We start from the raw sequence: 62,064 nt of genomic DNA, 5'->3' as shown, positions 1-62,064 counted from the left end.
GGGGTAAGGCACAGGAAAGTGAAGAAGTTTGTCCAGAGCAATGTCTGCAGGGTATGCAGTCTGCAGTACCTAAAGCATGAAGCTGTGCTTCCACCAGAGGAGGAACAGGTTGGTTTCTCAGCACATTTAAGGCAATGAACAGCTCTCAGTTGAGAGGCAAGGCTGTTGAGGCAGCTGTGTCTCCCTGAGGGTCCCTGTTAGTGCAGCTGCTGAGCTGGAGGGGCTGCACCCCTGTCCAGGCACAGGGGCACTGCAGGGCCCTGCCTGAGCAGGGCTTGGACAGGGTCACCTCCAGAGGCCCCTCCACACCCATCAGCTGCTGCTTGGGAACAGAAGGGCTGCTCCAGTTTGGTGTGCTGTGCCCAAGGCATCTCATGTGCCCCCTGAAAAGGCTTCCTAGGAAAACTAAAGGACCTAGAGCATCTAACACATATATTTAAATGAAAGCATTGCCAACACATATTTAAATGCAAGCATTGCAAACTGACTTCTTTTTGGTGCCCTGAGTTACTGGGATTAACAGTGCTACAGGAAATGACTTAATGCTTTTATCTTACTGTAACAGCTGGACGTGTTATCTGTTGCTAGTACAAAAATCAAGTTGTTTTTTGAGCTATGCTTTGTATTCATGTTCTACAAACCATTTTATTGTTCAGTTTTGTGGGACTTAAAGCAGAGGCCTTATTCACAGCTTGGTCTTTCCATAGCCGGTAGTTCTAGAAACAGTGACTTTTCCTCAATGGAATATTCTTTTATATATTTTAAATAAAAGGAACTGTCAGTTGCCACTTTTGTCCTCTCTCATGTTTTGGCTACTTCTATGATAAAGTGGATGTGCCAGTCTGTATTTTACTACTCTGTATCTCATTTTAAACTTGTTTGTGCAACTAAAGGGTTACAGCTCTGAAGCCTGAGGCAGTTTCCATGCTTTTAATTCTCTGCATTGTGGCAGACCTGTCTGCACTGGAGTTATTAGAAAGTGGCTGTTACCTTTTTTTATTACTGCTTGTATCCCTTCATTCATTTGTTTCCATCCCCACACAACCTTCAATAAACTGAACCTGAATTTCTAATTCGAGTCCTCAGTAGGATAACTGATCTATGGTTCATCTCTTTGGGCTACCAACGTGGACCCTGCTGCGTTTCTCTGGGGCTATAAGTGACAAAATCCCTCATCTCACACTTGTCAGGTTTTATATGAACTGTGCATCCAGAAGAATAATAAAGGAAACTGTTGGTGTGATGAAGGAAAGCAGAGTAAGTCAAGAGAAAGCTCGGCCTGTCCAGAGTACATAGCCAGAATTCCAACATTAACAAAAAGCAACCACCAGGGAAAGGTCACAGCTCTGGAAGTGTAGGTATCAAAATAAACACAAAAAAAAAAACCAAAACAGGGAAATGCTACATGACAGAAATTCATTCTGATTTCCTGTATGCTTTGAACAATAGAAATGACCAGAGTGGGTTTTCCAGGACAGCCTTGCCACAAATGAAGACTTATTTCAATGGCAATCCCACAGACAACCAATAAAACTCACCAGCACCACCATCACCTTGGTATTTCCATTTATTATGCTGTAAAAAGCAACACTATCTGGATTTTATTTCTTAAAATAAATAACTTTCATTTTCAGAACCAGTACAGCTCAAGTTTAGATTCATTCATGGGAAACTGCTAGAAATACATTCATCACTGTCTAGTCCCCACAATACAGAATCTAAAAGTCAAGATCAGCCCAGTCAGTTACAATGACCAGAAGTACACTGCCAGTAAGTATAGTTACGGATAGTCCAGCTCTGAAGCAAAAAAAATCTGGTACAATACAGTTTGTTCACAAAGGCTAATTAATGCTAAGACTACCACAATATTTCTGAGTACAAAGCATTAAGTTAGCTGAACGATTTTAGGTTGTGATACAGAAGAAACATATATGACATAAAAACAAAGGAGTGGGGGGAATCTTCTTTGGAGCGTAAGGAAGTCAGCGTTGGATAAGATAACCAAAAGCTATTTATTGGAAATTCTACATGTCAGTGTCATGAATGATAAACAGCCAAACCAATGTAGTACTGCATATATTTCTATTTATAAATAACGCCATGTCTAAGTAGCTGCATCGCTGAATTGGACATTACAAAATAATCCATCTTCTCACAATGAGAAAATACTAAAACTAACCAGCAAAAATGCACTGAAGCTAGGACTGGCTAAAAGCACTCTGTATGAAAGCATTAATTTAGGGACAGCCATGATCTTCAATGTTAGCTCAGTTACAATCCTTTTGGTTTTGGTTTGTTTATATCATGTGTACTATATAACATACCTATGTTTGAAAATGCCAGTTTGAACAACAAAATGTCAGTTAAATAAAGCTACATCAGGTATTTTTCTGAGAAGCTACAGAATGTGTTGTAACAGGGGCAAGATAGGGAAGATTAGCAGTGAAATCCATCATTTTAAACTAGGATCCATCTCAAAATATTCCTTTACATTGAAACTTATAATTTGGTTCCCTTGTGCTACCCAGTGACTGACGTGGCTCAACAAAGAGCCAGAGGCCGTTTCATTTAGTTCTTGTTTACAAAAGGGGTGGCCTGACACAGGATGTGAAGAGAATGGGTTAAAAGCCTCCAGAAAAATAGCTGATCTTCAGAAGAATACAAGAAAAAGAAAAAACAAGAAGAAAAAACAAACCCAACTAGCTTAAGAAGAGGAGGATTCTTAAGAAAAAGTGTTTGATAACCATGCCAGCCAGCTTCGAGATGCTGTTTGAGGGCTTTAGACTTTCAGACTTGTTCATGATGAAGACAGTCACAGCTTGTGATGAGTACCAAGCACTTTTCCACGTGGCTTGTCCTCCCTGCAGGGAGGCAGTATGGCATTTGGACAAGAGACTGTACAGGGACTTGAAAGGATTAATTCTCAGCTGTACTGACCTGCTGGGTCACTCTGGAGAAGTGACTTCTCTCCAAGCCTTAGTGTCCTCATTGCTAAAGGAGGGTAATGTGGTTCAGATCGTCTTTATAAAGTGCTTGGGCATTCTAGGAAGAATTTGGGCATGATTCCAGGAGATTTTGGTGCCAAAACACAGAAAATTTGACCTCTGAGATCTACTAATGACTTGTACACTACGTGCTAGGATAAAAACCACCATATACACAATTCTCAAGCACAATCTCCTTTTCCATGTGCTAAATGATTCCTGCCTAAAACTCTTGTGCTAAAATCCTTGCCTACATCCAACAACTGTAGTGTGTTGTGAGTATCTGAAGTGACTGCCCACTTCTGAGGTTTGTGCCACACTACTGGCAGAAGCAATTGTACATGGGACAGGGAGCTGTGGCAACATTGGACTTTTGTGAATTACAATACCTGTATCTACATTTTCCACGACAGGGCACGTGCCATGCTGGCTTCAGTGGCAAGACAATGAATGCCACCATTCACCACAAAAGGCATTTACTCACTTGTGCTCCTGGTGCTGAACTCCTGTCCTACACCAGGGGAATCCCAGTGATGCAATATCCTGCTCCCTGGTTTGATGGCAGTGCAAGAAGAGAACATACCCCAAAACCTGGCTTATCTCCTGCTCTGCTCCTGTTCTGATTGGCTCTATGCTCCTTAAAGCTGTTTCACTCCATGCGTGCTCCTTGCCACAAGCCTCAATGAGCTCAGATTGTATTTGGTTTGGTTCTTTGCCTGTCAAGCACTTCCATGCCCTGGCTGGCTCCTGGGGCAGCCTCCAGGAGGGAGCAGCCCCTGCCAGCCCCCAGGGTAGTGCAAATAAACCTGCAAGGAACACCTGCACGGAGTGGAAGCACCCACATTCCCTGGCCACAGGGAAGTACTTTAGCAGCTGAACGTGGAGAGAGAGGAGGGAGGCAAGACAGAGGAACTGAGAGAAACGCTCCCAAGACACAAATCCCACTACACACCCAGCTACACATCACACTCCCCTACACCATTTGGTCAAACAAACCTTAAAAACACATTCCCTGACAAGACTATCTCTAAGAACAAGCCTAGACCATTGACAAGTGTCACCTATACACTCTGTGATATTTATATTATGTAAACAAGGTTGTGTGAATTCTTTTTTTTCTATTTTTTTCCCAAAGATAAGTGCAGATCCTTACTTAACACACCCAGCCTACATCTACATCAGCATCCTCAGCTTTCAAAAAACCTCACTGACGCTCATACCTGACAGTACTCTGGCTCATCCTGGCCATACTGGAAACAGAGGGCTAAAGAAACAAAAATTCAGCAGAAAAGTTCCTAACCACAGACTAGAGTTCACACAGAACACAAAAATAAATTAAGTAGTGCACAGTAAAGCCAACAACAGCTAAATATTTTTATACATCAATTATATGCAGCATGAGGTAATATTGCTCACATTATGGAGGGAGATTCTTAGTTGGTTTTGTTTCTTTTGAAGAGATTGGATTTGTCCTGTGCGTATAGAAACTCCTGTAACGTAACACTGAAGTAACAGAGACTTCTGTAAAATATATACCACTATCAGATAGAAACACACACGCTCTTCATTACTTATGCATACCACAATTAAATAGGTAAGTGATTTGATTCTTAGGGTCTAGCTGGAGATGATTATAGCAAGCCATCCAGATTTTTATGAACCGTTCGGTTCTCCTTCCCGTCATTGTTATCCTCTGATGGCGTGTATTGGGTCTGATACTCTTGAAGGATTTTAAAAACATCATGGTGTCCAAAATGTAAAGCTTCATCCATAGGAGTGTTGTTCCACCTACAAAAAGCAGCACAGGATTTTTAAGATCAGCACATTAGAGCACCACAAATCCAGTTCTTTACATTCTGCACTAATGGCTCAGCACAGAGACCCCATTCAGTACAGTAACTGTGGGACTTCATTAAGCTGAGCATAACCTTTGAAATAATGGGTTTAGTGGCTCATTTTTCATTCCTGCTCAGTCTGCAGAACCTACAGAGAACCAGCAGGATCCCATTCCCCTGTTCCAGTGGCCTGGCTCAACACATTCCACTCTTATCTCTCCTCACAGGGACTAGGGAAGTGCTACTGGAGCATCTTCCCTCCAAACCAGCAATAAAACCACTCACCTGTCTTTGGGGAAAGGATTCACTTTGCACGCTTCCAGCAGAAACTTGACAACATCCACGTGTCCTACAGGAAAAGCAGCTCTGTGAGTGCCTGTACTTCTATACATCCATTTATGTACAGATAAAAGCAGCTATGCACAGAGACTGCAAGGATGTGCTAAAGCACACAGACAGACAGACAGACAGAGAGACAGCAAATGCTGTGTGAGGAGACAGTACCTTCTGCAGCTGCCACATGCAGGGCTGTCCGTGAGTCGTAGTCTCTTTGCTCCATATCCATTCCTGACAGAGCAAACCTTAAAAACAAAATAAAACACAATAAAGGAGACTGCAGAGGCAAGTCTTAGAGCACATCACAAAACCAGCATGGCAGGACACTGCCCTGCCACAAGAGGATGCAAGCAGCACCAGGAACATATTGTATCTTTGCTAATAATGAAAGGGGCTTTGGCTTTGAAAACCAGCTTAGTGCCTTAACTTCCTTTCTGCTCTTTAGTTGTCATAAATAAAAATAAAACATCTTTGCAGAAAACATAACAGTCAACAAGCCTGATTTAAAATGGTCCATGGACAAGCTAAGCCATCTAAGGCAAAGTAAATTTGTACCAGGTGAGAAAATCCCAGGAAGTCTCCCAAGTCTGAAAATCCTGAGCAGCATTAAGGGATTGGGAGGGTTCCTGCTTCACACTGATTCCTTGGGACAGCAGAGTTAAACTATACACCATAGATTTTCCCACCCACCAATTATATTTAGATATATCCCAGCCAAATTAATGCTTATTCAGTCTACTATCATTATTACCTTAAATGATGCCAGATTCTCTTCCAGATTTCAAAAGCAAAGCTAGATATCCTAACCTGTCCAATAATAATGTGCATTTTCCAATCTGAATTTTTGTGGCACTTTCAGAATTGAATATTAGAGCAGGTGAGAGTATAGACAGGATTTTCTGCTATTGCTATAAAAATGGTTAAATAAATTGTTTTACTATGATATAAATAAATGGAACACAGTGGGATTCAGGATAGTGTGAGGGTACCTTTTTGATAGTTAGATTTTGGTTGGGTTTTGGGTGAACACATTCAATCTCTAGCTCATGCAGCTCAATGTCCCCAGCCCAGACACAGTGCATGTGCATGTTCCTAAATAAACAACAACAGCAGGAACCAAACAAGCAGCATTCCTATTCCCAAATTCCTATTCCCAAGCCCCCACTGGTTTTTACCTCCGGAGTGCAGACACGTCCCCTGTGTAGGCAGCAAACAGCAGATTTATCACAGACTTCACCTACAAAGAGAGATCAAGTTCCAGTTTACTGATCTTCTTCCCTCAAACAGAAAACCCAGTGGGGCCAGTTGGTCCAGTGCTTATGGACTTGTGGATTGTATCCTCCCCTTGCCTGACCACATTCTTGCTCTGCTACCAGCACTGCAAGGTCTGTCCTTCCAAGGCTGAAGTCCTCAAGGACAGTCAAAGAACTAAAACAAATTAATTTCTGCTCTGTTGTGGGAAAAAATATGAACCTTGCTCTATAGGCAAACTGTGCTTCTCTCTTCAGTTGCCCAAGTATTGAATTGCACAGACAGCATCACTCTGCCCAATTTATAAAACCATGAACTCCTCACAAGTACTCCTCTGGAAAAGTAGGATTATTTTTGCTATTAACTGCAAAGATTCCTAATGCCAGGAGAAATCTATGTCAGCAGACATAAATTTATTTAAATGTTACCCTTTTTCCTATGTATTACAGATTATCCTTGCACACATCCAATGTACACACTTTTGCTCAAAAAAAACCATTTTAAGCAGTTCTGTTATGTAACAAGCAAGGTTTCCAGGCAGATAAAGTTGGATCTTTTTAGATAAATATGGGCTTCAAGCACAACACAGGTAAAGTCTCTGGTAAGTAAGTGCTTTTTCTCAGCTGTATTAATTATTCTAGCAAGAAATTATACTGTCAGGGTGCACCAACCTAGTCCCATGCATATTTCTAATACATCCTGGCTATAACAACTCTGCAGATTTTAACAAGAGCCAAAAATTATATGCTAGATGGTTTTAAGTCTCCACATCAGCTTGTTCCATAAACTGACAGAGCCACTTCTAGGCACCATTTCCCAGTAATTTCCAGCAAACTTTCTAAATGCTGCTTTGCTTTTTGAGCCTACAAAGTAACAGAGAGAAAAGAGGGAGCTGATGCTGCACTGACCTTCTACACCAAGGAGAAACAAACAGAATGAGAAATCCCCACCCACAAGCAAGTCTCCCACAGGTTTCTGCAAGAACGCTGGTGTACTTTCACAGGGCCACAGAGTAGCCAACATCTGTGCCTCTTCTAAACCAAAGCTGAGGAGCTGCCTGTTGTGTAAATATGCACTGAGGCAAAGAGAGACCCAAGGGGAAGGAGGCACAAAGGCCAGGATGGAGATACAAAGGGGACACAGAGCCACCCACAAAGCCTGCAGCTCCTTTGCAGTTTGCACTATGGGGGCTGTGGGATGCAGATCTGTAGGATTCCCTCTCCTCTCAGGGCTGGGCTGTCCCTACACCTGACAGGCCCCAAAGGCTGGGCCCAGCTCAGGCTCCCTCAGCTCTGACCCCACACCACCTCCAGCTGTGGCAAACCTGACATCTCACCCACAGCCTCCTCCCCGGCCTTACAGAGGGCTGGCATGCAGGGATTCCACTCCTCCCACAGAGATCTCTCTGTTCAGAGTTTCTGCCACAGGCCAAAGCAGTGGCCACCACTCGAGGCAGGTCCGTGGGGCCCTGCTCGGGAGGCAGAGCCAGCATCCCAGCTGAGCCCTCACACCACGGCAGCTCCATGCAGGGCTCAGCCCCTCGGGAAGAGCTGCTGGGAGCACCCAGGGCTGGGCACTGCCCGGGCAGGGTCACGGACACACGGACTCGCAGCAGCCAGGCTGGCTCAGGGCAGCAGCCACCCAAACACCCTCCATGGGCTCTCCATGGGGAGCGCCACAGCCAGCCCGAAATGCCAAACCCTGTCCCAGAGACAGCAGCTGAGTGCAAGTGTGAAGGGGAATTTAGCTGGATAATCTCTGCATTTCATCGAGATGAGTCAGGCATTCAAACCCGCAGGCAGGCCAGGCTGGGGCACTCACAGGGTTCCTACAGGTGATGAATACTCTCCCTTTTCAGGGGCTGGGATGGGCAAAGGACACACTGTCTCACACAAAAACCATTTCAGAGCTAACTGACCGTTTTGGCTGGGCTTCTTGATGTTTCTGGGAAATGCAAATATATATTAAAGTAATAAAATAAAAATAGCGCGCATTCCTTGCTTCAAAAAACAACTTTCCAAGTGCAGGCAGAACCCAGAATCCTGGATTCAGCTGAACATTTTGCTAAAAAGTGATTTTTGTTTTCTATAAACATGTGACAAAATGTAATTTGGAGATTCATGAGGCTTTGTAACACAATCACCTTAGATTACATCTCTCAGCAGTCTGGGAGAGGTCAAAGCTGCTCCTTCCTTAAGATAAAGCAAAATCAAAGGTTACTTTACTTTAAAACTGAACTTCTTGATGTATTTGTTTTTGTTTTGATCTAAGTCCAGACAAAAACATTTCTGCTTGTTTACCTCAGAAGGAAATTTGTTCTGTGTCCAATATTAAAAGTAATGGGACACAAAAGCAGGAGAAACACAATAAATTCAGCAGGACAATTATTAGAAGAGTAATTATCCAAAGCTGGTCAAAGGTGAACTCAAACTAAAATAAGCCAAGGGTGGCCATCATAGCTGGAAAAATCCTTTTGGGACGACTCCCTCCTGCTTCTAGAGAGACTTCAATGATTTTTTGGGAGAATCAGACTGGATTTGCTACCAACAAAACACACCTTGACCCCATAACTGCACCCTACTCTGACAGCAGCATAGACCAGGGCAAAAAATTAACAAACTTCATAAGGTATGAAAAGAAACTACTAGGAAGGCAGCCATAAAAAAAGAAGTTTTACCGAGTCTACGTAAAAAGTGAATTCAATAAAATTTAGGAATCTGCAAATACAAAGTACATTCTGACCTCAAAGTAAGAATATACCATCTCCACAAGCATCTTATGGGTCTTCCTCACCTTTGAAGAGAATATTAATCAAAGCAGCATATATACTAAATCATTATGTAAGAGGTTATCATTTATAGTGATAAAACCTTTACTAAGTGAACAGCACTTGCTGCCATAAGCTTTGTATCTGTGCAGAATCTCACTCAGACTGCCACAAAGTCAAGTTCAAATTCTCTACCCAAAACTCACAGCACTAGTTTGAAATAACAGGTTCATTGCAAAAAAAAAAAAAAAAAAAAAAGCAAAAGGCAAAAGAAACTCTGAAGTGGCAGCAGCAAACATACGATTTTGGGGAGAAAAAAAAAAGAGTGAACATGACAGATGAGCTCCATCCCTTCAAACTAAGTAGGGCACAAGGCAACTAATTTAAGTGGTGAGAAACTCACTGGCAGAGTCTCTAAACAAGTGGTTCATGAACATTCAGTGTTGGTGTTTTGATAACTGCCCTGGTGAACACAAGCCTCCCTAATGTTTAGAAACACAAAGTTCGCTTTCCACAACCTTTTCCTGCTGCATGTACTTCCCTAACAGTGAAAATGCAACAGAAGGAGAAGGGATGGAGTCCCTTTGCTTTATATGGGCTGGGTGGATCTGACACTGCCATACAGCTGCAGGGCAGGACCAAACCAGAGCAGAAACTGCTGCACCTTTTGCCAAACAAGAGGGAAAAGCTGCATGCACTGAAGCACAGGGGCTTGGCAGCTCTCCTCTCACCACACCAACAGCACAGAGCGCTGCTCACTCAGCTACAATGGGACCCTCTCTGTTCAGCACTCTTTCCTCAGCACTGGGTACAATCCTCGTTATCCAGGCAGTGAAACCAGCAAGGAAAGGTTCCTCACAAACACTCATGTCACTCAATGGCAGAAATCAGAAACACAGTTTCACTGTCAGGTTAGGAGGTGCTAGAGGTCTTGGACTCAGCTGGACAAAGCAATGGATGATCCAAGTCCTGCCTCACATCAGAGGTGGCCAAATGACCAACGTCTCCAAGGTACCTCTCCAGTTAATGGCTCTGTGAGTCTGTGGGTCAGCACGTGAGCAGCTCAAGAAAGAAAAATCAAGAGTGTTGCTGCTCAAGGACTGCACTGAGGTCAAGCTAAAGCAAGGAAACAGCCAGAGCTGAGAGCAGCAGGAAGTCACAGCGCTGCAGCAGATACTTCAGATAAACACGGGGGATGAAAAGGCAAAAAATGAAAGAGCAAAATCACCATTCCAAAACCCAAATGGACAAACTGAGCGAGCCACAAAGCCAGTTACAAAGTGAAACTCAGTGTCAGTGACTCCTAGCCCAAAGCTTTCCTAAATCAGTTGTTTTGCACATCTCCAGAGCCTGGTTATGGTGACAGTTTCAGAGAGTCTCCCTCAAGCAGCAGTGCTGACGTGAGCGGATGCACAGGGACAGAGGAACTGCAGACGGGAGCACGTGGCCCAGCACACAGCAAGAGCATGGCTGTGCCTCCTTCTCTGCAAGCACAAAGGACACCTGGGCATGACAGGAGAGCTTCAGGATTGGTTTTCAATTTCCCATTTTTCAATTGCCAACTGGAAAAATTAAATTTTAAACAAAAAAGTTTAACTTAAGTATTAATATGCCGAAGTTACTCATTGCAAGTGCAATTTCAACATCATCTTACTGATCTGAAAGGCTTGGCTGGAATGTGGCAATTGCCTTGGTGGAGTATTTCTAACAAAAAAGTCTTTCCTACCTGAGTTGCACACCCAAATCCAGACTTATTTAAATAATCTCACAATGACTAACAGCAAATGCCCACACAAGACTGAGATAGAATCACTCCTCTCTTAACAGAGACCAGTTTAGAGGATATTTTTTTTAACTGAAGACAAGAGTGTCCACCGCTGCATGGCTCTAATGCCATCCACAGAAGACCTCTCCAAATACTTCAGAGACAGCACCCTGACATTGTTAGTGGCACTAAGATGGGAAACTGAGGCCCAGAGATGGAAATGAACTGCTACAGTCTCATGGAGAAGGGAGAGTGGCCTGACACCTTCTGCCCACTGCCTTCATTGATAATGCAGAACACCCAAATCTCGAGCAGGAGCTGAGCACACTGTGCTGTGTCCCTGTCACCACAGGGCTCTGTCCTGCTCTGCCATGGCTCCTCCAGTGCCTCCAGCACGGCAGGGAGAGCCTCTGCCCCGCACTGCACTTGGGTCAGGAGAGAAAAGCCAAACAGCTGTGCACGTACAGAAAGCAAATCCTTCAGGAAAAATTAATTTAGCTCAAAGCTGGATTAGTTCCATGAGCACCTCTTAGCTAAAAAGGTCAGTGAATCTGGATTTTAATTTCCTACCATGTCCTGCTTCCTGAGAACGCTCCGCCCCCTATAATTTCTTTGAAAATGTTACAGAATTAACATTCTGAACAAAAAGTATTGCTTCCAACTTTATGTTTCTCCAGGTGGCTCAGCAATATAGTCAAGCTCTATAGTTTATAGTAGAACTGCTCAAGGCAAGCCAAACAAGGACAAATAAACAACTCCCCTAAATTTTCCAACGCTCTTTCCATGATATTTAGGGATAACCACAGGTTGGCCCTCTGAAGAGATGTTCAAAATATTGAGAGCAACCAGTCTGAATGGATATTGCTTCTCAGGAACTTTGCTGTATCTGAATTTTACTGTGCACCAGTCCAAGTGTGCTGACAGGAGACTTTCAAATACAACAAGAGGAGTAAAAAAGGGAGAGCAGAGCTAGTTGAGAGAACACGTGCACCACGCTCTTCTCTCACATCCCATTTTTTGTGCTTAAAATGGGACGCAACGCTTCCTCTCAGGGAACCCTGCCCTTCTGGCCAACTGGCTTGAAGAACAGGGTTAAAAACACTCCCCTGCATGGCACAGAGGTGCAGAGATAAACTGGGATTTAAATTTCAGTGCCTAATGACACATGGCTGTCACACCAACCCCAGGGCCTGACACACTGGGACCTCAGAAAGGGTTGCAGGTAAGCAGGGCTCTGGGTTATGTCCCCCCAGGCTCCTGATCCCAGCCCCAGGAGAGCTGCACAGCAATCAGAATGCACTCCTGCAGCTCTTCACCAGGGAATCACAGAATCACAGAATAATGAGGTTGGAAGAGACCTCTAAGATCATCAAGTCCAAAACCTCAACTAGGTTATAGCACCAAGTGCCATGTCCAGTCTTTTTTTAAACACATCCAGAGATGGTGATTCTACCACCTCCCTGACAAAACCATTCCAGTATTTTATTACTCTTTCGGTGAAAAGTGTTTTCCTCATACCCAATCAGCCCAGCCCTGTCTGGAAGTGTCCCCGAGGCACACTTCTCCATGCCACTAACCCCCACAGTGCTGAGCACAGCTGATCTGCACCTGTGACAGCCTGGCTGCCTCCCTGGGCCACCTGCACCGAGGGTGACACAGCACAAAAGACTGAAAACCCATCAGGCGGCATTTCCAAACTGCACATCCCAGCTGCACACTGCTCCCTCAGGCCAGGAGGCTCTGCTGTCCCAGTCTGAGGCCACCCACCCCTGAGGCCTGGCAGGGGACACAGGAGCCCTGCACACGCCTGGCTCCCTCCATTGTTCCCAGCACACGGCCAGGCTAATCCGGCTCAGCACAGCATTAGCTCAGGAGGCAGAAAATAGATTGATAAGCTGCCCAAGGTGAGCACCCGGCCAGGGAACAGGGATTAATGCTCCACAGAGAGACTCTGCTATCCCCATCCTCTGCAAACGGCCAGGGACTGACAGGGAAGGCAGGAGCAAGGAGTTTACATAAGTCACTAGTGATTCCACAAAGTAATAAAAGCTCCAAAGTCAACAGGAATTCACTTTCACAGTAGCACTGGTCAGCGGCTTTCCCTAAAGTTGATCCCCTGATGAGGGTCACCACCAAAAGGCAATCTTTCCTCCTGCTCTTTGGAAGAACTGCTTATTTTATTAATGGGAAACAATCCCTGAAACCCAAGATGCCGATATAAACTCTGAAACAGCAGTGCTGACCTACAGATACCATGAAAAGCAAACCTAGAGCACAAAGCAAACCATTTAGTCATCCAGGTTTTACACACTGAACTTGTAACTCACCTATGCTGGAGCCCAGCCTTTTGATGGCTTTTTCCTGGCATGGAAGGCTTAAAAATAAAGTAAAAACAAACAGAAAAAAAAAACCCCTCAAACCTGCACAAAATGAATTTTGGTGTTTCAACTCCAAAACTAGAATGCAAGTAATCCCTAAAAGGACAAAAATAAACCAGGGATGGATCTGAGAGTAGAACACAGGTATCTCTATGTTCAGATACTAGATAGAATCACTTATTTTACAAATAGGCCAGTTTTGCATTTACATTTAATTTTCAATAATCTGGAATCTACTCTCCAGTGTCCACATACAAGGCTATTGTTGGGAAAAAATCCAGATCTAAAAGAGACAGCCACAGTCTTCCTTTAAAATACCATGTTCAATATGAAAGTAAGTTGTACTTCATAGGGAAAGAAATCTCAGTCAAAAGCCTGGTTTTAAAATTGAGCTTCTGCTTTGTTTCTCATGAAACAAAGTCAAAGTTACTACCTAAGGGTAAGTAAAGCACATATTTTACAGAGTCAAAACTAAGACTGAATTATAGACAACTACCCAACCAACCTCTAAGGCCTCCAAGCCCAGCCATCTCCATTTCACCTGCCCTGTCTGCCCCAGTGCAGTGCCAGCTGCCTGCCAGGACACAACTCCCAGACTAAGTGCCATGTTTTATTCACTAAATGAATCCCAGAATAATTCAGGTGCCCACCCAGGGGAGGACTGGCTCTGAAGTGGTCTCAGAGCTTGCTAGTGAGGTTGTGCCCATGAATATTTTTAGGGATGGACAGTCCTTGAAGGCACTCAAAGCACCCTCTGCATTAAGCCTCAACAATACCTTATTCTACAGAAAACTCAGTTCCACAAGAACAGGCAACTTCTCTAAATAACTTCCTGAAGCACACAGAAGTGAGGCTTTCCAGTAAGTGATCAAATGATCCCACAGAGCTCTACAGCAACCCAACACCAAGTGCCTCTGACAGAGCCTCCTGCCCTGACTTCAAACAAACACAAGGGTCTTAAGAAGTTATAAACTTAGAATCGCCTGGGAGAGCCTTTGTTCCCACTGCACTATAAATAATTAGAAGATGTGTGAATAAATTAATATATATCCCTTCACACATTAAAATATTGATACATTTGAAAATATAGACTAGGTTAATTCCATAAAACTTGCACTTTTTTTCTTGACAACTTCCACCACCTCTTCAGGCTATTTTCTGCACTACTGATCCTTGTTTCCTCATGTAATGTGACAAAAGTGCAAAACTAACTTTAGAATCTGCTCTGCCATGTTTTAAAACTGACACAGGAAACAAGATTTTGTCAGTTTTTTTCCTCAGTTCCTTTTCTAACCCTTTGACTATCCTTTCTTTTCCTCTAGATGGTGCAAGGTCCTCCCTGTTCACAGCTGGGGACAGAGGACGACACCCAGCTCCTTCAGTCCTACCAGCCGTGGGTGCAGTGTTTATTTTTGGACTCAAAGCTGCCACAAGTGACTTTCAAAGCTGCTACCACAGAGTTTATTTCTGAAGTCTCCCTGGGAATTAACTGGAAATGCCGTTTGCACAGCAATTATCCATACAGTTTGTGCTGCTGATACCAAACTAACAGACTAACAAAACACTTATTTATTCCTCACTCCAGTTTCAGCAGCCCTGCTCAAACACAACCCATGTACTGAAATACCAAAAGCTGCTTCTCCCATGAGTGATGTCTAGACTGCAGGCACACAAGAGGCTGTATTTTCATGTATCCAAACACAAAGTAGCTCTAAACCAACTGTGCTGCCAGCGTTGCAAACCCTCAGGCAAGCCAGCACACTGGTTCGCTATTACTTTTATTTAAAGCTGGGCAAAATCCCAGTAGGTATTTAAATATCTTCTTGCAATTCAACTACTCACTTTGTTTCAAATCCTAGCTGGTAGAACACTGACAATAAAGAATTTTCAATGGTCCTAAAAGTGTCTGTTTAAAACCCAAAAACAGAGCAAGGAGTTTTGACTAGGTTCAGTTCATGAACATTGAAAAAAGCCTGTACCAGCAGCTCAGTCTTGGAGCTTGTCACAGAAGCTGTGCATGCAGCTGAATGTAAGGAATAATTAAACCAAATATACACATCCAAGGTTTGTCCTGACATCAGGACCCTTTCTTCAATTAAGAACAAGTGTCAGATTGCTTTATTAGCAAACAGACAGTAAAGGCCACTAAAGGAGAAGTGCAGCTTTCCTGGAGGGAAGGCTGAGCAGGGGTGGTTTGCTCCCCTCTTCCATCTACTGGCATCAAATGGATTTCCATCATTCATATTTCCCTCTGATTCAAGCCTTTTCGAGATAAGTACTGGATTATGCCACCCAAAATTGCAAATAATTAGAGCATTGAAACCACAGGTTACAGTAAACTGCATTTCTTCATCCATCTCTGCCTGAAGTCCTTTTTTTTGTCAAAATACTTTAAATTAATGGAGGTATTCAAAAGCATCTAAAAATCGTATTTACCATAAGAGTTTATCCCCTTTTTTCCTTCTCTGTTACTGTACTAGTTTGCATAAAATTTAAAAAGCTTAAGGAGACAGGAAATAGTAACTGTGAGCAGAAGGTGCTTTTCCTCCAATCACATTTGGAGCCATGAAAGACAGAATTCATCTCTTCCAGCACCAACCCCATGCTCATAAGATGGACATGAAGTGAACACAAATTTCTGGAAGAAGTTTGTAACACCTATATTTCTCAAAACAACATCTCTCTACCTGTGAAATCACCCTAAACACTATCAGGCAGGAGGTACAAGTTCTTCAACTGTCCAAAAATATTCTTTGATTAATACAGAATAAAGAGTCACAGATAGGACTGAGCTCAGTTCTACCATTAAGTCAGCCAGTGCGTGCTCAGAGATTATTACATTTAATTATTCTAATTTTTAAATGAGATTTAGAATCCTGTAAATGAAATTTGAAATCATCTCTGTTTCCAATATAGCTTGTGATTCCATAGGTATAGGCTGCTTCATGCCGTGTTTGGTTTTACTCAAGAGCCTGAAATACAGAACAGCCCTCGATGATGACAAGCCATGGAAGCAGAAACCTTGTTTCATGGCAACACACACTGGGAATGTGTAATGCCTTGTTATTTACAGTTCTGACTATTGATTCATTCTGAAGTATTAGTAAACTGATGCTGTTTAAATTACAGATAAGACTATTTAATCATGATGAATTAGGAGTTAAGTAATTAAACAAAATGTTTACTAGAATAAGTGAAACATCTACTTACCTTCTGCAACCAGATTCCTTCGCAAAGACCATGCCCATCTACTCCACTCCTGAGATGTGCAAACCCCACAGGGTGAGACAAGCTGGAACACTGGCCAGCCACGTTCCTGAACTGCCCCACTCCCACCTCTGCCTCCCCTGATGGAGGCAGAAGAAACAACTATTCCCTAATCCTGATCTCCAGAGGTGGAGGGTGGGTGACACAAAGCAAAGTGCACACAAGGTGATTCCTCTCCCCCAGGAATCAAGGCATCCAACTCAATTTTACAAGAAAATTACATAGTATCATAAGAATGTCCAGGGTGAGTGGATGGGGCAGTTCCTCCTTTCCAGTGCCATCATCAGGAACAGGACAGCAGGAAATGTTGTGGGAAGCAGGCTGGGTTTGTATTTCCCCTTTCTAGCAGATAAAACCAATACTAACAATGAACTAGGTTCAAGGGGTACACAGGAAAAAAACTCCACAGAAATCAGAGCTCAAGATTCAGAGCCATTAACTCCATCAGTATTAGATTACAGGATCCCAGGAACAGATGCTTCTTTAGTTGGAAGAAACTTCCAGGAAAAAAAAGCCTGATATGAAGCATCAAGAACAGGTACTAGGATGGACCCAGCCAATACTGCTGTCACAGACACCCCTGAAAAAGAGATCATCCTAAATTTTTCAACACAGGAGGCCTTACAGCACCTAATGCTGAAGCTTCAGCAGTGCTCAGATGACAATGTTGTGACTGGAGAGCTCCCCTGCCCCTTTCCATGTGTGCCTGGACAAACAGATGAGCCTGGCAGAAGGGCTGATCTCAAGAGCTACTCACTGACAATTTCTTGTTATGTCTTATCCTTTGCTTAAAATCCACGTTGGTATGGGTATATCCATCCCATCCCTTTATTTTGGGGATGATTCTGTTGATTTCAGAAGGTACAAACACTGGGAAGAAGAGAGAAAACTGAGCACCAAAGCGGCCTTCACTAGATTACAGCCTCCACCTGCTGTTCCAAATTTCTTCGGGTACCAATGAAGGAACACACTTTTTGCTTCTGGAAACAACAGAATTAAGCACATCACTGAAAAGACACCCAAAATATCAAGTGAAAATTGAATTATCCTTCACTAGATTAAAGAGCTAAGTTGGCTGATTCCACTTGGGTTTTTTAAAGAAGATCTTTCACGGACATCATAAATTGTACCTGATTGTACCAGCAAGAGAAGTTCTTGAACACCTAATAAAGAAAACCAAATTAGAATAGCAGTAGTGAATAATAATGGATCAGGCAGTTCCACAGAACTGCAAATTAACAAGGGGGAGTCATAGAAAAACCTGGCCTGGTTCCTGTCCTGGATGACCAGAAGTGTTACTGCTGCATTGCTAGCCATGAACAGTATGACAAAGGAATGGCAGGTCGATTAATCCTTTCCACAAAAAGCTCACTAGATCAAGTGAAAGATCTAAAGCATGAAGACTTCCACCCTTTGAGGTGAAGACCAAATTTTCATTTCTAGGTGGCATGCATTTGCCATCAGCAGCTTGGATGGAAATACTTCAGTGATGCCAATGTCCAAAGCATCCAATTTTTGTTAAAAAATGACCCTTTTAAAGAGTTTAACTTACTCCACACTGTGAAACATTTTCAGCATTTCTCATCAGCAATAAAATATTTCGCCAGCAAACAATGATGGCTGGAAGTTAAAAAATAGTAAAACAATTCTTGCAGTCAACTATCGCAGAAATGTTATACCTACTTTGGTGGCTCCTTTTCAAAGACTAAACCCCTGCAACAAAGAGCATTGGAAATATACAGAGAAACCTTAAAAAGGGGAATGAATGCTAAGCCATTGATCCGGGATGCAGGGGAAAATAACAAGAGCCTTTGAAGTAATGGATACAGACATCACTAACAGTGCAAGATTTGGGACCAAAGGACTGGGATCAACGCTGTCACATGAATCCAGTGGAATGCTGATGGCTGCTTTAGTGACAGAGCTGTGTTAAGCAGACAGGACAAAAGGATGTCTGCCTTTTCAAGGACCTATTGACACCATTGATACCCACACAACAGAGCAGAGTGGGGCAATGCTCCTGCTTCCCAGCCTGTAGGCACTCACAATTTGTGGATGACAGTTTACTCCTAAATACATGTTTGGAACTGGAATTAGAGCCAAAAGAAAGGACTTTGCTCCAGAAGGATGCAGGGCACCTGCACTGCCAACAGACTGACTCCACCCTACAGGCTGAAAGCAGAATGGGCAAATCTTACCAGATGTTTGCACTCAGCTCTTGCTGAGAAGGTTCTTTCTAAATACTAGGATCAAGGTTCTATAAAACTTATTTTTAGGCTATGTATTCCATACCTTGTATTGAAACGTATGTTTTCCTCCTATTGAAAATATTTATTAGCTTAAATAAATCTTTTGCCTCCCTGCCTTTATCTTTAAACACTGCAAAGAGCCATATTACTCCCCAGCAGCCTTGGTATATGGAATAAAACATACTCAGCTGTTTTAGCCTGCTTTTCTATACTCTCAATCATAATTGTTATTCCTGCTCTGCAATGAGTGGGGATTTTTTAAAACATGTTTAATCAAAACAGTTTATTCTCAGATCAAGATTACATTTTAGTTATTTGATTTGCAATAATTACAGGCTGGAGAATTTTAAGAGAGAGGTCCTTGAAAAGAAGTGTGAAATGTACTTTCCATTCAGAAAGTAAAAGCTACACACATAACCAAAAGCAGGTCTATGAGTCCAAAAAAACCCTGATAATTGCATGAGTAATTCCTGAACAAACAATAAAGTTGCCTGCCTCAAGGAAAAAGCTGGGCTAGTGAATGACATCAACAGGAAATGAGTAGCATTATCTCTTCCTATCACTCCACTTGTGCTCTCAGTTCATTGTTTTGACAAGTGCTCTGATCACACGGGGTCCTAACAGCACCATGCCATCCCTCAGCAAATAGCACACTTCCACGCCTGCATTCAGCCTGTTGGGCTTCAATAGAAAAATAAAGGGAATATGGCCTGTTCAAATCCCTAAATCACTTCATTTCCAATGACATAATGAAAAAATACTTAGAACCTGGTAGGAAAAATACAGCAGGAAGTGAAAATACTAATTACTGCTGCCCAAAAGCCACTTTTACCTATGCCACTTCTAGGACTCTCCAAAAGCCAACAGATTACAGCATGATGGTAAAATCATCACATTCAGTGAAAACACAGAAGTCACCATCAAAAACTACAGAAAGGGAAAATTCCAAAAGTAGGGTGGGAAAAAATTCCTAAATCCAAGCATTAAAGCACTGGGATAACTCACTCAGCCAGATGATAAAACCTCATCACTGGAGGTTTCCAACACTAGACTGGCAAAGCCCTTGAGCAACACAACCCAAGTGACATGAGATGGTTTTTTGAGCAGGGGCTGGACCCTGAGATCTCCAGAGATCCCTCCCAGCCTCTGTGACCTCGTGGGTTCCTCCTCAGGTTGCTGACAGTCACTAGTGCTCCCTGAGCCTCAGACAGGTTACAATAACTGCACCCAGCTGAGTAAATCTGACCTTTAAGGCAAGGTACAGTATGAAGATAAATGTCCAATTCACAGTGTGCACATGAGCTTGTAAAATCACATGAAGGCACAGCTATGTGCCAGCTGAGTCAGAATCAGAGCAGAGCAGCAGCTCCAACAGGAAGCAGCACCTTACAGCAGATACACTGCCTCACGTGCCTGCTCAGCACTAAATACATCAAAGTCTGGTTGGCTGGAACATTTTTGAGGATAGGAAGACATTCTGGAATTACTTCCTTTTCCCCTTGTCCTTCCTCCAACCCCATTTCCTCCCCAGTCCTAGTGCTGAGGTGCAAAGTGTCCATTATTCTCCAGACATCCACCTGCCTTGTCCTCAGTCAAGCACCCATGCCAGCTTTATTGTCTCAATTAAGTCCTGCTCAAATTAAACTGGTAAAAAATCAAAATACCAAACAGAATACCCAAACACCTTGCCCCCACCACAGTTCTGCCACTGAACTCCATTCCAGGCTTTATTCAGCTGAGCTGCAGCCTCAGATGTGATCATTAGGTACCCCTGCTACGCACAGAAGAAATGCACATGGTATTTTCAGGAGTAGCTGAGCCATGTGCTGCCACTCAAGACTTGCAAAAACATTTAAATGTTCAATGTCCAAGTCATACCAAAAAGTCTGCATAAAGCAAGATTAGATGCCAGTAAGAAAATTAACTCCTACTTGCAGAAAAAACAAAAGAAAAGAGGGGATTTTTAATTTTGCACACAATATACTCTAGGAGCAAACGGCAAATCAGAAACCATGCTTGATTCAAGGCAGGTAGTTTAATAATTTAGACTATTTCAATTATTCAACACACTAGGACACGAATTCCTGAAAGAAAGTGGGGCTGTGCATGACTCAACCATGTCTTTACATACATTAGTTAGTCATGCACTTTCCAGACTAGACAAATGTGGAACAGACAAGGTGCCAGCATGATTTAAAAAAACAGCTTTAGTTAAGATTTCTACCCAATTTAAAGCCTCCTGCCAACCCTCCAACCACCACAGACATATGTGACTCAAATCCTCAAGGAGACTGCACTGAAGGCAAATTATTAGGTGTATTTGTCATTCTAATAAGAGCCCTGCTGAAACAAGTTTATTCTTGTTTCCCTGCAATAACTGATTCTGAACCTTCAAAAAAACTACAGAAACATTATTTAAAATTAAAAAAAAAAAGAAAAACAGTACATGCCTACAAACAATGTTTAGGATACTAAAACATCATACATTAATTATGCTCATAATTAATTCCTTTGTTCATAAATTACTGTGCATCAATGACATGTATGTATCAAGACCAAGAGATACATGTGCAATAAAAAACCAACATAATCCATCTCCCCTCCCACCCACCCTCCTCAGAATCCATTGCCTTTTTATTCATCTACCCACCCATGGGTCTTCTGACACAAACATATACTAAAAACCAAAATATAAGAGCCAAAATAATTCTACAGTAAATCACCTGTGGCTCTGTGTACTTACTAATGTTTTTCTTTTCATCATCTTTATGACTTTTAGAGAATAAACTCTTTTGATATGTGATGTTTTTAAGTATAATGAACATGTAGCTCATTTCACAACCAAAGGACAAATAACTTCAGCTTATAAACCAGTCTGCAGAAAAACTAAATTAACAATTCTGACCATCCTCAGTAGAGGCAGGCCCCAGCATCACGACCAGAACAATGTGGGGCTTGGACCACCTCCCTTGCTACACATGATTTATTACAAGTTGTATTTTCCCTTCATAATGCTCAGGATTAGTAGTTACTACACTGGCACCATTAACCATACATTTTCCATGTGACTGAATCAGTACCTTCAAAACTAGACAAATATACAGTGATAGTAAAATTCTACTGCACCAGGACTTCTTTATTAAAAAGTCATAGTGACAAAGTTTTGCTACCTTGATTTTTTGCCTTCACCTTTCTAAGATAACAGTTCAAACAGAAAAATAATTATTCTATAAAATGTTTACAAAATCTTAGGAAAGTTTTCAGTGACTGGTTTAACTAAAACTGCTTATTCCACCTACTCTTCCAGAATCTTTTTTCGAACAGAGTACTCACTATCTCAACTTCAATCTAAAAAATATGTTTGAACAAATCTGTTCTGCATTGAGAGAAAAAAAAATACAATAAAAAATCAGCTTAAAATAAATTTATTAAACAATACAAAAATAAGCATGCTGGAAATCAAGATACATAAATAACATACAATGCAAATGAAAAATGGAAAACGAGACAGGTAACTTAACAACTGAGCCAAAAGGTACAACACAAATGCTAAAATAAATCTTTAAAAAGCATTTACATTTCTAATGAAATGTTAATGATGCTGACAAAGAAAAACAAACAAACAGCTAAAATGCTTGAATATCAAGAATTGCTATTACTGTAGCACAGGTGAACACTAGAACCGTTGCAGACTTCACACATGGAATGACTGAACCTCAGTGGCCCGTGGTGGGTGACCTTGGCCCCCAGGTGCCCTGCAGGAACAGGAGCCATCTGCACACGTGGCAGCAGCCAGGGCAAGAAACTACAAGTGTGGGCAAGTTACAGAACAGTTGGTTCAGAGGAATCTCCTCCCGACCCTTCCTAGCTGGAAGCTGCCTTCAATTCTGAGGCAGGCTTCAAAAGCATATATTACAGAACTGTAATATATTTATATATATATTTAAAGATTGTTTAAGCTGTACCCTAAATATTCTTATTATGCATATTAAAGACCTAGTAGTTCTCTTATTTCTGTATTTCCCATGCAGGACTTGACTCTACCACATATGGAAAAATTGTCCATCTTCAACCACATCTTTAGAAGTGGCTTCAAACAGCACTAAAAATCAAGGTGGGTAGAGTCAGACCAAGCAAATCCTGCATCATGCCTTTTCCATTTTTAATTAAATCAGCAAGTCATCCAGCAACATGTCACCACTGTAAATACTTTCCATTAGCAGCACAGACACATTATGTTCCCTCCTGCAACTGAGGGTATTTCAGGTAAAGTAGTTCTGCAGGATCTGAATACTTGTTATGTCTCTGTAGCTACTAGTTTACTGCAAAATCCTCAAACAGGCAAGACATTTTTATAATTGAAGACTTGGCCTTTATTCTGAGGACAAGCACTAACAAACCTAACCTTATCATCAGAGATAAGATTATAAAATAGTTATTATTCAGCAATTCATGACTGACACTTATTACTGACATTTGCACCACAGATTTACCTCTTCATCCCAGTAGGGCATCAAATTCACTGAAAATTGATGTTCTGTACTGTTTTGTTTAAATATTTCCATCCTAGGCTTCAAAGACAGGAAGCCCATCCTTTTACAATACTCTGCTAAATGAAGATTATTCAGGGTTTAGTCAGAGCTTCTTCAAATGTTTATGCAAAATTAACAATACCTAAACAGATTAATTAAGAGCAGCTTGCTTTCTCAGAGAACATCAGCTCTGTTTTATGCATCTTCCTAAACTCATGAACATTCCAGATGGGTCAAAAAAGGGGCAGGAAAAAACTAACTCTGCTATTAGGCAAAATTCACATATCAACAGTTTGGAGTTTTAGATTAAAAAAAAAGGGAGAGGGGCTGGGGAAGGGAGCAGAGAGAAGAGGTGAAGGTGTTACTACAGAACTGCTTGTCACTGTCTCTTAAAATCCTCTACCAGCTAATACCATTTATCATTGCTTGGACAAGTTTCTCCAGTTTGATAAACCAGGACTCTGTGTGATGTGTACTAGGGATGGGACACATCAGATTATTTGCCTATTTATAGAGGAGAAAACTTTATAGAGAATGCTTTTCTAAGACTTTCTGCATTATTAAGAATCTAATTCCTGCAAGTGTTAAGAATTTAGCAAGTTGTTGACCTCTGTTCAGAACTGCCTATTGAGCCTATCTGAAGCTTAAATATATCATTTGGAGCTACACCCTACTCAAGATACTCAAATTATCAAATTATGCAGCTTAAGAGATGCAGCTGGCTGTGGAAAAATGCAAGTCCTCTTCCTCAGTAAGCTGACAGAGCTGCAAACCCAAAATCATTTCAAAAAAATAGCAATTAATTATAACTTAAGAATTTGCTCCTGTGTAAATGAAACCTCATATATGAACATATGCACAGAATTATGTTTGAAAAACAGCTCTAAACAGTCCTAATAAGATCTACCTATCTGCTTCCCTGTGAACATATTTCCTGCTCACTGCTCAGTTGGTTACCAGTCGAAGCCCCAGATTGCTTACATTCCTTTCCAGGGTGGAGCACAGCACTATTAGTGAGGCAGATTTCTGAGTCATAACTACCAGCTGGCAGCACAGGCAGCAAGAGAGACACTCCAAATAGCTGGGGCAGAAATCTCTCTGCTGCATTAGTTAACTTGCAAACAAGACAGGTTTTTCTCCTCCTCCTCCTCCTCCCCACTTCTCCCACTCCTGCCCAGGCATTTTTGCTCTCTTTATTACAATATTAACATTAATAATTATTAATGGTTTGATAAAAAGAAAAAATAATCTTCACTAGCATGGCATATGCAAAAGGTCAATTTCTCTTCAAATTTGATAGCTCATATTAAAGAAACCCTGATATGGTAATAATATGACTCAGAACCTATCTCCACTTAATATACAATTATTTAGAAATTCAGGAATTTGCTGTATTTTGCCAAATACTATTTTATATTTTAATTAATATTCTATCTTTACATGCTGACCCTGCTCAGTGGACACAAGCTTTTGCCCATTCTCAAAGTTCATATACTTCAAAATCTCAGATATAAAAAAAAATAAACAGATACACCACAAAAGTGGTATGTATCTTTGAAAACACTAAGATTTACCTTTACTTTTTTTTTTTTTTAACTAAATGTGTTCTAAGTAACTACAAAAGTCAGTTTACAGCTTTGGGGTTGTTTGCACATGCTTTTTCCCACACACCCTTGAACTTTGACAATCTTTTTGGTATAGCATACAAAATTTACACAAAAATATATATATAAATGAAACACCAGGTAAACAATATTCAAATCAAAATAAAATCTAGAGATGCTTGAGGGTTTTTAAAATGAAGAATTTAATGGAACTAGAACCCATTTGTTTAGTTCTGCTCTCCCCGACCTTCCATTCTATACACTACGGTTCTGGAGATGTCCTCGTTTGATTCAGGTGACACTTTTTTCCATACTGTTTCTTTTAAAGCAAGTTCTTGCTGGAGATTCTCATAGTCCATTGGTCCAAAGGAATGCTAGTTGTTCAAGCAACATACATTATTTATTAGTGTACTTGAAGGAAAAAAAAAAATCCATACTTGCAGTCATTGCTAACAGACTCAAGTGTTTCAGCTCTTCACATAAACTGTTAGTTTCACTTTTCCACTTATAAAAAAATTAAACTCAAAACTGGGTGATTTTTAGATGTATACATGCAAATAGAAGCACTTTAATAATCATTCTACTGTATTGAAATTTTCATGCCTTAGTTGAAACATTAATGGTATTGAAAACAAAGAGGTTTTCCTTATCTCAATGCCCTCATGCTTGTATCATTTGTAAATGCAGCTGGAGTGGATTCAGTTCATTCCCAGACACGGCTTATGCTGCTCCCTAAGTAGCAGGCTCTTGTCTGCAGCACTATTCATGCCTGAATTCACTGCCTGTGCAACTCTCAGCAGGTCATGTGCTGTTGGAGACATCCTTGTGAAAACACAGCTACACACAGATCTCGTGTGTTGCAGCACACACCAGAAAGGCTAAGCCCACCAGCTGGTCAAGTCTTTATTAAAGGCAACCAGTACAGTAAAACTCTTGGCAACCTCCATCAGATACCATCTACCTAATCTAGCAGGGGGGGATGAACTGCATGAAATGGAGTTACAAATTTAGTAATGAATTCTCCTAACACAAAACCCTGTGACAGTAGGGTCCACCCAGGCAAGTGCCCACTAATAATGTACACTAACTAGATGATCTGAAAGCTTTGATGCAATACATGTCATTGAGCAGTTTGGCATTTAGAGAAGAACTTGCCAGATTTCCCCTGAAGTCTATGAGCAATACTCACTGCACACAGACAGTAACTTACCCGCTGATCACCTCCTTCTCTGCGAGGATCAAGCTTTTTTGCAAAGTGTCTCAAATTATCGTAGTTATGGAAATTGCACAAAGAAACCAGATCCTGCAAGCATTTAGAGAACATGCATTATTACCTGCACAGGATAGCCAAATGCACCTCAGTTAATAATAACACTACAACTTACATTTTGCATCATATCCAAGTAACTTAAACAGTAAGAAGTTTATTTAATAAATCAATACCCATGTCCATAAGGCACTTTGAACATAATAGATCTACAGGATAAAATTCTAATAATGCCTTTAAATAATACCTTTAAATGATACCTTTACTTCCTTCTTACAGAAGGACGAAACAAGGAGCAAATCTGTAAAATATCTATTTAAATAAACTGCTACTCGAAGACAGGAAGCTTATCCTTTTACAATACTCTGCTAAATGAAGATAATTCAGGGTTTAGTCAGAGCTTTTTCAAATGTTTATGCAAAATTAACAATACCTAAACAGATTAATTAAGAGCAGCTTGCTTTCTCAGAGAACATCAGCTCTGTTTTATGCATCTTCCTAAACTCATGAACATTCCAGATGGGTCAAAAAAGGGGCAGGAAAAAACTAACTCTGCTATTAGGCAAAACTCGCGTATCAACAGCTTGGAGTTTTAGATAAAAAAGGGAGGGATTTAAAGCATAAATAAGCTGTATGTAACCCTTCAGGAACAGAAAAACTTCAATCAAAAGGATGAAACAAAGAAATGAGTGACAATAAGGGATTCTCAATCTGTATGAATTACAACATGAAAGGCTATAATTACAAAACTTGGCAATGCTGTTCTATTTTTAAAAGTGACTGTTACAATCATGTATCAGTTTTTAGGTCTCATTGCAACGCAGAATTGATGCAGTAAATCCTTCACCTACCCCTCTATTCTAGGATTTAGAGTTATGTTACCAGGACTATTTAATACGAAGCTTTAAAGCACTTAAACTAGAATTAGTAACTGCTTAATTTGGAACTGTGTAAATGTTAGATAAATAGAAGCATGAAAAGTTTTAACTGCTGCTCAAATTCCCCTTTAAAATTAAGCAATCATCATTACAAGGTAGTTTTAGGGAGAAAAAAGGAAAAAATTTTTTACATTCTCCTCTCCCACAAAACACCTTAATTAATCATTGCAAAGTCCTCCCCAAAATCTCTCCTGCTTCTAATGCTCCTATCAGCAGACTATGCACAGTTCTTTCACTGGCTCAACATGAAGCCAGGAAGAGTTTGCCCAACATCTGGGTATCATCTATGAAGACATCTTTTGTCAGATGGTTTACAAAAATTAGTTTAAAAATACATCAGAATGGAAGTATTTCATTACAGTCTTTTTCTGTTATTACAATGAAATAAGAGTTGCATTTCCAGTGTTTTGAAAACTGCACTTTATGACAAGAAAGGGAAAAAAGTCTGTAAATAGAGCTCTAGAGTTTTAATGCAATATACTGGAGTCCAGCACTTCCATTTCCCCATGAAGTGTTCCTTCTCAAAGCTTTTACACAACAATTTCTCGAGTGTTTCTGGCATCATACTTCAGTGCTCACTGAAATCAAGTGCTATTTACTACTAAAAAGCAAACATCTATTCTTAGACTTTCACCCTTGGACCAGATGAAACTTGCTAAGTAGGGAACAATCAGAAATCACTATTTAATTCACTTAGATCTCAGCTGTGCCAACTGAAGCTCAGTAAACATCAGCTGCAAAAGCAAAAAAAAACCAGAAAACAAACCCAAACCCCAAGGGCAATGGTGCTTACATGACAAAAGTGAATTCCTTTAACACTGTTGCCCATCTTGTCCAAAGGAGGTGACCAGCACATCAAGCCCATGACATTAGGAACAACCAGAAGAATCCCACCAGCAACTCCAGACTTGGCAGGAAGACCAACCTACAGAATAATCAGAGAATTACTGGCCTCTGCAATTGTTCCTCACTATTGTAACACAATGCATCAGCATCTTCCTGAAGATTATTGTGTAGCATTAATAAAACATGTATCTGGAAGGCACTTGAAGCTGGGAAAGCATTATTACTTATCTCTTTTTAGATAAACAATAAACTGATGCAGTTTGTGACAATCCAAGGTTCACAATCATAAAACTATTTGCTCACAGGAATACAGTGGGTCAATAATACTGTGAAAGAAGATAATTAAATCTATTTTTTTTTAAAGTAATTATGACTGAGCAGTACTACACAATAGTATGTCTCACAAACAGTTTGCAACAAGGTGGTAGAATGAAGCTGTAAAAATCTTGACTGGAAAAGATAAAAAGCAAAAAACCACAAGAAAACTGGAAAGTATCTATGAAATCATACAATAACCTATTTATTTAAAATCTGAACAAAGGCATTACTTTTTTTCAGTAGGAACTAACATGTCACATATCCTCATGGCTCTCCAAGCAGCAACTTTTATGTCACACAATGCACCATAATCAATTTTACGTGTATGCATAAAAATGCTGGAAAAAACACTGAAAGCATAAGATAGACTCCATCTTGAATTATAAACATGTAAGGAACACACTGCTAGAAAATAGGAGCACAGTACATGGGCTGTGTGTGACAGCCATTTTCACACATATAAGGACAATTTCTGAGCCTGAGTTACTGAAGAAAAAACAACTGTCTGCAAAGGCTTTCTGCTATCCTTGACTCCCATACAGCAGGATTGCTTCAGCCATGAAGAAATATTGCTTCTGTCGCTCTCGTGAACAGCCTTCCTAAGGAACAGCATTTATCTTTTGATATGAAAAGGATTCCCTGAAGTAAAGGCAGAGTGCTCTAGGGTATGTGACACTAGCAGAGCCATGAATCCTAGGTGAGATTTTCCCTTACAGTGCGCTCAATTTCTAAACAATTCATGTAACACCTTCTCTTCTGCCTCAAAACAAGGAAGCAATCCTTAGAACATAGAAAATACTAGCAGAAATTAACCTGCCTGGTCAGCTGTAATTAAAACCTGTGAAGTACTTACATGGAAGGCAAACTGCCCTGAGAAGTCATACATGCCACAGGAATGCATCAAACTCAAGGTATTCCGGACTGCCTCGGGGCTCAGGACTCTCTCACCAGTGATTGGGCAAAAGCCACCATTAGCCAGAGTTGCTGCCATCACACTTGCTGACTCACATGTTACTTCTATTGAGCAAAGCTTATGGAAAAGAAATAGAGATTATAAGCACTGGTACTTCTAGCAGAGTAAGGCCAACTACAGCAGGACCAACAAAATACTGAAATCTTAAAATAACATCTCAGAATCACCTGTAGCATAACATTTCTTACAGATTACACTAGTAGCATCAATTACTACAGTCTGAATCTTTCTGCTATAAAGATCCCAGTGACAGTGTTTGTAAGCCCTCTTAAAAGCTGGGGACAGTATTTTTATGGGTTAGTGTCTCTGCTCGATTCCTCCCCCCACCCCCCTTATGTTCCTTTGAGAGGAAGAGGTCTGTAAAACAATCTCTAAAAAAGTATTTTGCATCTGCTTAAATGGCAAAGCCACAGAATGACTGGTTTGTTTTTTTTTTAATTTGAGCTTGTTTCGTGTGGTGGGTTCTTTTTATTTTAAAGCCTTAGAAGATCCCACACATTATTAGAAGTACAATTTAAAGCTGCAAATTCTAGCACATGCAAGTGTTAACGCCAGCACTTCCTGCTGATGCAGCCTTATTTCACCTTTTTCATATTTAATTTCTTATATAGTAATGATACAACCACACCATAGTTTTTCCCAGGATCCCTGCTTCAGTACAGACTATACATACTTTGGTGACACATCAGGAAATGTGATAAGATGCCATCACCTGATGCTGCCTCATTTCTGCAGAAACCAAAAGATAAGTTGGTTTCAACCTGAAGCTGAAATGCTGCTCTAAAAAGTAAACAAACTAGTGCTCCTATCCTTGTTTCTGCCAAACAGTCATTACATGATACTTCATGAAGTTACCTAAGCCACGTTTGCATGAGTAGTTACTACCTGGAATTCTTATTTTCCGGGTGCCAAACTCAATACATCCTAGTCCAATCAACTGGAGTTGCAAATCAAGAGATTGTCAGAGACGCATCTAAAATGGCAACTGTGTTTTAAACATATGAAGTATTACATAATATCACCTACTTTCAAAAAAAAAATTGTTTCTAGGTTCTCAGTTTAAGCACCTGCATTCTGTACCTCGTTTGTCTAAACTGAGAATAATCCATCCTCACTTTACAGAGATAATAGGCAAATACGTTTATTCCTGCTCAGAAAGTTCCCAGTCACAAAAGGGAGGAAGGAGCATTACAGAAAACCCAAAGAAAAGAAATAACTAGACTTTTAAGTACAATCTGAGTGTTGGAAAGGTAAGCATTGTACCCTAACAGGAAAAGAGAAATGCTGCTCGTGTATGAGCTACCCTTTTCCTGAGCACGGAGTGAAAAGGGGATTTTTCAAGGGAAAAAAGAAACAATGACACATGGTCATTAAATCAGAGATTAGAATGCACAAAAATGAGGCCAAATTAAAATACATCAGAAAAGTAAGCTTTAGCATTTCTTAACTTATTAATAGCTTCCACTTAGAAAACACATCAGGCAGTGAGATACAAGGCATTTAAAAAGCATTTTTATACAGTAAATTCATGTAAATTACACATTCTCTTTTGTCACAAGTTCATAATAGACTATTAGCTTGTACCTAGTTTCTAACTCAACAGGAGGTCAACTACAGCTAATCACACATACCTTACTTCATAAACACTCATCCAATCTAAATATAAGAGAGCAGGTGCATCCCCACACAAAAAACTCAAATAAAATTTGCATTTTGAAAATAATGCCTTATAATTTGCATAAGTAACAGCAAGTCTCCAAGTCAAAAACAAATTTTGAGAACTCTGTATTTCTTTTTTTAAACTCTCCCAGATGAAGTGAATCAGTAACACAACTTGAACTGCCTCTTGAGAACTCTACACAGCAGGGCTGAGTTGTGTGCATTTAAACATTAGGAAACCCTTACTGAGGAAATACCTCACACTTGCAAGTTCTCATTTTGTGACAGTTGTAAATAACTTGCTGAAAGTGAAAAAGAAAAAAAAAAAAGGAGGGAGGGGGAAAAAAAATATATATATTCTTACTCAAAAGCATTGAATGAAAAGGAGGTGATATTCCCACTTCTTCCCTTGTAGCACCCCCTCAAGCCTACAGCTCAGCATGCACTCTCCAGCCACAGAGGTTAAACTACTCCACAGCACCATAAGAAGCAGCAACCCAAAGAGGAAGTGTTTTGTCAAACTCACTGAGGTTATACAAGACATTTCAAACTTCTAACTTCAAGTGGTTTAAAGACTATTGCTAGTTTGTATTAGCAACAAAGACACCTGAGTAGATCACCTGAACAAAAGCAAATCTGGGTACATCACACATACACCTGTCATTTCCAGAGTTAAAGAGAAGCTGACATTTAACTGCACGTCATTAAAGCCTCCATGTCTAGGCACAAATCAGCTTCTACTGCTTATAATAGCAATTCTAAGCCTATGGTGAGTCTCAATTTTAAAGTCAGTTACCTGAAAATAGAAGTCTAGTATAGCAACCATATCCGTGCCTTCAGGAAAGCACTGAGGAAGAAAAAGAAAGAGTCTTTAGATAAAATGATTTTTTTTTTTTTAAGTATCACTTTTAGATAGACATAACTTTAGCTATACTGTTGTCAGCATACTAAGCATTAGGTGTATTTTAATATAAATATTTAAATGTAGTAAGTAGAAATACTTAATGACATCAGACTTAAAAATAACACAGTGCAGCAATATCAATAAGCTAGGTACTAAAAGATTTTTCACTATAGTTTTCAACATCTTTAAATAAGCAAATGGAAAAATGCATTCAGGAGTTTTATAAAATCACCTCTACAGCACAGATTACACTTTTTACAATAAATAAAACAAATTGCCATGGCTATGTTACAGAAAAATATTTAGAGGTATTTTATAAGAATGGCATAAATATCACACTTTTTAAATTACAGCATTTGAATAACACCAATAAGACATATCCAGTATGAATTTGTGCCATACTGTATATAAATTAAAAGGCTTCACAGATTACAAATAAAACCCAGCAAACGATCTTAAAAATATACTTAAGAAAAAAAAGTAACCTTTTTTTCTTTCAAGTAATAGCCAATTGCAAAGTTTCTATCTCCACTCTCTCTTTCAGACTGGAACCTAAAAGAGAAAAAAAAGGAAAAAAAAAAAGACAAGGCAACATGTCAGACTTTCCAAAAAACCCCCAAAATCGCTGAACTCAAGATGTATAAAGTAATTCAGTAAAATTCCACGTAAAGGATCCATCACTTCTGAACACAACTATTCTACTAATGGGACAGAAGTGGCCACAGCAGCTCATCCCAGTTCACCCAGCTGGAGTGAATCAGCACTGACATCCAAATACACACAGTACTGGTTACCTACACAACACAAGCTGACCTGGAGAGAAGGCAAAGGAGGGTAAAATCCTCATCCTGGAAGCATTTCTGAATAGGCCAGAGTGGGATGGACCATCCCACACTGGGACAGTGGAAGGGTCACTATTCCCTGCCCAAAGCACAGGAATGTGAGGATCACACAGCAGCTCAGACAAAGGCTGCACTCCTCACTGGGATGACTGAGGAAAGGATGAAGGCAAAAGGAGGAACTCCTGCCCGATTCCTTCTGCAGTACACACCTTTTACTGAAACAAAGCTCAGGAAAACACCTCTGCACATGCACTGGAAACAACTCTGCTAAAGGGAATCTTCATGATTTACCCCAGAGCCTGAAAAAGCTCTTAGGATTTTTGGAATGTTATACACTGAGTTTATGAGGGGAACTGTTTGTTTGAGAAAAGAATTGAAATATGCAAAACAAAAAAAAGCAGAAGTCCCAGTTGTATCAACTATATCTCCTAAATATTTGATATGCAGCCACCAACATGCAGAGTTTAATTTTTAATATGAATGCCAGGAAGAGAAGAGTTGCACTTACAGCTCTCATTGCCATAGCACCAACAGAGCACTAAGACAGAATAATGACATTTTCAAAGAGGTAACCAACACTTTTAGGTGAAATTTTGCCCCACCAGTGTCAGAGACATGCACAGCTTTAGTTGTAAATTGTTAAGTGAAAGACACCCTCCAATAAAAGGGATGAAATGCTGGTTGAAATGTAAATAACTGAACTTTGTCATAAGCTCAAAATATCAGTTATCAGTTGAACCACTTTCCACCTAACCTTAGCAAGTGAATAAAAAATACTTACGTGGCATTACTGAATCCAACATACTCATTGCCAGCCATTTTATTCATGAACTGCATCACCTGGCAGAGACAAAGACAAGGAAAAGTAATATTTTTACACATAAAAAGGTTATGAACTTTCAACCCAGCCTTACCCTAAATCTTGCAACACCCTTTTAGAAATGCAATACAAATCACTAAATGTTTAAATAACTAAGTACATCTACAAAGACAAAGCCCAGGCTATGACTAAAATTTCACTTTCAATTCCCTTGCCATCTTGAAACTTTTACCACTGAAGTTAATTAAAAAAGAGAAGTTATAATGTTAACTTACGTAGTCAAATTTTTCTGCGTTATTTGCTCCTTGCTGCAAGAAAAGAAAAATAATTTACAAAAATTGTTAACAAAGGAATAAAGTTAGTTCACTTAACAGTATTAGGATTTTAATGCACATAACTAAGGTATGAGTCTAATTAAGAATAAGGTACTACAATCACTTCATATATTAATGAAAAAATTTAAATGTTAGATAAGTAAATCTTTAATTATCATTTAAATAATCCTATGCATCTTAAACACCTGTATGCTGGAGATTAATTTAAATTGGAAAAGGTATGCTGTATTTTAAGTGCTCTCTATTCAACTTTACATGCTTAGCATAAGTAAATGCAGTAACTAAAGCAAAAACATACAAAAGTAACTACAAACAGGATAATTACAGTAAAACCACTAACTTTTTATGGATTAGTAAGGCAAAGGTATTCTCAAATTACCAAGAGAGCTGAGCATAGGGAGGTTCAGGCTACACAAGTTAAAATATTTCCACGGCCAGTGCCCATACTAAGAATTTAGACTGAAGACTTAAAATGAAGTGTTATCCCTAACTATGAAAATAAATGCAATTAATTTAAAAATATCTGAATAATGTCCTACCTATTAATAATTGTTGAAGAGCTAGAAAAATAGAATTTTCCATCATAGGGCACATCATTGTGCTAACAACGTACAGGAAAATCTAAATCAAACTTAATAAGGACGACAGTGGAACTTAATTCTTAGGGTGGGCTTGATTTGGGTTTTTCAGGGAGGATGAGGGGTTGTTATTTTGAGGATTTTTTTTTTCCTTCCTTGTTCAAGAACATTCTCAAATTTAGTAGCTGCCAGTTAAAGACATTAATTTTTTAGAGGTCTCTGATAGGTGACCTTTCACAAATTCCAATAGAAAGAGATTCAAAGAGGACCGGGAGGTAAAAGATAGCACGGGGTCCACTGGGGGGAGTTTTAATTTTTTTTTAAGTAGCCAAGTAGAATTTTTGGAGGAAATTTAAAAACCAATGGCATCACATACACAAGTGGAACAATGTATCTAGAGAAGATATTTTAATACAGGATTTTAATATTAAAGACATTCTATTTAGAATAACAAGACTAACAAATCTCAAACAATTCAAGACGCTGCTTGCACTGTGTTTAGTGTGGGGATGGGGAAGAAAGTGGAAAAACCAGAAGCTTTATATCAACCAGTATTTTACTTAATTAAATGCATAAAGCCAGTCTCATTTCCCACTCTGTATGTGGATTAGGGTGTTGCAGATAATCTTGGAAGCCCATGCTTCAGCTCATCTACAAGAGGATGTGCAGACACACACGTACAATCACTGGTGAAAGGAGTACCACACTGTTCTCTCAAAATTATGTGCCAGTGGTTACCTTATGTTTAAAGGCTAATAACCTCACTCCTAAAGGCAATAAACTCTAGCTAATTTGCAATTAGATAAAAAATGCATGATACATTTCATCAAAATGTTCCTGTATAATATACCAGAACACAAATCTTAAAAATTTAACTCCAAATCTGTTCAATGAAAAATAATTAAAAGAAGAAATTACCAACTTCATTGAACTGTTGCAGTTGTCAAAATATTCCATAGATCCTAATGCTGTAAAATATGTAACAACATTTAAACCACAAAAACCTTTTTAACCTTTCAAATGCACAATGAACATCTTTTTCTGGGAAAGTGGGTCAGCATTAGTTATGGGATGCTGCATTGATAATTGTATGGTTAGACATGTATAATAAATTGAAACAGGTTCTTTTGTTAAAAAAAAAGAAAAGAGGGAGAAAGGGATCATGCTTTCTGCAAAAATATAAATACATAATACTTTACTTTTTTGTTCTGCCCAGTGGAAAAAATATTCCCTCAACAAAAACATGGCTTTACCAGCAGCACATAAAATTGGTGGGCAAAAGACTCAATGCAAACTTTTTCCACATCGACTTCTTATAAAAAAAGTTCCTTTTCAAGTTCCCAACTAAACTCGTATTTTGGGAAGCAAATCTTCTGCACACTAAGCCAGGTGATGAGTTTTTAGTCCTTGATGTTCCACGCACTTGTAGAGGTATTTCACATCACACACAAAAGCATTGTCACTGAACCCAGACTGCTCATACACCTGAACTATTTGCTGAAGCAACCACATGATCACAACCTCAGCAGGGATTTACTACAACACGTCACTGAAGTGAGAAACTCTGCTTCCATACGCATGATGACTAAAAACCCCAACAGATTATTTCCCCTCTTCCAGCAGCTGACAGAGGTGTCCTGCTCCTCCTAAAAAGCTGGAGAGACACAGTGGCAACACACATGCTATGATTAAAATGCAATTGCAAATATAAAATCCTAACATTCAGAGTACTGAGCAGCTTTTCCATAATAATTTAAACAAATATAAAGGGACAAGGGAACTTCTGTTCTTCCACAAGTGTTTCTTATTTTAAGCTTGACTGTAAAAACCTATGAGTTTGGGGGCACAACATGTCTTAAACAGCATTTTTAAGGTTCAGATGCAATTCAACCTGTCTAGAACACCAAAGAAAACATTCCATGCACTAAACTCCACAAACACTTTGTACATTTACTGGAACATGTTCATATACACACTTATACATGCTTGTGTGTATATGCATATGAAAAAACACTTCTAAATGAATACAAAATCAAATTTACAATGTTAAGACCGAAGCAGTTTGATAGGCAGAAAATTCAAACTTTCAGAAGACAGCTCAATACAATTTTGTAAACACTTAAAACCCCAATGGACACTATGGCTGTCAATCATAAATTTGAATTTTTTGACTGTGTCAGGTTTTAGTGATCTTCCCTTTTTTTTTCTAAAAAAGGTACTTGTACTGCATTACTTGTACTTCTACTAAAACATATAAACAGTTGCAAAAGCTACATGTCTACATAGGAAAGAGAGACCCATGGATACTTACCAGAGCTTGCAACAACAGAATTAGGCAAAATTTATTAGAAAAGTAGTTAATATTAGCCACTTTTCACTGATCAACACTGTTTCTATGATTAGAACATATAAGCTCTTACCACGTGTCTCTCGTTAAAGCAATTTCCCGATTTTGAACCTAAGCAAAACTAATAAAAACACCTGCACCATGAGGTGTTCATAATCTTCTAATAATAGAAGATTAATTTAAAATTAATTTCTGCAATATTTAAAGCCAAATTTATAATCTAACACTATACTGTGATGAAAATATCCAGAAACAAAAAAATCATAATTCTACGTCAGAGTGCAATAAAACTTTTTTAAAACACGTCTGCATTTTTCATGAAGTTAACTACTGATGTCTTTATTTTAGCTTTCTCTGTTTACATACTTTTTATATTTCATTTGTTAAGATGGTCCTGTTCTGTGTCTTCACAGTTTAGTGCATCATTTTCAGCTCTGAAATACTTGAGAGTACACTGTGACAGACAGTATTTGACCTAAGTCCAACACTATCAAAATTTCAAACACCTGCAAGATTTTTTTTGTATCCTTCACTTCTGTGCACATGTGATCACTTAACACAAGTTATTTCACAGAATCCACTACATATTCTATGTCAGATAACATCCAATATACGTGAGTTTTAACAAAAAGTGGAGAAGAACATGGATTTAAGCTCTATCCCAAATAGTTACCATAAGAAAATCAGTAATCTAGGAAGAGAGGCAATGTCACCAAAGTGAAGACAAGTATCTGGCAGAGAAGATCACAACACCAACACATTGTAAAGTGGTTTGTATGCACATTCACACATCAGCCTCTTGGGAAGGATAACTCCAGTGACAGCAGAAAGCAATTAAGCTAAATCAGTACTATTCATTGTAATTGTATTGTCAAATAAACCATGCATTTTCCCACATCTCAAGTATTGAACTGTAACTGCATAGGTTTCCAAATACCTGAATCCTGACAGCAAACAGACCCTTGGCACAGCTACACACGTTTTTTCTACCACTCTTTGCCTCATTTACTTTGTGATTTATCAGCATATTTAGCAAGTTCTTAAATGTATCACAACCCTCTCCATGTTTTATACAAAATAAAATAAGCTTCCACTGAACTAAGGTTTTTCAAGGGTCAGAAAGATCAGCATTTTCCTTTTTTTGTACACCAAATTTTTTGCAAAAACTATTAATTTTGCTATTGCAAACATGTCTAAATGCTTCCCATATAATCCAAGACCACAGCACACCTCCCTTCAATGAGCATTCCACTCCTAAAAAAGGTCCAGAACTTAGAAGATCTAAAGATGCTATATTTGCCTGAAACGTTGCTGCTAGGTTAGGAAAACTTTTATCTACAGATGGAATGTTAAAGCATACAATGAAAATTATTTAATATTAATCCATTGTCCTCTGGTGATTCCACCCACAGCCATCTGCCTTCTTCCACACATTTCTACCTGAACCCTTCCTCTTCCTCTCACCTGCGCTTCTAATGTGACAGTCAGAAAAGGTAATGTGGAAGTGGGAAGTTCCTGACAAAACCACAGATGTTCCTGGAGTTAACAAGCTTTGAGAATTGAGTTTAAGGTCTAAGAAAACTTAAGAGATCAAAGCAGTAAAATCTATCCATACTACAGGCAATAAAGACTTTTCCCAGCCAATGTGATGTACAGAAAGCTGCACTGGATATGTACTAAATCCATACAGGAGTTGAATCACCTTCTTTCAAGCACCTATATTTCCTTGGAGACAGGATAAAAATTACTGTTTTATCTCATACCACTTTTCCATAAACTCCTGTAATTGCCACTACAATTTTCTTTTGATAAAATTTATTTGAAAATTGTTGTAACTATGTCATTTACATAACTAGTAATACAGGCAAATGGCTGTACAATTATCAACAAGGGAAAAGGTCCTCAGCAGGTTTTTTCTAAACTTTATTTCATTAAAAGTGACCTGCAGGATGTCCTTTTGCTAAGGCATTTTTATTGTAGACACATGCTTTGAACTGCTGGAACAGTCTGTGGAGTGTAATGGATGTACAATTAGAACAGGGGCAGGGGTTAAGGCACCAAAATGTAAATACAGCATAGTCCCAAACACAGGGCAGTTGGAAAATCACTTAAGATGGCAAGAGTAGGATACAGCCATGCCAAAGTAACTCAAACAAACCTGTCACTTAACATGCACATACCCCTAATTATTTATTATTATGGATTGCAAAGACAATGTAACACTACAGTTTAGCTCCCTGATCTGTTCCAAAGCAGGAACAACAAATTCTGACAGTACTCAGAACTGCTGGGTATGTGATGCCAAGAGCCTTTTTTAACCCTAAAATGTTAACATACTGCAGGTTAATATATTCTGCTAGACATTACTCCAAGCATCATCTCTCATCCACAGTCATAATCTGTGCCAGCCTCCAAGGACAGCTGGGTGCAAGATCACATCTACTAATAGCTGCTCAACTCAATGTGTACAATGCGTGAGAACGCTGAAAGAGTTCTTAGATCCATTTCTCAGAGAGAGATAATGAATCTCAAAGGAGGTAAAAGCATTCCTAACCATGAAATACAGCAACAATCTCTCTGTGGTTATCAACATGCTATAGTTAGATAAATCTGCAATTCACAGTAAATTTAAATTTTCTTGTACTTTAAGAGCCATACACTGTTTTCAAGACATGTAAGTAACACCTTAAATAAAATGAATAAATGCAGAGGAATTGAGGGCAAAACATGAGTTAATGAAGCCACCTTTTTCAGAAAAAAAGGTAAGTTTGGTATTAGATCAAATACAAATGTGAATTATGTATTTCACTGGTTAGTAGCAATAATGTTAAGTTGCAGATTGTAAAGAAGTTACTTCACAAAAATTACAACTAGTAAGTAGTTTTGTACTGGTGACCCTCTATGTAATTGCCTTCAGAATATATTTAGCTTGGTTAGTTATTCAAATGATAAATGGTATCTTAGTGAAAGCAGTACAGAAAATCTACATTTTAATCACACTGAGAACAAATAATGGTGTGATAAGTAAGATACGAGTCCAGACGTGCAGTTACCACATGCAGAAATGTTAGTGCAATGCAATACTCTTTATAAGAACATTACAGAGAAAACCCAAATAAAAGTTAAAAAAAGCCACCCAGCAAAATCCTTCCAACAAATAGCACAGTTGCATGCATTAAACAAATCCATGTTATCTATTCAGAAGTACACCATTTATCAAGAACTACGTGCCTTCTACAAGAGGCACAGGCTTTTGTTTTGCCTTATGATGTGTAGGGCAAGTTGGAGTTGGACTAACATTTTAACATTTCAGACAAATGTGTTAAGTCAGAGTTTAAAATTCACTACTATCCAAGTGAATTTCAATGCTCAGTCAACCTTTAAAAATATTAAATGTGAATAAATTTACCTGTCATACTTAAGGCCATTTTCTTTCACCTACAGCTATCAAAGATAAATGTCTTTAAGCAGGAGTTCTTACACCTTCTTTAAATATAAAATAACAGAAAATCATGATCTAAGTAATTTTAAAATCAACCTTTTGGAAATAGGGGGTAGGAAACACACTGTAGCTAATGGACTTGGAAATGCAACCAAGAAACAGATTGTAAACAAGACTTTCAGACCTCTGAAGTAACAGTATCAAGTTTATTACTCAAAAAAATTCCAGGGGACTGACCTGGTCCCCAGAACTCTATGCAGGAAAAAAAAAATCATTTTTTGTACCTATGGCTACTAAAACCAGCAGAAAATACAAGTCGAGTATCAGGCAAGCATTAACATTACATGGAGTTTATACCATTAACAACCTCAAGACATTTATACAGCTGTTCTAGGAAAAACAAAATAGAGCTTTCCAAAAGTATCAAGATTATGGACTGAAGATGTAAAGTCATTCAGACCTGGTGTGCTTGGCAAAATAACTTCCTGTTTTCAAACACTGTTGTTTATGAAAGCACACTTACATCCCAAAAGCAACTATGTACCATAGAAGCTCAACATAATTTAGTGGTGCAGGATGTTAATGACACAAATTCAACATAAGACTGACATTCAGATATAGCAGCACTGCTCCTGTACAAATTACAGCATCTTCCATTTCTTCTGCACTGCAAGAAATATTCTTGTAACTTCATGCTCTTTAAGAGCACTCAGACACTCAGAAATGTACTTCTGAGCTTTAGAAAGTATATTCCTGAGAAATATACTTCCTCAGCAATTATCAAGTAGAAGGCAACACTCTCAAGAGAATATCAAGTGTTGTGCAGCTAAAGAAGGAAACAAATCTAATACCATCAAGGAAAAAGAGTTTTTCAGATGCACTGATGCTTGTTAGAAACTGCTATTCTCACATTGCATTCGTTTGGAAGGGTTACAATTCCCAAAATATCAGTTTGTCTACCTGCCAATGAGTAAAGTACCACCAGATACTGCAGACAAAAATCAAATATAGTTTATAATGTGCACAAAACATTTTTTCTACATTCTACTAAAATACTCAGAGAGAAACTAAAAATTAACTTTTTACCTTGATTAAAGATGTGATCACAATTGCTCCAGCATTCACCATAGGGTTATGAGGCCTGTCTGTGAAATAAAGTTTTCAATTACAAATATATTCCAAGACATGTTTGTCAAACAAAACCAGTGAGGTGCCCAAGTGAAAAATTATTCTAGATTTAAGTATGACTGAGAAGCTACTATTACAGAATAGCAATTATATAATATTAAAAAATACTGTCATCCAAAACTATACACCATATTTTACCATTATAAGCACAATATTTTACAGCTTAGAACACACCCAGCCTTATGCTACTTAATAATTCAGTTTTGTTTTCTTTTTTTTTTTGGGATCATTTCTTTTCTTGAAAATTACAAATCCTCTCGTTTAAGAATTTAGCTTACTTCCTAGCTGACTTGCACATACCTGCTACACTTCTATTTTCCTTTTTCCCCACTGATCTCCATATTAACAGTATCTTTGCATTCTCAAGTTGTTCTTGGCTGCTGAATAAATCACCTGTTTTTGTATCTCCTTTTTCTCAGAAACCTCTCATCACCCATCTTACTTTTCCCATATCATCTACCTTCCACATATTACCCTTCTCTTTTATAACTAACATTTTTTATGTGCCTTTTAACTAGGATGTTGACTTTTGGGCATTGTGGTATTTGAAAACTTCAAACAATTCTCAATACATTAATACCATGACAGGTTTGAATTCTTTATTTGCTGTTCTTTTACCTCCAAATCTGAAAAAATACTGATTCAAAAACTGCACAATGGTCAATGGCACTTCGCTATCTATGACTATCAGTCAATCTTCAAAAACAAGTTTTAAAAGTCAATATTCATAAGCCTGCAGAAGTTCCAAAATTTCCATCACAAAGCACAGATCAAAACACAGCAACAGCTTTTTGTTGTAAGTTGGCATTTTTAGCTATAATTTATAACTGTCTTAAAATATTCTTCATTCTTTCCAGTTTGAATCTCAATACTAGTAAACAATGAAATGCAAGAATATCCTGTTTTAGCCATTTTCCATATAGTTAGTATAGAAAAAGCACCTTCAGATGCACGGACAGTTTTCAAACACCTATGTATCACTTCATAAAATCTGGATTACAAACATGAAATCTAACTGTGTCTGAATATTTAGAAAGTAAATAGATTGAATACCTTTTTTTTTTTAATTTTCAAATCTCGTCTTCAAAGCATTTATGGATGTTCAAACTCACAAATACTCTGCATATCTGAAGTTCATACAGTGTTTAAATCTACAAGTGTGGATTTAATCTTTTAAATCCTTCTGTTCCTTTACTTGGAGAAACTCAACCTCCCTTTCTCTCACTATTACTGAAATGTTTCTATTTATTAGACTCCTACTTTCTGTTTTAGTCTTTTCTTAAGGACTGTAAAAGAGGCCATCTGTAAAGGAGGTCAGTTCCAGCACTTTTTTTCTCTTATCAGCCACAGAAGTACATACTTAAAACTCAATTTTCTATTATGTCAATTAAGTCTTCTCTATTAATTTCATGTTCATTGGTCAAAACTTCAATTGTCCAAATTCTCATTTGCATAACAGCCTTATAAACACTCTTGAAGTATAACAGTAATGGAAAAGATCACAGCCCCCCAATTCATCTTCTCCAATAGTTCAATTTTAAAAGTAGCAATAAAAGAAGAAAATCATTACTACACTTTGTCATGTTATTAAAAAGAGAAAATATCGAACACCTATATTAGTTCAAAGGAATTAAGGGGCAATTTTCAGCACTATCAAAGCTTTTTTTATAGCAGAGCTTTTGTAGGATATGAAAGACAAATCTTCACACTGTACAACACTGTATTTGGAAAAACTAGGAAAGCAAAAACAAGACGGCATAACTTGACAAAATGCTTAATCCTTTCTTAGCAATGTATTCCTACTAACATAATAAAAGAGAAGAAATAAATTGCAAAGACATATTTTAATTTTAAGGTATAAATAAATAATTTTTATATAAATCATTAGCAATTGTTTATAACATAATAAATATAATTAGGTATCATTAAAATATTAATACTACAGATATTTAATACAGAATTCAATACAGTCCTTGACAAAAATGTCATCCAAGCCTTATGCTGGTAATTAAATATTAATTGCAATACCATGGCAACAGAAACATTGTCTGTTCTTTTACTGAGACAGACCCACTAGAAGAAACATTTGTGTTTCAGAGATAACATCCAGTATTTCCTCTAAGGCTACATGAGTCATCTTTCTCAAATTTTCCCATAAAATTTAAAAAAAACCCATTTCCATGCTTAAAAATTAATATAATATGAAAAAGAAATAATCTAGGTAAGTGCTGTAGGAGAAATTCTTGCTAAAATAATCTTGCCACAGGGAAAAAAAATAAACACATTGTTTTGAATCAGTAGCCAAATTCCATTTAGAATAAACTGTGGGAAGATTTTGCCTTCTGGAAACTAGTCAGTGCTGGCCTTTGGCACCAGCACCTGCTTCTCAGAAGGCTGACAAGTGATATGTTTTTTAAAATCAATTTAACATTTTTGATTCTTTCACCACCATTTTACAGAAACCTAGATTAAGGAGCTCTTGCTACCAACTCAACTAAATAAAAATAAATTTCAAATGCCTGCACTGTTAAAACTCTTTGGGTTTTCCTACAGCTTAGTAACTAGCAAATAGAATAGAAGCAATAAAACATCTTTCACTAGCATTCTAAATGAGGCAAAAGTGACTAACAGAGACCAAGTCTACTTTGCTGATAGCAAAATATTCTGAAACACTGCCTAATAATAAGACAAAATATATAAATATAATATTTAAGAGGATACAGTAAAACCAAAAAGACTGAAAAAACTCTGTAGGCTTGCCTCCTAATTTTCTAAACCTGAGTATTTGCATTATTAAGTATAATGTATCTCTTACCATCTTCATTCAGGAACAATTTGTTGAATCTCAATCCACTGGGCTCTTTACCAACATATCTGTGCACATACTCTGTGCCAAGATCATTGACAGCAATCGCATATTTCAAAGGTTTCACACAGGACTGGAGACAAAATGGAACTTTGGTATCACCCACAGAATGCCTGGGAAAACACAGATGAACAGCCTTGAAATTTCCTGTTTGTCAGCTGTGGCAGTCGAGTGTTAAATGCTTCATCTATCCTTCAACATACAAGGACTATTAACAAAAACATCCCAAAAAGCCAAAGCATATTATTACTAAGTCTGATTTTAAAGAATATAACAATGAGATTTAGAGGTTTTAGCAACTGACCCCATAAGCCAAGCATAACAAAGTCAGTTGCTGACTACTGCAGAGGTACCAAAATAAAAACGAAGTTCAGAAATGGGTTTGTACCAGAGCAAAAAATCACCTCAAAGCTCTAGTCTTACACTTATCCTACTCAACTGCAACCCACATATTCAGCAGGGTACAGCTGACCCAGATAGAGCCACTATACTGATTTATGTCTATATAAACAAAGATGAGATACAGCCTGCTTCTGCCATTTGAGAACAATCATCAAATGGCCATATTTACATTTCCTTTAATAATGGCAAAGATATAGCACTTATTACATGCTATCTTTTGCAAAGTTTACTTTCAGCACCTATGTCAGACTGCACCAAAGAGTGACTCATGCAAGCAGCATATGCCACATCTAGGGAGCAAAAGGCTTGCAGCAGTCACTTGTCTGATGGCAAAATCAGGAGTGGATTTGCTTCTGTTCTTTGCAGAAAACACTAGAAGGCTTCAGTGAAAATCACAGTACCATTTTGGCATTATAAAAGCTAACATTACACAACATTAAGCATTACAAAAATTAACATTATAAGAACTTTCATTAGCACATAATATCCAAAACAAAGCAAAATGTCAATTTAAAGTATAAGGTTTTTTACTATTAATAGATTCTAATTCAGACACCTTAACAGGGAGATGAAAAAAATACTTCTGCTTACTTTTACAGCTCCTCCCCTGAGATTACAGAACATATGGCTAATTATAAGCAAACATATGGATCTCAACAGATCATGGCAAAATGAACTCCAAAATGAACTCCAAGCCACAGTCACCAGAAACAAGTCTGATGCTCTCAGGAATGCCCCATTCACAAACACAACACCTAAAAATTGCAGTTTCCAGAACCTGCAGTAGGACCACAGCAACCTGCAGGTCAGCAGAGCTGATGAGCACCTTGCATTGTGTACTCACAAAGGGAGACACAGAGCTCATGTTACTTCTCAGCTAGATGGTGCAAGGTATCCCTTTGCATCTAGGCTCCTAACTGTCTCTGCTACTCTGAGTTACTGATACTGAGAAAAATAAAATCCCTCTGACCAGATCTAAGACCTACAGACACCCTTACAGGGGAAAGCTTGATAAACCTGAAAAGCAAAATTGTATTCAGCTCTGTCCAGTTCCCACATCTTTTTCTTTTTGAAGAACATGAATCTGCATTTTTTCAGTGACACACAGATTATATAACAATGTTACAGTGAAAACATTAAAATGCAGAGAAGGAGCTAACACTTAAGTACATTGTGACCTACACAAAAAGTTATACAGCTGGATGCACAGGTACTGTTAGACAAAGCTTTTCAACTTCCAAATATTATTGCTACAGAAGCATTGCCTCTATCTTTCCTTCAACTACTCCAAGAACAAAATATAGAAGTTACAAAATGTAGAAGTTAAAATATACCTCTGTCCATCCACGGTGCAAAGTGACACCCCCCACAAATCGGGGCTGAACTTGGCCAGTTGTGGAATATAGTCAGCAACCTATCACAGTGTGAAATAGAGACACATTACAATATCCAAAATACTTAACTCTAGACTAATTAAAATAAATATCAAGGTTCAACTGATTTAGTCTATACACAAGGTACAACTGATTTATTCTATAAATTTTCACTTGATATACCTAAAATTTCATTAGAAATTATTATATTCACTAGATCATTATCAAATAAAACATTTTTCTAAGTAAAATTTTCAGCATATTCAGAGGTATCTGTGTTCTGTGTAACAGTATGTCCATCATTTTCAAGTAATATAAAATTTTTCGTTTGTAACACAGTCTGAGATTTTTCAACTAATATATGCAAAATAAGCATGAGAATAAATTTTATTTACTAACCAATGTGCAGCATTAACAATTATTTTCATCACACAATCCAGACAGATGTGTAGAGCTGCATAATTTTTCTATAGCCTAAGTGTAGTCTGATAAATTATTCAACAGCTTTATAGTTTATGTAATATAAAGAAAGAATAATGCTCTTTTCGTATCCTAACATCAAAATGCTACAAGATTCTTAGAGGCTGTGAACTTTATTTCTAACACAGCTTACACAGTGCAGGCACAACTGAACTTCAAAACTCTTTCATCAAGTTACCAGTTTAATTTTGCAAAAAATGTAAAGAAAAACCTGTCTACTTAACAAATTATACATTTGGTTAATACTGAAAATCTACAGAAGTTTGAAGTTCAATTTACAAAGAGATTACCTTTCCTCCAGATTGTTTTTTAGCACTTTCATATAGCTCATCAATATGGGAAGTAAACGACATAAAATCTGGAATGACAAACTTCCTTCTGAAAGCTTGAGTAAGCAACACAATATTACTCTGTACACACCTGCAAAAAGTTAAAAACATTTATTACTACTTGGACAATGTAGTGTGAAAAAGCAATTACATGTTATTTAATTAGGACCTTCAGTCCCTTGAAGCTACATGCCTAAGAGGAGGAGTCTATATTACTTTTCCAATTTGCCACTCCATTTTTTAAAATTAGTTGTAATAGCTTTACTGCATGCATTTTTATTCCTTTCTACTTAAAGCTCTCTTTTGAAGTTTCAACTGCAAGGTATTACCAATCTGCCTTCAAGTAGCACCTCAGCTTGCAAAAGGGATGTAAAGCACCCATTTCTTGGGATCAAATTATCTGAAGTTTATCTAACCCAGTCCTTGCCTAAACAAGGTTCTAATAAATCAGACTGGGGAGGTTCAGGGTTGCTTTCTCTCACTTCACCCTTTCACCACTAACTGAGGTGATAACACTGCCAACAGACCCAAGTGGAATGTGATTCCACTCTTAATAAGGAAAAAACCCTGTGGAAAAACTTGATAACATCTCCTGCACTAAGCAAATGTTAATAGTGAGCCATACTGCAAGTTTCTTGTTTCAAATCCCCAGCACTCAAGCAATCTGTTGCCTTTTAGCCCAGAAAACACAGTTACACTATCGGCCACACCCTCTGAACGTCAGCCCATCTGGGACAGCGAAAAAACGCTGAGGTAAAAAGGAAGAGACTTATCTAGGACAAACAGAAGGAGAGATGAAAACACAAACTGAGACATGCTCAAAGCGGTGTGTCTGTGGGTGAGAGAAGAGAGCAATTGGCAGCCATTATCAAGTCAGTTGAAATACGACCTGATAAAAGGCATTAACAGCCCCATCCAGGGCAAGGAGGCCAAAGGCAGGTTTGACAGCAAGCAAACAGTTAACACCTTCACACCGTGCCTTCTGGCACTGTTGACAGAAGTAGGCACATACTATTAACGCAGGCAAATGGAAAGTTAAGAACATCTAGGCACATGCTACGAATTATCTTCCCTTTGAATCCTCCCTCTTTTTCTAGGCCTTTAAACTCCTCCTACTTCGAGGACTTTATCTTAAATTGAACTGATATCCATTTCAAATGCTGATAAGCACTCCTCTCTGAAAGTGAAAGAGAAACTGAAGTTTCCGATTTACAGTCACCTTACAAACTGGTGGCTGTAACTCGCTGCTTTCTTAGCCTATGTGAAAACTGCAGTTGAGTTGTTTTTGTTGCAATCTGTCGTTTTTTTTCTGTATCTTGCAAAAACTGCTGTTTGCTTTTGTTCCCAACAGCTTCCAATTACAGTCACCGAGTCCAGGTGCAAAACCTCTTTTCAAAAGTAATTAATAACACTGATGGCAGCTATGTGTGCAGAAGGAGTAACAACATAACACGCACTAGATTCAAACTTCAGATGCACTTCTACATTGTCTGTACTACCTGGACAGCATTAAGCACTCCTACAAGAAAAAACAAATATCTGAAGTTCACCCAAACCTTTTAGAACAATTCAATACAAAGTCTGAAAAAAAGAGGGCAGTATGCACTGAAATACAGTCCTCTTAAGATCACATTATATTTCTGAAACAAGAAGGGCATTTATATAGTTAAAATTTACACCAAGCCCATGATGCTCACTTCAGCAGCTCAATCCTTTTAATGTAGGGATTAAAACTCACTACAGAAATGGCTGTGCTGGTGAAGGATATTTACTTACTGTTACCAATTTTTCCCAGGCTCTGCCAAGGTCATTGTCTGGGTATTTATCCTGGTACTCCTTAACCCAAACAAATCCTATGAATTCACAGACTAAATTAAATACAAAGGTTCAAGTAATCTAGATGGGCATTCAGAACAATAGGTGCACAGACAAAATAACAGAGTTCTTGGGTCTCCCTTTAACAGGACAGTAAACAGGACTGACAGTTTTCAGTCAGGCAGGACATGAGCCAAGACAGCCTCTAAAATTCTGCAGCTGACATCTCCTCCCACCTAGGTAATTAACTAATTATGTTCCAGGTAACTCTCTGGAGATGGCTGGCCTCAGGCTCTGAAGAAGTGGAGCAATAGGAAGAGATCATAGGGAGGAATTTAAGTAAATAATTATACTGATAAATAAAGACCTTTCCACAGTCAAATACTGTGAACAACTTGGCCCTTATCTCTCACATAGTTTAGTGGTGTTCAGGATAGGTACTCTAAAAAGTGCTACTTTACATTCTTCCATTTCAACAAACTTTACAATCTCAGCCTGAAAAAAAACCCCAGAACTCTCTTGCCAAATCCCAATCCAAGTATTTCTTGCCTTGCTTTAAAAAATGTAATTTCAAACTATAAATTTTCCCTGATACATTTTGGTTAGGAAGATTTGGCTGCAAGTCTTATGATCAATATTAACTGTCAGTGACTTGTATAACCAACTTTGAAAGCAACAGTTTGAGGGGTTTTGGAAATTGCATCTTTGTTCTTTAGCACAAAGTTAGGATCACTTTGTTTCCTTTACCACCTTGTTAGGTTTATCTATTATTTTTCAAGTTCTGACTCAGATTGCTTATTACTGCTTCCCTACATAAAGCAGCCCAAGTTTCACCTAACAACAGATGAATTTGTTGAGTACTAGTATTATAACAGAGTACTATTATATTAAGTAGTACCAAAAAGGAAAAAAAGGAAAGAAAAAAAATTCTCATAGCAAGCTAAGCAGCATGTTGCACTGCTTTCATCAGCAGCCTGGTGTCACCCAGCAATGACCACATTATGGTCAATGTTACACAAATGCAACATCAACAGCTAATTCATTGATTTATCAACACTCCCTCTGAAATGTGCAGCCCAGAAATCTTCATTTAATGAAATTCTGCAGATGAGAGATTAAAACTCCAAGTTGTTCTGCCTGTAACATGGAGATTCTTTCTAATGTGGAGAGTGCTGTAAAGCCAAACAAACTTCAAAATAATGCAATTTTAGTCGAACTGGAGCCTAATGTTTAGAACCACTAAAAAGGCATACAGAATGACAGACAATACAGGTGCATGAGCTGGTGTATTTTACAGGTAATTTCTACTGGACTTGATTGATTTAGTCAAACTTATGCTACCACCACTCCAGATCACTTAACCTTGATACTTTATTTGATCTGGCAGCTCTGGATTCAAATTCAAGAGGAGAATTACACCCCTGACTTTTATGTTTTGGGAACTGAAGCTTTCAAGTCCTGAGATAAGTACAGCTGACTAGATACATTGTTATATTTCACACCTTAAACACTCACAGAATAAAATACAGGGACCCTGTGCAAGCCTCTTCACAATAAATGCAGTGTCCCTACAAGAAACAGGTAACTGAAGTTCAGGGGTTTTTAATTTACAAAAATGGTTACAAAGGAACCTTCTGCTACTGCAGAGAAAAACTTGCTATGTAAAACAAGATTCACATTCAAAACTCTTCCTACACAGGAAGCAACCATGTAAGCTTTCCACAAATTGTTATAGTAATGACTACTGTCCTCACACAGAGGATCAAATCCCAGAGATGTGACACAGAACATAAGATAATCCTGCTAATTAGAAATAAAATTCTTTTTCAAATGAAGAGCCCTTGCCTAAAACATAATTCACTTTACTGTGACAAATAAGCCTTTTAGTATAAATATAACAGATAACAACAAATGCATTTCCTTTCCAATCCATCCATGCACCCAGGAAGGTTTCTGAATCTAACAATTTAGAGTTCTTACTCAGCTGACAATTAAAAAATTAAGACCTGGTCTAGAACTTAACACAGAAGTAAAGTTAGTCCATGCAGAACCTTTATAAAGTAAGGTAAAGGTCCATCTGCTTAAGGAGTTGACTGGCTTTTTTGTTGCACACACAGACATTAACTTTTTCTCAATCTATTTCCAAAAAATTTATATTTATATTTATGCTTACATAAGCTATGTCAATACATAGTATAGCATAAGCATATACTGTATATATTTAATATACCTATATGTACATAAAATACATGTATTATATATATATGTACTTAGAAAATTGTATGTGCAAGAAAGTTTTAGGTATTGTGATTTACCCTGCAAATGGAATAAAAATGCAGACAGAAAAATAGTCTAAAAATTTAATTTCAAAATTTAAGAGCCTCAACATTTCCAGTCTTTTAGCACACAAAAGCTGTAAAGTAGAGGAGCAAAGAGGGGTGCTTGAAATGAGCAGAAGACAATGTGAACAGTGCTTATACTTTCAGCTGACTACAGACTTTGCTAAAAATAACTAAACAAAAGCATCACTAAAATACAGCACACAGATCTTTTCCAAAACAGACCAATGTCAGCAATCCTAACCCCTCTCATCTCCTCCTATCCTGAAATTTAACGTCACTGTTTTCCTCACGCTCACTTTGAGAATTACATACATCCTTCTGAACATCCTGCCACACAGAAGCAGCATCCTGAACTTCTGATTAAAAACTGACAATACAGAGAGAGAGCAGTTTTATGTAATCATACCAAACACTTCATGCTGCATCAAATAATTTTGTTTGGCACCTGACCAGGAGCTGCAGTATGGGGTCAGACACACATGCAAACAACATTGACACATTAAGCTCTTGTGGAGATCACACAGCCTCTGTCTGCTGCATGAAATCTGAGAACAACTTTTATCAAAAGAGCATCAGGAGGGTGTGTTTGACTCCCTTTCTAATCGATTTATATACCTCATGTCTCTCCTTAAGACACCCTCAGTAACACATAGACAGCATTCATTCAGAATTATACAGCTACATAACTGACAGAAAGTTTACTTTTTAAAAAGGTCCTTGTCCAGCATAACACCATCTGAAGTAGTCTGAAGAGTCAGTCTCAGCATATCCATGCACTCTTTCAATCGAGGATCAGACGTACGTAATCCTGTAGATTTGAGTGCCTATTACAATAAAACAGCAATTAATAAGTGAAAAGATTGCTATTACAATCAAGTTATCTACTGCTCAGCATTTATCACTGTAAGAGATCTGCCACTGCATCATCAACAGAGACACTGTGACACTTTACTGATTCTTTAGCAATTTCCTTTGGCCATTTTGGCTGCATTTTATGTCAAAACATTAATGTTATTTGAAATCCAGTGGTCCAACTAGATTTTACACAAGCACAAATACTACTGAGCTATGCCACAGGCACAGCTGCTTTCAAGCATACTCTTTTGCACATCAAAGAAGTGAATAATAACATGAATATATTCATTCTCTTACTTAACTACAGAAACATCACTGGGGGGAACAATACATTCCTTCTAGATAAACATGTACAACAGATATTCTTTCTTTGCATTCTTGCATTTAAAATATTAAAATAACCTTGCAGTAGTTAGCTTTCATACAGCACTTTGGAACAGTAAACTTACAGTTATGAATTTATGAACTGGTATTTTTTCTTGTCCTTCTGCAATAGTATAGAAAAGCAGATCTTCTAAGCTGGGAAGGAGACCTTGTTTTATTTTACTGGAAAACAGAAAAAAAAATCTATTATTTTAGTGCCTATTTTTTTTATTTATACACATTTTTGCATTATCCTCAGGCAAATACATTTTCACTGCTAACGCTAATTTCAAAGAATGTTTTCATCAGTGAACACAAAGCTTAGACTTCAAGTAGAAAAAAAATGGTAACATTACAAGCAGCATACATAGATTTTACAGCAGCAGACATTCTTAACTGCAACTCAGTCATATTTTTACTGTCACACATTTACCACTAAGATTATATTTAGGTTTTCTTGGGAGCAGATTAATCACATATCCCTCTTTCTGATGTTAGCAAGGACAGGTATGTCACTTGCAGAGGATAAATTATTTATAAGATTCCAGGACGTATTTGCCTCATAATGAACTTGTAGAGCATACCGACCCAACTGTTCTACAGGCAAGAGAAGGAGAGGATAAATGTGTAATATTTTCTTCAGAACAATCCCATTTTCAGGACTCCACAGAGGAGTCCTAAAGTCCTTATCCTTCTAGAAGCTTATGTAAGCCCCATCAGTTACCATGAGACAAGCAAAGCCATCTGCAGCATAATCGAGCACCTGAAGCAGAAGGAGTGACTCTCATCACACCTACTTAGCTAAGTAAACCCAGTGTAGATGCACCTTTAATGGCCACTGTGCTTATCAGTGTAAACACACCCCTCTCCCAGGATCCCAGGTGTTACCTATTTCATTCTGATGTGCTTCCCTAGCCTGCAGGTTTTCATTACCTGCATCTCCATTTCATGTGAAATCTGAAGGAAACCCACCACACAAAGCACTCAGATTCCTTCTAAGACAGAAAGCTGGAGTACTGACAGCTTTCCCTTCCCTTTGAAGTTTACAGATTTAACCTGTAAAAAATATAAAAATATTCCTTGATATTCCAAAGCACCCTGCAGCAGGCAGGAGCCCAAGTCTTTACACTTGCCCTGTAAGCAGTGCCCACTATACTGCCAGACTCAGAGGGGCAGTGACAGCAAAGGGATTTGGATTCTTTGGTCACCTGGAGTGCCCAGGTTTGTTTCCAGACAAAAGAGCCAATTTTCCAATGTTGGACAAACAAAAACACATCAAACCAAAAGAAATAAATATGTAGATATTTAACTAAATGTAGAGTATGCAGTCTTACATTATTTTAACCAGCAGTTTGAAAGGTCTATCTTATAATCTATTAATACTGGCAAAACTTTGTTACTATACAGCAATAGAGAAACCATTGCCTGAAACTAGAATGCTCAGTGGCAATTTATATATTTTTATACATTTATGCATGTGTTTAGAAAAAGTGGGTCCAAATTCTAGTCACTGAAGTTTTGAAGAGATTAGTAATTCTCTGAATAACAGAATTCAGGGTTACAACTGCAAAAACAAAATGCTCCAGCTGAGCACAGACCCTAGATAGGCCAATGCAATCTTACTGACTGACGTTTAATCCTCTCCTCTCCCAATACTTACACAAGTCAGATTTATGATTATTTTTAATAAAAATCTGATTGTACCCAAATACCTTATAAATTTAAGACAACCTCTAGATTGCCCTTGCCTCCCTCCTTTCCTTGTAAGTAGCTGTGAAAACCAGTAGTAAAAAATATCACCTCTCATTTTCCAATTTAAAACCCTGTATTACATACTAAGAACAGAAGACAGCTTTGTAAGCCAACAGAACTTTCCTTGTCTTACAGTCTAGTTTTTTTTTTTTTAATTTAAATTTTGCTGGCTGACTAATGCACAGACAGGCTGGCAATTCAACCAAGACAAACGCTTGCAACTACCTCAAGCAAATTACTGAGCAGCCCTTTTGCTAAACAAAATTCAGGTCTTCCAGGCAGCATGTTTCATTTTCAACCCTTTGGGGATTGTATGTCCAGTCAAGCCAGAACTTCCAACACAGCAACTAAAGCTTTAGGATGTCTGCATCCTAATTCTGTAGGGGACTAATTCTAAAAGTTATGCTAGGTTACATCACCTACACCCTACATATTCATCATTTATACAAAGCATTCAACTGAGCCCCCCAAAAAGCTGAGATTTCATGTTTTAAGCAGTGTCTCTGCTACACAAGTCATTTCTGGACTGCTTAAGTCTGGCAGAGGAAACTTTCCTATTTCACTCTGGCAAAACCAGCCAGCAAACACACTGAGAAATGTTAACTGATAACCTATTTAATTACACATTTCTGAGCAATTACTCAATTTTACAGCTGTTCTAAGCATGGAATTTCTATCTGGAAAGATGCAGAAAAATGCTTCCGCCATTTAACCAAGATTTTACCTGCCTCTTCAAAAGATTTTAATCTATTTTAGAGACGTGCACCTCTCATAGCAGAAAACCTCTCAACGTGGTTTTCATATCTTTCACATCTGCTGTTGTTCAATATTGGGTCACTCAGCCTAATTAAACAATGGAGCTGCACAGAAGACCAAAGCAAAGAGGATGACATTCAATATATTTACAGAAAATTGCTCCTTGTCAAATAGTCCATCTTTTGGTAAAGTTTATCAGCTAAATAGCGGTGAAAAGGCTTGCTCTGCAGTTTATCAGATCAGTGATGTCAGTAACTGATGTTTGCTTAACCTAAAAGATGTGTTTTGGCACTGTGAACACACTTAGCAAGATAATTCTGTTCCACACATGGTAAAAAGCTGTTTTTCAGGTCAGGGAACTTGCAATTTTCACAGTCAAATTAAGTGGAAATTCCAGTTTACCTGATTTCATGAATAATGACTTTTGGTTTTTCTTTACCTTCTTGAAAAAAAAAAAGCACTAGACTATTGAACAACTAGAATTCTTTGGTAGTATACTAATCTGTGGACTACAATACTGGTGGACTGGTTTTTTAAATACAAAGAAAAGCCAACATAGGGATTCCAAGCACAAGGATTTCACAATCCTTCTTTCAGATCCTCCTTTTGCATCAGTACAATATCTACACCAGATTCTGAGGGGGGACTTCATTTTAACAAATGCTGAATTTCTAGGATAAAACAATATTAAATTTCAAATAATGTGGAAGATTTTTACTCTGTACTTCAGGATAGAACTGCCAAAATGCAGAACAGGATTTACAGAACAACAAATGATATACAGATATGATATTGCTAGTAATGGTTTCCGGCATTAGTAACAAATATGACACCAGTCATAAAAATGAGGTTACAATTACTGTCACAAACAATGGTCCCTCAGGGACCATTGAAGATCTTCATCAATGACACCGACAGTGGGATCAAATGAAGCCTCAGCAAGTTTGCCAAAGACACCGAGCTGAGAGGTGCAGGTGACAAGCCTGAGGGATGGGCCGATATCCAGAGGGACCTGGACACACTCAAGAAGTTTGTCCAGGTGTGAACCTCATGAAGCTCAGCAGGGTGAAGTGCAGGGTCCTACACATCCCAGGGGCAGAACAGACCGAGAGCAGCCCTGCCGAGAAGGATCTGTGGATGCTGGTGGAGGAGCTGGACACAACCCAGGCACAGGCACTGGAGCCAAACATGTCCTGGGCTGCAGGCAGAGCAGCATGGGCAGCAGGGCAAGGAGGGGATTTTCCCCTTTACTCCACCCTGCTGAGACCTCACACAGAGTACCACAGTCACCTCTGGGGCCCTCAGCACAGGAATGACATCAGCCCACTGGAGCAGGTCCAGAGGAAGCCACCAAGATGGCCAGAGGGATGAGCACGTCCCCCTAGGAGGTAAGGCTCAAGGAACTAGGGTTGCTCAGCCTGGAGAAGAGGAGGGTCCTGGGAGACCTCAGTGCAGCCTTTCAGTACCTAGAGTGAGTCTGTAAGAGAGATGGGGACAGGCTTTTTAGCGGGGTCTGTCACAACAGGATGAGGCATAATGGTTTTCCACTAAAAGAGGGCAGCTTTATATTAGATATATAATGAAGAGATTTTGTGGTGAGGCTGGTGAAATGCTGGAACAGGCTGCCCAGACCTGGAAGCAGGTCCCCATCCCAGAAACATTCAAGGTCAGATTGCATGAGCCTCTCAGCAGCCTGATCTGGCTGCTGAAGATGTCCCTGCTCATTGCAGAGGGGTTTGGACTAAGTGACCTTTAAATGGTCTCTACCAACCCAAACTATTCTAGGATTCTATGAAAGCTGCAAGTCACAGTCAGCAGCCACTCTACCTAAGACAGGCATCTTGAAGAAGTTGTCACCAGACTACAGATGCTGTGTATCTTGGGGTTGTATCTCCAACACTTGTCAAGTCACTCAGCAACTGCTTTTTGTCCACTCCTACAGTGAGACACTGGTCCCGTACCAGAGGCGGGCAGCTATTTACCCAAGAACTGCCATTGTTCAAGAGCAAACTACATATTTATAAACTTAGATCAAAGATAGACATGTTTAGTAGCTAGAGTGTTTCTGGTAAAAAAAGAAACAAACTCTAGCTTCAAAACTTTGGCCTTCTACAGAAGTTACGAAAGGTCTAATAAAAGTGCACTTCTGTTTCTCACATGGCTGAGTATTGTATCCACACTCCATCAGAAGTATCAGCAAAATGAAACACTGCCTGGTTACTTGTTATTCCTCTCTTATCTGGTCTGTAAAAGCAAATTAATTTTTAAAAGTATCTCCAGAATTTATCCCTGCCCTTAAAAAAGAGCACTACCACTTCCTTGTCATTAAAAACAAAACAAAACCACTTCGTTTAACTGTTTTGTGATATTCTATATACCAGTGTCTAGCACTATTGCAATTTAGCTAAAAAAGTGACCAATTTAGCTTTCAAAAGTTAGGGTCACTCACATTTTGCTTTCCCTCTCACCTTAATCAAAGCCTTTTTAATTTAGAAACAGCTTCTACTAAGATAAACTATTTCATCTCTTTACTGTCTAGTACAGGATGAACTCATACTGAAAGTAAAAACAAATGAAGAACAGTTACATTGAAAGTAGGAGCAAAGGGTATCAAATATTATACACATCTGTAACTGAGGAGTGTCTTAGGCTACTGTGTTTTAACAACTCAGGCATGAGCATAGATACTATTGTGTTTTAATCCACAATTCCTATTAATTAAATTTACCGGTCTGTGACCACTCTCAGTTTAAGCTCAATTATTTTTCCTGTCCAAAATACATTGTTTCAGTTGGATACACAGTGTAAAGGCTGGAGAGCAGGGATAAGGAGGTGGTGGAAGATGTTATGGAAAAAAATGCACCAGAGGATCTGGTTATGCAATGGGATACTAGTTATTTCATCAGCCACAGACCTCATAATTTATCCTCACTATGAGGAATTGAACTGTTCTAAATTTCTGTGTAATCTTTGCAGAGAACATTTTAGGCTTTTACTTGCAACTCCTACTCTGTACACAAGGAGTGTTAGGAAAGCAAATAAACAGGAAAACCTTACTGCTGTCTTTTGACATCATGGGTTATTTCAGTAACCCAGAACCATGACCTTGCAATCAAATAGAAAAAAAAAGTCCCCCCACACTAACTAAAAAAGAAAAAGGCTATTGCCAGTTGAGTCCACAATCCATTTGTCAAACACCTCTCAAATGTTAAGACACTAAGGATGGCAAAGCAGTGGAATCAGCAGGACACAGACTTAGCCCAGTTGTCAGTGCAGTTCAGACACCTGTCTTTTGAAGAACCTCACTTTTCTTCTTAACCCTGCACTCTGTCTTAATATAGCAATGACTTCCACATGGAATGTACCATTTGCAAATGCTTGAAGGAAGACTTTCACAGTTCTGCTTCAAGAAAAGTAAAAATGAAAGTATCTAGTAGCCTGACTAATGTGCCACCAGGAACTCCTGCACAACCTGAAATGAAAGTTTCTAGCTTTTTCTGTGTTTGTAACTACATGCTAGATGTTTTATAGAATTTCTCCCTGTTCATTTTGCAGTAAGATTTAAAGAACAAACATCTGACTTTCAAAACATCCTTTTGTCAAAAGCCAAAAATTATTTAAAGTGTTTAACTGGTTTGTGATTACATAGCTTTACCACACATGTTAGAAATTAAAGAATTTCCCTAATTGATGCTAGCTGTAGGAAGCTAATAACAGCTTGGTTTAAAATGTTACCTCTTCAATAAATCACCTTTGCAATATCCTCAAAAACCCATCACAGCTGGCATGCTGGTTTTTTCCAAAGTTTTCTATGTCTGTATTTCTGCTTGAAAACAGAAGTGCAGGCTTTATAAACCACACCTATTTGACTACAGAAGGATATTTTTTTTGTTCCAAAACATTATCTAGAGAGCTAATTCAAAGAGGAGACCTCATATTTGTTGAAGAAGGGCAAAAATTTAGAAATACTACCCGTTATGATTGTGTATTATATTGCAGGGTTACATAACCTGACGGGCATGCATTTTTTAAGGCATCTGACAGCAGAAGTAACTGGTGATGCCTTTAAAGCAGGCTGTACCCCACTGAACCAGGCTGAGTAGCTGATGCATCTGGAGGGAAAAAGCAGGAAAGAACAAGGTCACAGCCTCTCTCCCCACCTGCCATATTGAAGTTCATGCTAAAAAAAACCCCACAAACCACAGCTCAAAAGCAGAACTATTAACAAGCTAAGGGCTGAAGGCTTCCTGACTGGCTTTGTGGAATCTTCCCCAGACTTCCTCTTAGCATTAGACTAACAGAGACTTTGCTCAGTGTCAAAACAAGATACTCCTTTCTCAGCCCTGTTTCTTCTGTCATTTGCTCTTTTCATCCAGGTAATAAGCATAGCAAAGCCTGGGAAAGCAGCTTGGGTTTAATTTTAATTATGCCACCCCATAATCAGAGCACAGGGTGCCTACAGAAATGCCATGGGGTATATTTCAAACATATACAAAGGGGAAGTCTTCATGGGGCTGGCAGTAAAGCGGTCAAACTTTTTGTAAAAGGTTTTCTGAGATTCTAAATGTACCCAGGTTCAACCAGCCAATGTACAGACTGTCAAGACAGTACATTGGAAATGAATAGTCAAGACTTACATAATGCTGAAGACTAACAGAAAAGAATGCTCTGTCAAACCATTTACCTCATTATTATACTCAACCTCTGGGATCCATTGCCAGGTGTAAAAATTGGAGCTGATACACCCATCTCCCACGGTTTTGGGGTGGTTTTTTTTTAAGGAGTATTTCCGTTTCTGACTAAAGGAATATTAACTTCATAGAAATATGCAACCCTACCATTGTACTACCTGCACATAGCTTTGTCTCTAAGGGACAAGCAAGGACCTTGGCACAGGCACACATCCTGCAGCACCTATAAACATCTGTACTCACCACAGACGGATCTGTCCCTGGCTGCACTAGATCACAGCATAGTTAGGGCTGGAAGGGCCCTCTGCAGATCACCCAGTCCCCAATGCCCCTGCCAAGGCTGGGTCACCCTAGGGCAGGTTACACAGGGACGCACCCACGGAGAAGAAGACATTGCTGCAAAACCTCCGAGGCAGCACTACGCACCGTGCACACTGCCTCTAATAATTAATGCCAGATGACACAGCTTTCGCTCCTCTTGAAAAATATTTTTAGCCAAGTGGAAGCGCTACCGAAGCCACCCTACCACCTGTGCCGGGCCTCCCCAGGGACGGCACCCCCGCACCAGGCGGGAGGGATGGCCGGGGGTACTGGGGCTCTGCCTGGGCCGCACGCCGCGGTGAGCGGAGCCCCGAGCGGCGCGCACGCCCCCGCCACGCGTGTGCCCCTGCCTGCCTCCCTCCCTCCCGCTCCGAGGCACCGGAAGCCGGGCCCGCACCGCCCGGAGAACGGCCGGGATGGACCCGGCGGCCCCGGGGTCCCCGCACCTGCCGGGGAAGCGCCCGCCCGGCGCGGCCCGGCCCCTTCCGCAGGCACCACGCGTGCGAGGGGGAGGCGGCGCTCACATGGCGCCTCCGCATCATCCCCCGCGCCCGCCGCCCCCTCCACACTCACTTCTCCCCGCCGCCGCCTACGGCCATCTCTTTGCTGCCGCCGCCGTGATTATTGTTGTGGCCGCTGTCGGCGGGGGGCTCGCCGGGAGTCGGCGACGGCGCCTGCGCCCCCTTCCCCGGCTCCTCCAAGGCTCCCTCGGAGCGGGTGCACAGACCTCGCGCTGCCGGCAGCGCCGCCGGGCCGCGGCGGGCGCCGGGCGGGCTAGCGCCGAGAGCGGCGAGCGGAGCCTGGAGCCGCCTGGTCCCGGCGGCGGGTGCCGGGGCCGGAGCCCCGCCGCCGGCCGCCCCCGGCGGGCCGAGCAGCAGCAGCTCCCGCAGCAGCGCCGAGCGCCACAGCCGCATCATCCTGCGCCACCGCGCCGACTGCCCGCCGCGCCGCCCGGCCGCGCCTCTCGCACCGCGCCGCGCCCGCCCCCCGCTGCGCGCCATTGGCCGAACTCACTTAACTGTCAGGCTTGCGGCGCGACCATTGGTCAGTGAGGACGTCACTCAAGGCTGTTGCCGCGCCCCCGGCGCGGGCCGAGTCTCCCCGCGGGGCCGCTGGTGTCGCGCGCGGCCGGCGGGGCGGGAGCAGCAGCGCCCCAAGCGGGCGGACCCGGAGCGCTGAGGGGGGCCCCGGGGCGCCGCCTCCCTCCCTCATTCCTCTGCTCCCTCCTTCCCTCCCTCGCTCTGCGACGTGTAAAGGCGTTGGGAGCGGGCTGGGCTGCGGCGGTGTCGGGTTCAGGTTGCCATGGATATGGCCATTTTTTAAAACTGTATGTTTTTGATTACGAAGCGCACCGCCTCCGCCGTGCCGGCAGGAGCACAGAATACGCCGAGTTAGAAGGGAGCCACGAGGATCATGGAATCCAGCTCCTGGCCCTGCACAGCACACCCCAAGACCCTCACCCTGTGCCTGAGAGCTTTGTCCGAACCCTTCTCGGACTCTCGTCAGGCTGTGACCACTTCCCTGGGGATGCCCGAGCATCCTCGGGGTGAAACACATTCTAATATCCAACCTAAACCTCTGCTGACACAACTGCAGTGCTCAGCCCAGAGGAGAGAGAAGAATGCACAGAGCCTGCATCCATCACCCCCCAGGCACCCTAGGAAAAGGCTCAGGGAACAGGAGCCCCTTGGAAATGCACTCAGAAGAAATGGTTGTTCCCACATTTTTGGGGTCAAACGCTTCTGGCAAGGAGCAGAGCTCCTAAGGGGTTTCCACGTACTTTCAATAAAAGGGTAACTGCATAGTTCATTGCCAAAACTTTCTCTGGAGGATGTAAGGCTTGGTCAAACGTCTCAAGTTTTTGGGTTTTGAGAAAAATAAATAAACCAAACACAAACACACAGGAATCAACCACCTGGCTGCCTAGGTGAACTGGGTGCGGCCATTCTTCATGTTCACATTATCAAACATTTAATCAGAGTGTGGAAATTTTGCTGCTGCTCACCTACAGGTCCCAGTTTGGGAGCAACTGACCCATGGTTGTAAGTCCTAAAAGAAAAAATGTAGCAGAGAAAAGTAGCAGAAAATAACTGCAGGGCTTCAGCACAAGGTGTAAATGTCACTGTTTATATATACACTTAAGCTTCTGTCACAGCTGTCAGGATATGGCATTTTGGGAGTCACAGATTTTGCAGTTACTTGGTGAAACTTTGCTCACATCACTAACTGCTAAATTTGTCCTGAATGAGTACAAATCTATATTAGCAAATTTTATCCATTATGGGTAACAGTAG

The 62,064-nt window shown here is 39.6% G+C and overlaps 1 protein-coding gene across 1 annotated transcript; it reads right to left on the bottom strand.

Annotated features, from left to right (window-relative positions):
• Nucleotides 1-1,551: 1,551 nt before the first annotated feature.
• On the bottom strand, nucleotides 1,552-60,771 carry GLS (glutaminase). Its single transcript, XM_054278466.1, has 18 exons — nucleotides 60,344-60,771; nucleotides 52,337-52,433; nucleotides 51,735-51,856; nucleotides 46,837-46,966; nucleotides 46,028-46,107; nucleotides 44,241-44,404; nucleotides 41,324-41,382; nucleotides 33,811-33,843; nucleotides 33,497-33,555; nucleotides 32,359-32,425; nucleotides 31,766-31,816; nucleotides 29,191-29,367; nucleotides 27,967-28,098; nucleotides 26,179-26,271; nucleotides 6,331-6,392; nucleotides 5,324-5,400; nucleotides 5,105-5,168; nucleotides 1,552-4,772 (listed from the first exon to the last, which is right to left on the bottom strand). The coding sequence occupies exons 1-18, from the start codon at nucleotides 60,769-60,771 to the stop codon at nucleotides 4,616-4,618; spliced, it is 2,052 nt and encodes a 683-aa protein (XP_054134441.1). The 3' UTR covers nucleotides 1,552-4,615.
• Nucleotides 60,772-62,064: the final 1,293 nt, after the last annotated feature.

Source organism: Melozone crissalis, unplaced genomic scaffold (genome assembly GCF_028551555.1).
Source record: "Melozone crissalis strain CALT ecotype California unplaced genomic scaffold, PUWL_Pcris_2 ptg000023l_1, whole genome shotgun sequence".
Lineage (NCBI taxonomy): Eukaryota > Metazoa > Chordata > Aves > Passeriformes > Passerellidae > Melozone > Melozone crissalis.
Note: the sequence above shows the minus strand (reverse complement) of the source record. Positions and strands in the feature narration are given on the sequence as shown.

Coding starts and splice junctions, on each gene's coding strand:
- GLS (XM_054278466.1), bottom strand. CDS start 60,771: ATGGCGCGCAGCGGGGGGCGGGCGCGGCGCGGTGCGAGAGGCGCGGCC. Junction 44,405..46,027: donor TGCACCGTGGATGGACAGAG/GTATATTTTAAC, acceptor GTGTTTTCCCAG/GCATTCTGTGGGTGATACCA. Junction 5,401..6,330: donor GACGTGTCTGCACTCCGGAG/GTAAAAACCAGT, acceptor TTTGTTTTTAAG/GTTTGCTCTGTCAGGAATGG.